General features: G+C 42.5%; 1 protein-coding gene across 1 annotated transcript; it reads left to right on the top strand.

Moving 5' to 3' along the window:
* The first annotated feature begins 5,345 nt into the window (after positions 1 to 5,345).
* On the top strand, positions 5,346 to 27,788 carry LOC122650653. The gene is made up of 3 exons (XM_043844049.1): positions 5,346 to 5,696; positions 9,389 to 10,444; positions 27,558 to 27,788. The coding sequence occupies exons 1-3, from the start codon at positions 5,346 to 5,348 to the stop codon at positions 27,786 to 27,788; spliced, it is 1,638 nt and encodes a 545-aa protein (XP_043699984.1).
* The last annotated feature ends 44,301 nt before the right edge of the window (positions 27,789 to 72,089 follow it).

Below are 72,089 nucleotides of genomic sequence, written 5' to 3' on the forward strand. Positions count from 1 at the left end.
TTGTTTCACAACCTCCTGGATTTGAAAACCCTGCTTTGTCTAATCATGTTTATAAACTTAAGAAGGCTTTATATGGACTCAAACAAGCACCTAGAGCCTGGTATGATTGATTAAGGAAATTTCTTATTGAGCATGATTATATTATTGGTAAAGTAGATATAACTTTGTTTGTAAAGCACAAAGGTTCACACTTGATCATTGTTCAAATATATGTTGATGATATCATTTTTAGTGCTACTGATGAATCTCTATGTATTGAATTTAGTAATTGCATGAAAAATGAATTCGAAATGAGTTTAATGAGAGAATTGAATTTTTTTTTAGGAGTTTAAATTAAACAAACTGAAAATGGGATTTTCATCAATCAATCTAAATACATTAAAGAATTATTAAAGAAATTTGATATAAATGCTCAGAAAGCCTCTTGCACTCCTATGAGTACCTCACTAAGTTTGTCAAAAGATGAGAATGGAACTCCTTTTGATCCCACTCGATATCAAGGTATGATTGGTAGTTTGCTCTACTTGACTGCAAGTAGACCTGACATTATGTTTAGTGTTTGTGCCTGTGCTAGATTCCAAGCTAGCCCTATGCAATCTCATGCCAGTGCAGTCAAAAGAATATTCAAATATTTGAAAAACACTATTAATGTAGGATTATGATATCCTATGAATAATAACATTGAATGACTTAGCTTTTTTGATGCTGATTTTGCTGGTGTCATCTTGATCGTAAGAGTACAAGTGGCACCTGCCACTTCCTTGGATCATGTCTTGTTTTTTGGTTCAGTAAGAAACAGAATTGCATAGCACTCTCCACTACTGAAGCTGAATACATCACAGTAGGTAGGTGCTGTGCTCAAATCCTCTGGATGCACCAAACTCTCACTGATTATGGTATTTCTTTTGAAACCTAAAAAATCATGTGTGATAACACAAGTGCTATAAATCTCAGCAAAAATCCAATTCTTCATTCCCGAGCCAAGCACATCGACATTTGTCACCATTTTCTTCGTGATACTGCTCAAAAGGGCAAAATTATACTTGAACACATCGACACTGCAAGGCAAGTCGCGGACATTTTTACAAAACCCCTATCCGAAGAGTGTTTCTGCACGCTTCAACGTGAGTTGGGCATCTGCAATCCTTTTTGAATATAATCACTCTTCCACTCTCTTATTAGACTGAAAAATCAGATTCCGTTTCAAAAATTCAAAATTACAGATTTTCTGCCCCAACCGGTAGACCGGATCGCTAAAAATCTCATTTTTAAAGAAATCTGAGAGGTCATTTCTTCATATCTCTTCATTCTATTCTCGTGCCTTTTCGTTCCAAAACCCCTGAACGAACATTCTAGGGCAAAACCTCTGTAAAATCCCTTGAATCCTTGCCCCATTTCACTTTAATCTCATCTTCTTCCTTCAAAAACCTCTTTTTCTCCATTAATGGCTCCAAAGGATGGTGCTCCAAGCGAGAAGAGAAAGACCACTGCAAACAAAGGGAAGACTAGGGCTTACAATGAGTCTCTTTTCTCATCTCTTGATGCTTTTCTGTTTTGGCCCAAGTATTTGGAAAGGAAAGTGATCCAAGAACGCCATGTGAGGACTGGAAAACTCCAAACTGGTAATATCTCAGAATACTACACTTTTCTTGGATGGGATTCTGCACTTTACCATAATAATTTCTGTTATCCTGCTTTGGTAAAGTATTTTTACTGCAACTTGAAAGTTGAAGGCCAAGATGGAGACTTGAGAATCAAATCTCTAGTCAATGGCATTCCCATCTCCTTCAATATGGAAGATTTGGAAGATATTTTGAATATTGGGGCTTATGGTGAATTCAAATATCTCAAGACCAAACGGAATTATGATGATTTCATGAATGAGGCTGAGGTTTATAAAAAAATTATGCAAAACTATGATGGCAACTCCCAAAATGTCAAGGTTGTCCAACTTTATGACATTCTTAGGGTAATGTGTCTCATCAACTCCTACAATCTTCTACCCAAAGGAGGCCATAGGGATGCAGTGAAACCCTTTGAGGCATACCTTGCCTGGTGTTTGGTTACTGGAAACCAAATTAGCCTTCCATACCTCATGATGAGGGTGATGGAAACTGCTTCCAAAAGAGTTTCCCAAATCAGTCTTCCATATGGTAGGACTCTTACTACTATATTCTACCATTTTCAAATTGATTGCTCTAATGAGATTCCTGAAGATAAACCATGTGACATTGATGCTACTATTATCAAGAAGATGAACTTGTCCATTGTTCCTCCTGTTGCTCCTATGCCTGAGACTCGCAGAAGGAAAACCAATGCATTTGCCACTGAAGAAGAAGACTATGATGAGAGTGATGATGAGGACTACATTCCTCCAGAAGGATCCTCCTCTGCTTTTGATCGCCAGATGATGCTAGACTACATGAAGACCACTACTGGACGGCTCGACTCCATGGATGGCAAGATGAACTCCATGATTCTTCAACTTTTTTGCATCACCCACCACTTCAACATCCCTGCTGCTCCTGATGCTTAGTCTATCTTCTATTTTCAGTCTTTAAAACTTTAAACTTCTAAACAACTTAACTTTGATACATTTGGGTTGTAATAGCTTAGACCATGCACTACTTCTTAATTCCTGCACTCCTACTCTTAAAACCTTTCTGTGCTGTTGACTTAACATGCTTATGGTTTTAACTTGATACATATGCTTATTATCTCTGATGCATATTTGTAGGGGGAGCTTACTTGCGTATGCTCATTATTGGCTACTAATATTTTCTGCAGGGGGACCTTTTTGCTCTTTTCATCCCTTATCGTTTTGCTGTTGACAAAAGGGGGAGAGAAAAGTGATGATTTAATTTTTAATTTCTGAGAAAAATGGATGATTTCTGATGGCTACTAATTAATTCTTGCTTACATTACATACATAATGCCTATGATAATATATTTAATGCTTATGATGATGTATTCTTGTCTTGAAATTTTCAAAACTATATATCATTGTCTTATTATTAAATCATGAGGTTTGTCATCATCAAAAAGGGGGAGATTGTTGGGTAATCACTTCCTTCCCCAATCATTGGTTTTGATGATAACAAATAAACATGTTTGAAAATGGACATCAAGCCAAGAAGTCATGAAGACAAGAAACCAAGGGTCCAAAACCAAAGAACTTGGACGATCAAGGATGCTCTAAAGACATGAAAAGCTTCTTCAAAAGAAAGAACTCAACAAGAATCATTTGAAGATTGAAGAACATCTTTGAAGATGTCAATATGAAGCTCAAGACCGAAGACTCAAACCTTTAGGCACACACCACTCTTACACAATGTACTGCATGATAACTTTAATGAAAATTGCATTGCATACATCATGCATTCTAGAGACCTTAGGAGGTTAGATTATATACCATAATGACCTTAGTATTAATAGAGTTTAATATGTGTAAGTACCCACAAGGAAAATCCTCTAAAAAATAACCTGTCTATAAACCAATTTTAGAACCGGTAGACCGGTTGATTTTTATACAGATCGACCGCCAGTCACAGAAGCTGAAGTGGGATGAACCAGTTAGGGAACCAATCACCCAACACCAACCGGTTCCACAACCGATCGACCGGTTGGTCAAATTTGATTCCAACGGCTCTCTTAAAGGGGTCGACCAACACACAAAGTGGTCAACCAATTTGACTAAAAACTAGTCATTTTTAATCCATTGTGACTCAAACTTAACCCAGATTTTTTGTATAAATAGAGCATCTTCTTAGCTCTAAATACAACACTTAAAACCCCTCAAAGTACTAGCCATTAAAGACTTGTTTGTGTGAGCTTCAAATTTAGTGAGAGTATATTCAAGCATTAATCTCAAGCTCTCTTTGTTGAAGTCTAGCCATCTCTTACAAACATCATTCAAGAGAACTTCAACACATCAAAGACCTTCTCCAAATTCATATTTCAAGCATTATTATGTTGATGGCATTACATTGAGTATTCATGTACATATCATTCTTCACTTGCAAGGAATACATGTCACATTCCTTGTCTACTTAATTCTTACCTTTTATCTTTCAATTGTTTATGCTTTTGAGTTAAGAAAACATTTTTACATTAATATAGACTGTACTTAGATTAGTGTGTAGGATCCTCTTATCCTGTGAAAAAGAGATAGGATTCTCTTATCCTATGAAAAAGATTGTACATGTGTTCTTTCCACCTACTGTACTGAAAGGAAGTTACTAGTGAAATTCTCTCAAGGTTGAGAGGAGTGGATGTAGGCTTGGTTTAGTCGAACCACTATAAATCTTGTGTCTTCCTATTTCCCCATTATTTCTGTTTACTATTTTATTTCAAACACTTAATTAGGAGACAAATCGAAAAAGGTTTAAAATTCACTAGTGATAACCTATTCACCCCCCTTTAGGTTATCTCACACTATCTATGTTAGTGGTCTACTCTCGCCCGAGTTAAGGGAGAAAATTGTAAGTTTGCTAAAGGAATTTAAGGATTGTTTTCCTTGGGATTATTCTGAGATGCCTGGTCTAGATCGAAGATTGGTTTTGCCCATTAGGGATAACTGCAGACTAATAAAATAACTACCCATGCGAATGGCACCGTATGTCATTCTGAAAATTAAGGACGAGATCGAATGGCTGCTTAAGGAGGGCTTCATTAGGACCGCCAGGTATGTGGAATGGGTGTCGAACATAGTCCCGGTTATAAAGAAAAATGAGAAACTAAGAGTATGTATCGACTTCAGAGACCTGAACAAGGCTGCTCCTAAGGATGAGTATTCGATGCTAGTGGCCGATATGCTTGTGGATGCGGCCACAAAGAATCGGATCATGTCTTTCATGGATGGTCACGCAGGGTACAATCAGATCTTTATAGTAAAAGAGGATGTTCCAAAGACAGCCTTCTGTTTCCCCGGAGCACTGAGAACGTACGAATGGTTGGTCATGCCATTCAGACTAAGAAACGTCGACGCCACTTACCAGAGAGGTATGAATACGATATTCCATGACATGATCGGCACCTTCGTGGAAGTCTACATCGATGACGTGGTGGTCAAATCAAAGCACGAGCATGAACACCTTGACCACCTGAGAAGGGTGTTCTCCAGGACGAGGACCCACGGCTTGAAGATGAACCCATTAAAATGTGCCTTTGGGGTGGCGGCTGACAACTTCCTCGGATTCTTGGTTCATCAGAAGGGGATAGAGATAGAAAAAAACAAAGCCAGGGCCATCCAGGAGGCGAGGCCGCCTTTGAATAGAAGGGAGCTACAGAAGTTTTTGGGATAGGTGAATTTTGTCTGGCAGTTCATTTCCAACTCTGCGGATTGAATGAAGGTTTTCTCCCCATTACTGAAGTTGAAAACCGGCGAAGCCTTCAGGTGGGATAGTGTTCACCAGGAAGCGTTTGATCAGATAAAGGCTTACCTAACTAGGCCTCCAGTCCTGATGCCTCCAAGAAAGGGAGTGCCTCTGAAGTTGTATGTATCTGTGGCAGAAGCCTCAATAGGAAGCTTGCTAGCGCAAGATAATGAGGCCAGAAAAGAACAGGCTGTGTTCTATCTGAGTTGGGCCCTAACGGAGGTGGAGCGAAGATACCCAGTCATTGAGAAGCTCTGCTTGGTGCTATTTTTCTCTTGCAGCAAGCTTAGGTACTACCTCTTGCCGACTACGGTGAATGTGGTCTGCCAGACCGATGTCATCAAATACATGCCGACATGCCCTATTTCCAAGGAAGGATTGGAAAGTGGACTCTCGCCTTGACTGAGTTCGCTCTCTAGTATGCTCCCCAAAAGGCGATCAAGGGGCAAGCGTTGGCAAATTTTCTCGCGGACCACCCTCTAATTGAGGCAACAGAAGGTGTGATGGAGATACCACCCTCTAATTGAGGCAACAGGACCGAGCAAGCTGCAGGGGCAGTGTCACACCCCAAACCACCCCCCAGTAGGATTGGGTAGGTGACCCAAATTGCGTAACGGTAATCCGCCAAATCCCACGGATCTAGAAGCAGTGCTTACGATCATGGAACCATATCCTCATCTTAACCATAAGTAAGATCAGAGTAATGCAGGACATCTACAATTTAAAAGTAAATGGAAGCATAGCAATACGGGAAATGATGATAATATATACATATAAAGTTTTGTTTGATACATCCCCCGGGCACACACAACCCACAACAAAGAAACAAAAGTTGATAAGCACATACAAAAATATATACAGGACGAGCATTCTCAGCCCCAAAAAGAAAAACAAAGGTAAAAGCTACACAACCAAGTCAGAACGGGGATAACTCTAGAAAACCCAAAAGGAGTCCCCAGTCAAAACATCACATGCATGCTTCAATGGTCTTCATTCACAATGACCACCGAGAACATACGCAGAATCTGTATGACCTCCGTTGGGGTCCACACCAACATCGTCATAACAATAAAAACTCTCCTCCTCGAGATAGCCCGCCATGCCACAGCGGCATCCACCTATAGGATCATCTAAGAAGAGCATTGCATAACAGAGTATGAGCCCCACTGAGCTCGTGAGCAAATAACATCAATCATACATGCATATGCAATCACAATTCACAAGTTATATGATTCTACATGATATGTAAGTCCAGATTTTTATTATTAGCCACCTATCATTACATCTAAGTCGGGTCTGTGCCACTACAATCCCCAATACATGTATCCCTGGTGCGGGCTTCTAACCCCTTCCTGCGATACACCCATTGAGTTATCAGAGAAGATTGGTTAGCCCTCGCATTCGTTCACCAAGGTCGGCCCGACCAACCCTCTGTGATTAACCTGAGGAGACAACCGTTCTTCCCTCATTTTCTTTTCTGGCTTATAGCCCATATGCACCATTCCGGTGTTCTTTTATTTATTTATTTATTTTCACTCCCTGATAATTGCCCCACAGGTATCCAATACCTTAACCCTTGTTGGCAAGGGTTCGTGGCACGGGTGATGAAACTCTAGCCCCATGTCTACATGGCATCGTATGAGTCAAGCAGTGTCAACCGCATCCCATAATACGGGCTACCACAGGCCCCATTTCCAAGCCGAGTATAGCATCTAATCTAACAATCACAATCATCATATAGAATTCACAGTGTTGATCAACAACAGATACTATGAAGTGATTTGAGTAACTTGAATTATAAGTAAATAACACAACAACCATAATTCAATTATTAATAGCCGGCATCAGATTATGATTACATTTGCACATACGATAGTATCATTCACTCACCAGTATTTGGCTCTAGGTACTCAGTCACAAATTCAGTTCCAGCAGTTGTCTGGTTGTTGTCCCCGAGCACAGGATGAAGTCCTAGATGTAAATCAAAAGTTGCCATGTTAAGTTACCAGTCTGTCATTAGAAGTCCTAGGGTTACCCTAATCATACTGGGTTGACCCGGGGTTCAATTGGTTCACTCTTGGAATCACTGAGCCTTACACCGGGCCTTAGGTCATGTTTCAGTGCATCAACCAATGCCAGTGGTTCAAAGGGCAAAATGGTCATTTCCAGGGTTGTACCTGACCTTAGCCTAGGATATGCTTACAATGCTGTCCACAGCTTGTCTGTGCTATAGGACCAAGCACAGCAGTGATTCAATCACTAGCGGGGCCCACTAGGGTTCCGAATCATTTCCAAATAAGGACAGATGTGAGGAAGGGCTTTTTGGTAATTTTTAGCCTTCCCACAGTGTCCAGGGGTATGTGGGTGAAATCCCCCAGGTCTGTCCATCATTCCAGCCAAATTCCCTTCACTGGGCGATGTCTGCATCGCCCAGTACCTGTAGAATCGATACAGGCTGAGTTTCCAAGGCTGGGCTTGCATGGTTGGGCTCACACCTAATCCTCTGCATGTTTAGGGATTTAGGTAGCCCCAGTGATAGTCTACATCATGGTCCAATTGGTTTCTCCATCAGGGTTCCAGTCAGGCTGACTGTGGCTGCCCAAGTAACCCATATGAATAGTATTCAGGGTTTTGGTAAGGTTTGGAATTCAGTTCCAGCCTTGTACAGAGCTGAAATCACCTGAAACAAGGGGGCTTGAGGCTGTACCCATCTAGGGTTAGGGCTGTACAGCCTTAGCCAGCTCCTAGGGTTCCAAAAACACTAGCCAATAGGCTATCTGGCAGTACAGGTGGGCACAACCAAATTTTGGCCATGGCAGGAGCATAAGTGCCCAATGAAATGTGATAAGAATCACAGATCTCCCATGCTCTATGCATGCATGGCAGATCTGGAGCCAGACTGGGCAAACCCTAGCTAGTCTAGGCTACCCAGGGAGCAAAACACAGTGAAAACAAGAGAGGGATAGGGACCAGCAGCATATAGGAGTATTTTATACCTGCACAAGACAGGGAGAACTCGGATCCAAGCAACAGGTCCTCCTCCCTTCTTCTTCCTTCTTCCCTCTTCTTCTCCTTCGCTTCCTCTCCTTTTTCCTCTCTTTCTCTCCTTCGCATTCAACAGAGAACAAGAGCTCTAAATGAGCTCAGGTCATGCCTATTTATAGGCCCAAGACCACTAAGGTCTGTTTGGCCTAAAGTCCCCTTTTTTAAAAATCAGTTTTTAACTTGATTCTGACTGATTCTGGGCTCACTGGTGGGGTCCACACTGAACCAAGGGTATGAGGTGGTCCCTCAGACTCCCCTCTATCAGTGGAGGGTTCCCATGTCCATGTTGGGTGGTCCCCATAATTAAAATAATAAAAAATAATCAAAATCAGTCACTGGGCGATGTGACTTGGCCTTGCTGCATCGCCCAGTGCCATCACCCAGAGAATTCTAGCAAGCTAAAATTCAATGGGGCTTGCATAGGGGTTTGACCCTTGGTCAGGGTATTGTCCCCACATGCCACCTAGGGACTTTTACATGATTTTTTAGAGGTGGGTCCCACCATTATAAGGAGGAGAGAGATTACCTGGGATCCAAACCATATAACAAGCTGTGAGCTGCATAGTTGCAGGGGTCTGCTATCCATCTTCTAACAGGTATATAGGGAAACCTGTTCAAGGTATTCTCATTGATCTCATTGAGTGGAGTGATGCTCCATAGTGATCCTGGTGTCCTGGCCAGGGGTTCCTGTCCTTGAACCAAAATTCCAACTTGTCAGGGGCAAGGTTTGACAGGCAGGGGTTGTGTTGCGATCACCAAAAGGAACAGAGACTCAAGTAGCCTTTCAGCTCGATTTCCCTTATTCTAACAACCAGGCCGAATACGAGGCCCTCATACTTGGGATTGGCCTGCTTCTCGGTCTTAAGGCCAATGCTGTGGAGATCATTGGAGACTCATAGCTGGTAATTAAGCAGCTAGCTAGTGAGTATCATTGTGAGAGAGAGCATTTGGTGGAATATCATGCGTAGGCCAGGAAGCTAATCCAGGGATTCCAGGATGTGGTCCTCCGCCACATCCCACGGTTGAAAAATCAGGCCGTAAACGGTTTGGTTCAGGCAGTGTCCGGGATCGGGCTACCAGAAGGCAGTTTGGAAAGGACCATTGTCATCAAGAGGCAGACGCGGTCTTCCATCCTTGAGGGCAGTCAACTAGTGGTCAATTACATCGAGGACACGCAGCCTGATTGGCGAACACCGATCACCCAGTATTTGAGCAGCCCTGAACCAGAGTTTAACAGAAAGATTAGGGATAGAGCCATAGGATACGAGCTAATCGGAGGAGACCTCTATAAAAAGGGAAAGGATGACCTTTTACTCAAATGCGTCAGTCTGAATGAAGCAACATTGATCATGGCCGAAGTGCATGAGGGCATATGTGGAGCGTACCAGGCCGGTCCCAAGATGAGATGGCTAATTCGGCGCCACAGGTATTACTGGCCAATGGTGGTGAAAAATTGTGTCAGATATGCTAAGGGATGTTGGGCATGTCAGACCCACGGGCCAGTGCAGTGGTTGCCAACAACAGAGTTTAACCTAGTAATCAAGCCATGGCCATTCAAGGGATGGGCCAAGGACCTCATAGGGAAGATTACTCCCTTGGCTACACGGGGACATTGTTTCATCATTGTAGCTATTAATTATTTTACCAAGTGGGTTGAAGCTGTGCCGATGAAGGGAGTCAGTCAGATGGATGTCATCCAGTTCCTCAAGAGTCATATTATCCATAGGTTTGGGCTCCCAGAAACTATCACCTGTGATAATGGGAGCATTTTCACTGTGGACGAGGTCATTGCATATGCAGCTGAGTTGGGGATAACATTCACCCATTCTACCCCGTACTACGCCCAAGACAACGGACAGGCCGAGGCTAGTAACAAGATTCTGAAAGGGTTCTTGGCTAAGGTTGTGGATGACAACCCACAAAGGTGGGCAGACATGCTCTCTGAAGTGCTTTGGGCATTTAGGACATCACATCGGACCAACACGGCTACTACACCCTTTGCTTTGACATACGGCCATGACACGGTGCTTCCAATTGAGATCTGTCACACCCCAAACCACCCCCTGGGAGGAATTGGGTAGGTGACCCAAATTGCGTAATGGCAAGCCGCCAAATCCCATGGATCTAGAAGCAGTGCTTACATTCATGGAACCACCTTCATCACTTTTCCATAAGCAAGATCAGAGTGCTGCAGATAAACTACAATTTACAATAATAAAAGGAAGCATAGTGATACGGGAAATGATGATAATATATACATAAGTAAGTTTGTACATTTCCCACCAACCCACAACCATAGAAACAAAGCTGACAGAAACAAAACTAGAACTACCATATACCTATATATATACTGGGTGAGCATACTTAACCCCAAAAAGAAAAAAAAAGAGTAAAAACTACAACAAAACCACAGTCAAAACAGGGATAAACTCCAACAAAAACAAAAAGGAGTCCCCAAGATAAAAAGCATCAGATGCGCTCTTCAACGGTCTTCATCAATGACCACCGAGAAAGTACGCAGGATTGGTATGACCTCCGTCGGGGTCCACACCAACGCCATCCTAACAACTAGGACTCTCCTCCTCGAGATGAGCCTCCATGCCACAGTGGCATCGATCTGTAAAATCATCTAAGAAAAACAATGTATAATAGAGTATGAGCCCCACCGAGCTCGTGAGAAAATCATATCATCATGCATGCACAAGCAATCACAATTCATAGTTCATATGATCCTTCATGATATGCAAGCCCAAATTATTTATTAGCCACCTAGCAATACAACTAAGTCAGGTCTGTGCTATTATAATCCCCAATACATGTATCCCTGGTGCGGGCTTCTAACCCCTTCCCGCGATACACCCATTGAGTTATCGGAGAGGACCAGTCAGCTCCTACATTAATCACCAAGGTCAGCCCGACCAGCCCTCTGTGATTAACCTGTAGGGCAATCTATTTCTTTTCTTTGGCTTACAGCCCATATTCACCATTCTAGTGTTCTTTCTCATTCATTCACCATTCTGGTGTTCTTTTTATTTCTTTTCATTTCTTTTCTCTTTTCACATATTTATATGGTCACCCTCACAGGCATCCAACACTTAAACCCCTATTGGCAAGGGTGCGTAGCACGGGTGATGAAACTCTAGCCCCATGTCTATATGGCATCGTATGAGTCGGGTGGTGTCAACCGCATCCCATTCTATAGGCTATCGTAGGCCTCATTTCCAAGCTGACTACAACATCTAATCTAACATTCACAATCATCATATAAGAATTCACAATGTTGATCAACAGACAGTCATTATGCAGTGATTTGAGTAACTTTAATCAGAAGTAAGTAACACTGCATTCATGTTTAAAATTTATAATTGCCGGCATGATATCATAATTACACATGCACATATGATAATATTATTCACTCACCTGAGTTGGGTTCTAGGACCTCGGTTGCAAACTCAGTCTCAAAAGCAGTCTGATTGTTGACCTCGAGCGTGGGATCAAATCCTAAATACAAATCAGATAATGTCTTATTAACTTTTTAGTCTATCACTGGTAGTCCTAGGGTTAACCTAAGCTTACTGGGTTGACCCGGTGTTTAGTTGGTTCTCACTTGGAATCACTGGGCCTTGCACTGTGTTGGGAGTGACCTAAAATGCCCTGCCTAGATCCCGGCTCGGGCGAGGGAGCAATGTGCGCTGGCTGGTGCGCAATAAGGAATTAAAGTTGCACCTTCCCTCATAAGGCATCTTTTGGGGGATTAGCAAGCGCTTAATCCTACAATTGGTATCAGAGCAGGTGGTCACGAGTTTGAGTCTCCCCGGTGCCATGGGTGCTCTATTATTAGGCATGCATTAGTGCCATGGGTGCTTTGTTATTGGGCGTGCATTTGGGGGGGGATTGTTGGGAGTGACCCAAAATGCCCTGCCCAGATCCTAGCTCGAGCGAGGGAGCGATGCGTACTGGCTGGTGTGCAATAAGGAATTAAAGTTGCACATTCCCTTACAAGGCATCTTTTGGGGGATTGGCAAGTGCTTAATCCTACACACTGGGCCTTAGGTCCATGTCCCGGTGCATTGGCCAGAGTCAGTGGTATAAGGGTAAAATGGTCATTTCTATAGTTGTACCTGACGCTAGGTCAGATCAGGTCCTCAGTGCTGTCCACAGCTTGCTTGTGCTATAGGACCAAACACATTAGGGTTTCCTATACCTACGGGGCGCACTAGGGTTTTAAAATATTCCTTTAATATGGACAGATGTGGGGAAGGGCATTTATGTCATTTCCCACCTTCCCACACTGTCCCACAGCCATTAGGTGAGATCCCCCAGATCTGATTGCAAAAACAACAGCATTTCCTTCACTGGGCGATGGCTCTGGGCGTTGGGTGCATCGCCTAGTACCCTCAAATCGACATTGGGCTGAGTTCCCAAGGCTGGGCTTTTTAGGCTATGCTCAATTCTGATCCTTTGCATGTTTGGGGGTCAAGTAGCCCCTGGAATGGTCTACCTCTTGATCCAAATGGATCATCCATCAGGTCCACCATTTGGCTGCCAATGGCTGCCCATACTACCCAGTGAGTAGTGTGACAGGGTTTTTCTCAAGCTTGGAATTCGATTTCAGCCACATGCAGGGCTGGAATCAGATGTGATTTGATGTTCCATGGCTGCAATCATCTAGGGTTAGGTCTGTGTGGCCATGGTTTACATCTAGGGTTCCAAACTGCCACCCAGAAGTGAATCTAGGCAGTGCAGCTGTGCACAGTCTGATCTCAACCTCAAGAATAGCATAACAGCCCACTAAAATTCAATAAAAAGTACAGATCTTCCAAGCCCAAGGCTTGCATGGCAGATCAAGAGCTGTTCTGGCAAACCCTAGCTGTTCAGGGCTGCTCAGGGAGCAAAAACATCACAAACATAAATCCAAAAGAGGAGCAGCAGATCTGAGCAGGGTTTCTATACCTGCACAGGGCTGGGAGAGCTCGGTTCTAGGCTGGGTGCAGGGCTGCAGCAGCTCCTCCTCCATCCTCCTTCTTCTCTCGTCTTCTCCTTTGTCTTCTTTCTCTCCTTTCTCTCCTCTTTCTCTCCTATGGTTTCTATTAGAGCTAAGGGCTCTAAATGAGCCCAAGGCCTTCCTATTTATAGGCCCAGCCTTCACTAAGGCTTGTTTGGCTGTGAAGGCCCCTTTTGAAAATCAATTTTTAAACTGATCCCGAGTGATTCTGGGCACAATGGTGGGGTCCATAGTGAACTAAGGGTATGAGGTGGTCCCACAGACTCCCGTCTATCTATGGAGGGTGCCCATATCCATGTTGGGTGGTCCCCATAATTAAAAACCAATAAAATATGTTATTTCACTCACTGGGCGATGTCACTGGGCCTTGTCTGCGTTGCCCAGTGCTATCGCCCAGAGAATTCCAGCAAGCTGAAATTCAATGGGGCTTACACAGGGGTTTAACCCTTGGTCAGGGTATTGTCCCGACATGCCTTATAGGAGATTTTACACACTTTTTTAGAGGTGGGTCCCATTGTTTAGGGAGGAGAGGGATTACCTGGGGTCCAGGCCATACATCATGGCATGAGCTGTACATTTGCAGGGGTCTACTGTCCATCTTCTGACAGGTATATAGGATGATCCACATAGGGTTTCCTCATCAATCCAAACCATTGGAGTGATATTCCATAGTGTTCCTGGTTGCCTGGTCAGGGATTCCTGTCCTTCAATCAAAATTCCAGTCAGCCAGGGGCAGGGTTTATCATTTCTCCCCACCTTACAAAAATTTTTTCCTTGAAATATGCTTACCTTGCATTTCAAAGAGTTGAGGATATTTCTCTTTCATTTCTTCTTCACGTTCCCATGAAGCTTCCTCTACTAGGTTGTTTCTCCATCGAACCTTTACAAAAGTGATGGTGCGGTTACGGAGGTTATGCTCCTTTCTGTCCAATATCTCCGTGGGTTGTTCTTCATAGGTCATATCCACATCCAACTGTTCGGGTTCAGTTGATAGTACATGTGTCAGATTGTTAATGTACTTTCTCAGCATTGACACATGAAAAACATCATGGACGCCTGACAAAGATGGTGGTAGTGCCAGTCAGTATGCTACGAGTCCCACTTTATTGAGTATTTCATAAGGACCAATGAATCTTGGGCTCAACTTGCCTTTCTTGTTAAATCATAGCAATCCTTTAGTTGGAGACACCCGAAGGAATACTTTTCCTCCGATTTCAAATTCAATATCCTTCCTTCGATTGTCTGCATAACTTTTCTGTCTCAACTAGGCTGCCTTGATCTTCTCTCTTATGACATCAACCTTATCACAAGTCGCTTGTATCATCTCAGGTCCGAGATATTTTTGCTCGCCAACTTCATCCCAATATAACAGAGTTCTACATTTTTGTCCATACAATGCTTCGAATGGTGCCATGCCAATGGTGGAGTGATAGCTATTATTGTACGTAAATTCCACCAAAGGTATGTGAGCATCCCAACTGTCATTCATTTCCAAAACACAGGCTCGGAGCATGTCCTCCAGAGTCTGAATAGTTCTTTCTGATTGTCCATCCGTCTGTAGATGGCAAGCTGTGCTAAGATTTAGTTGATATCCCAATGCCCTCTGTAAACTTCTCCAAAACCTTGAGGTGAATCGAGGATCTCTATCAGACACAATATTGACAGGCACACCGTGTAAGCGGACTATGTTGTCAATGTATATTTGGGAAAGCTTCTCCATTGAGTAACTTATCTTGATTAGTATGAAGTGTGCCACCTTCGTTAATCCGTCTACAATCACCCATATCGCATTCATGCCCTTCTTGGTGTTGGGAAGATTTGTCATGAAATCCATAGTGATTCTTTCCCACTTCCATTCAGGTATGGGAAGTGGCTGCAACAATCCATACAGTCGATGTCTCTTTGCTTTTATCTGTTGATAGGTAAGGCACTTGGACACGTATATTACTATGGTCTCCTTCATTCCCATCCACCAGTAATACTTCTTCAAATCCTTGTACATCTTTGTACTCTTGGGGTGGATTGTGTAGGGTGAGTTGTGCGCCTCTTTAAGGATTCGGTCTTGGATGTCAAAATCATCAAGCACGCATAGTCTATCTCGAAACTTCAATGCACCCTCATGGGCCAAGGAAAAATCTGGGTCCTTATGGACACCTTGTTGTACTTCCCAAATTATCTTGGCCAGCTCGGGGTCCAATGGTTGCTTCGCAATTATTTCCTCTTGTATTGACGGCTGTAGGTCCATAGCTACTAATTGCATAGCCGTTCCTTCGATTACGAGTTCCAAATCAAATTTTCAAGCTTCTTCTATTAACTGCTCACTTACAATTAAGGATACGAGGGTTGCAGTCTGAGATTTTTTGCGTAATGCATCCACAACAACGTTGGCCTTGCCAGGGTGGTACTGGATTTCACAATCATATTCCTTCACCAATTCCAACCACCGTCTCTGTCTCATATTCAGCTCCTTTTGGGTGAAGAAATACTTCAAACTTTTATGGTTGCTGAAGATTTCACTCTTTTCACCATATAGGTAATGCCGCCATATCTTTAATGCAAAAACTACAGCTGCCAATTCTAAGTCGTGAGTGGGGTAGTTCTTCTCGTGCGCTTTTAACTATCTGGAAGCATAGGCGACTACTTTACCTTTCTGCATCAGGACACCACCCAATCCTGTTCTGGATGCGTCGATGTATACCACCATTCCTCCAGTGCCGTCTGGAATGGTTAGAACTGGAGCTGTTACCAAACGATTCTTCAATTCTTGAAAACTTTTCTCACATGCTTCATTCCATTCAAATTTGGTCCCATTCTTTGTAAGTTTTGTCATTGGTGCCAAAATCCATGAGAAATTTTCAATAAACCTTCGATAATAACTGGCCAAACCTAAGAAACTTCAAATCTCAGTGGCACTCTTCGGAGTTTTCCATTCAAGAACTGCTTTCACCTTGCCTGGGTCTACTTTAATGCCATCCTTGGTAACGATGTGTCCTAAGAATCTGATCTGGTGAAGCCAAAATTCACATTTGCTGAATTTGGCAAAAAGCTGGTGTTCTCGCAACCGCTGCAACATGAAAGTAAGGTGTCGTGCGTGTTCTTCCTCATCCTTAGAGTACACTAGGATGTCGTCAATAAATACTATGACGAACTTATCTAGCACGCCATGGAATACTCTATTCATCATGTCCATGAATGCTGCCGGGGCGTTGGTTAACCCGAACGACAAAACCAGGAATTTGTAATGCCCGTATCGAGTTCGGAACGCCATCTTATGAATATCACCGCTCTTGATGTTCAATTGATGGTATCCCGGCCTAAGATCAATTTTGGAGAAAACTCGTGCTCCTTGTAACTGATCAAATAGGTCATCGATACGTGGCAGCGGATATCGATTCTTGATAGTCAGCTTATTCAACTCGCAGTAGTCGATACACAGCCACATACTTCCATCTTTCTTCTTAACAAACAACACGGGTGCTCCCCAAGGTGACACACTGGGTTGTATAAATCCTATCTTCAGTAGGTCTTGAAGTTGGACCTGCAACTCCTTCAGTTCAATTGGCGCCATCCAATATGGGACCTTGGATACCGGTGCTGCACCAGGAATTAGATCTCGCGAATTCTATGTCGTGGTCAGGCGGTAGCTGCGTCAGATCTTCTAAAAAGACATCAAGAAATTCTCTGACGACTTCTAGTTCCTCCAATAGTTTTATTGTTTGAGTTTAAAAATTATACCGCAAGTGTACGGGTCAATCGTAGCTACGGGTCGAACACGAGGAGATATACGCCACTCTGTTTAACTAACCTAAAAGTAATGCAAAGTGAACCAAATTAAAGTGTTAAATTAAACTAATGAAACTAATGAAAATTAATGCATCCAAACTGATAAGCATCTAACAAAATTAAGGAATTAAGTTGGCATCCTAACACATGAGTATCTAACCTATCAAACTAATGTAAATTGAAAAGAATAATAAAAACGTAGCCACACTTCATAATCACATAAAAAGAAATAAGGGAATAAAAGTGCATCCACATACCACAACCATATAAAAAAAATAAAAGAAATAGAGGGAGAAGAAGATAGAGAGAGATAGAGGAGAGGGAGAATGAGATTGAGAGTTTAGATAGTAAAACCAGGATGTGCTTGCATGAATGTAACTGAAAAGCTTGAATACTTCATAAACTTACCTTGGCCTCCTCTTCTAAATCTTCAAGTCTTATCATCAACTTAAGAACTTAGACTAGAAGGCTTAAAACCTAAACTAGAATTAAGAAATTACAACCCAATTGATGACTTAAATTGAAATTAAAGCATAAAATAAACCTATTACAACCATTAAATGAAAATCAAAAAGCAAACTAGAACTTAAAAAAGCCAAAAATCACAATTTAGAAGGAGAAGAAGAAAAGAAATTTTACTAAGTGAATGAACTAAAAATTACACTAAAAACTGAATTAAAATTGAACTAGAAACTAACTAAAAACTGAACTAAAAAAACTAACTTCTTACAACCCAAAGGGCAAGGGGTATTTATAGGGGGAAGAGAGGAAAAGAGAGAAGAGGGAAGTGTAGGAGAAATATTTCCTAAGAAAAGAGAATATTCTCTTCTCTTTCCTCTTTTACAATGCCTTGAATCCTAGGAAAAAAAAGAAAAAAATAGAAAGAAGAAGAAGAGAAGATTGTTTACACAGACCTATTTCTAGAAAAGTAAACTTCCAATTCTAACAAGTGCTTCCTTTTCTTTGTAGATATCTTCTCCAAGGAATAAAATCAAAGCATCTTTGACTTTTCAACTTTTCATAGGTGAGAGAATATCTTTCAAAATAAATCCATCCTAAGTAGAATTCCAGAAGTGCCCTTGAGAAGTTGGAGGAGAGAAAGAGTAAGGGTGATGACTAGGATTCCTTCAAGAATAAATAAAATACCCATTCTGTCCTTCGGAAAACGTGGAGCATGGGTGCTTATATAGGCCTCACCATTGTATTCCTTGCAAAAAATCACCCAAAATAGACCCAAATTTCGTCTAATTTGGAGTTCGAGAGCCCAAGATATCTCAAGTTGAAGTTGGACTGTCCAGAACCCTCCAAATGGAATCTTTCAGGTACAGGAAATATAACTTCTGGTTATTGTGTTAAGACCCCTAGAATCCAAACTTTCGCTTCACTTTGTCTCCAGCCGACTATTAATAATTACAAATAAACCCCTATAGACCATTTTCGTGCTTCGTTACGGAAACGGCCGTAACTTCTTCGTTTCAACTCGAAATCATGTGCCATTTGAACAGTTGCGAAGCTGACTCGATGGGCTATGCATCCAAGCCATTAACACCTCTAAACAGCTTAAAAACGTTTTCTTAGCATCATCTCCTCCATTTTCACAAGAATTCACCTAACACCTGAAAAGCACAAGAAAGCACCGAGTAACTCTGTCCAATGTGGTAAAATGTATGCTTTATACCCTAAAATTTCACACATAAATGTGCTCATCAGATTCCCCACACTTGAACGTTACTTGTCCTCAAGTAATACAAAATAAAAACTAATCTAGAATGCAAAAAATCCTAACTCACTTTCGTAGGAATCACGGTTGCACTAAGCATGTGCAACAAGGCTTTAAACCCCTAGTGGACGAGTTGTGTCTCGTGGGTGTTTGCAGTGAATATACACCCAAAATTCAATTGTAAATTAATGCTGCAAATTTTAATCATGGCATAACTTAGACAATGCATATAATCCCAAAAAGTGTTCAACTGAAGATCAAGGAGCCAAAGGTTCCCCCACACTTGAATTTTATCACCCCACATCAATTTAAGTAACAAGCATGCATCAAGTTCAAGGGATCTCCTCATATTTTCTGAACACTACTCACCTTCAAGTAAACCTCCCATAGCATCGATGGAACCAAAGACTTAGGCATCGAGTATTGTTGACCATACTTTTTTTTTTTTTTCAGGCATTAAGGCAAAAGTTTTTTCTTTCTCAACGACAAACTCTATTTCTACTCCACTATTGTTCTCTGAATGACATGGTGGAGCATACACTAGACACCCAAATACTTGGTAGCTTCGCTTTTTGCATATATCCATAAGACATTGAGACATTGATGCAAGAGGTTTTTTTTTTTGAGTTTCCTTCCAAGGAATTTCGATCAAGTCACCCTGCTTCATGAGGCACAGTGCCCTGTCTAGTCCCAAGGAATTCCACTTTCTTTTCTGTTCCTTAATTTTTTTTTTTTTTTTTTTCATTCACTTCCACTTTCATGTCTTGGCTTGCCACAAACAAATTGGTTTCAACTACTAGCCAAAAGATCAAAGGGTCCATAAAACACATAGAGTAATCTAGCCATCAAATGAAATAGCACTCATATTTTCAAACTCAATCTCCATCACTGGATACAAACCAACTACCGTCCTTGAAAAGGGATTTTTTATTATTTCGCATGCTAGGACACCTAATTCCCTCTCTCTCTCATTTTGCAATCAAAGAGACATATGCACAAAACCAAACTATTGCTACAATCAAAATTCACCAATTAAGTCCAACATCCTCCCCACACTTAATTCATGCAGTGTCCTTAATGCATGCATAAAAGAAAAAAATAAGGATAAGGGAGGAGATGAAGGGGCTTACCAAATATAATCAACAAAGAGGATCATGAAGAGTCATGAGCTCTACAAAAAGTGCTAGGAGCAGCAATAGAAATCTCAATCCATGGCCAGTAAATAGAGAAATAGCTTCAGAATCAGAAAACACTCGACCATGAATTTTAGTAAAGCGAGAAATAATATGGAAGTTAAGCACAACTGAGAAATATCCAATAGAAAAATCTGTCCTCATAAGACAGTGAAAAATGAAGTCAATAAAACTCAAGCCATAAATCCTTCCCTTCTCTCCCATTTGCAATGTAGAACACCTATCATTATTTGAAATACCAACAAAAAATGGATCACAATAAGCATAAAAAGGATTATGAATAACCTTATCTAAATAATCATAAAAAATTGGAGGTTTACTCAAATCAATCCTAGCAATACAACTGTCCGCTCTTTGCATAACTTGGTTTGCCAAATAAGGATCATGGAAATATGCTTGAAATGCATTATGGCTAACATTGTCCTCCTCAATAAAATCGTCAAACCTAGGAGGTTTGGACAAATCAACATGTGAGACAATGGAATCCTCAAAATGACAATTATCTAAGTTTTTCAAAGAGAGAGGGGGAGATCAAATTTCTTGGGTTTCTATGTTATCATGAAATTCTGATTCGAAATCAATAGAAACACTAGGCTCACTAAAATCAGAACGTTTAGGCAAAAGTTGGACTTCCCCAGGTAGCTCATCAAATCTCGCTTCACTAATATCCTGAGGAGACTCAATCTCAACAAATAAATCATCATGAAAAGTAGCTTGTTGGGAATGACTCTCATTAACCTCAAACTGGGGTGGTGGACTTTCAATATCATTAAATTGGGGATGGGGTGGTTCATTCTGAACAAGAATCTGGTAACATAGACTAGGTTCAGGTTGACTAGGTAATGTACCCATTTCCTCTTCCTGTAACATGGTGACCAGTTGAGAGAGTTGCTTCTCCATGGTATTTTAGCTTATTGTGAGAAGGTCTATGTATTTCTCAGGTTCATTCAGTCTGGCCTCCTCACCCATGTTTTGAAACTCAAGGGATTGGTGATATGATTTAAGGAGAGGTGGCCCATTGAGATTTAATGGAGGGTTGGGCATTGGAGGACCAAACTGACCATAAAATTGGAAATTGGGTGGTCCAGCTTGGTTATTCCATTGATCCCACGAGAAATAGGGATGATCACTCCACCCGTGATTGTAAGTGCCAAAAGAATTGTATTGAAATTGAGGACTCACATTCTCATCACCATTGCTATCCCCATAAAGATTAGGGCATCCTTCCATAACATGGATAGTCTGGGGATGTGACCAATTTAAATTTCCCGAAAGCCCATAGTTGGGTTGGGGAGCAAAATTGTACTGGGGTGATGCAAAATTGTTCTCTATCTCACTACTTTTGGCTTCCCTAACCTGTTTAAACATTTCCTCCAAAATCATGGTTACCTTAGCATAGGTCCATTTTCCCCCAAAGTCTTATATGGAAGTGTATCTCCCATTATTCTAAATTAACCACCTATCCTAAATTGAGGTCTCCCATAAAAAAAAATTTAAAGAAAAATAAAAGACTAAAAAAAAAAATATTAAAAACAAGAGGGAGCCCAAGGTAGATAGTGCATCTATCCCTAAAAAATTGAAACAATGGTTCTAAAGCTGTAACATTGCCATATAGGTTGACAGCACGGGAACCCGTATAGTCTTCATGAGCCACCTACAGACAACTCCAAATGGATTCTGATGTAGGGTGGAGGACTACTATATGTTTATGTTTCCAACGCTCTCACTATGTCGCTTTCCTATTATCAAGAGTGGTCACCTCCAAAGATAAGTCACATGCCAATCCAAACCACCCAACGAATCAAGGGGCACCAAGATTGGCTGGGTTTGGGCATATGAAGGACTTTAGATTGAGCGCACACTATTTGAAACAGAAGAGAAACAAGAAGAGGTTTTCAAAAATTGAGTTTTTATTTTTTATTTTTTATTTTTAGAAAAGAGGATTAGAAGAGAATAAACTAAAACACTTCGAACTACTTAAAAATCAGAAAAATAGAGTGGACAATAATCTCCCCGGCAACGGCGCCAAAAACTTGTTTGAGTTTAAAAATTATACCGCAAGCGTACGGGTCAATCGTAGCTACAGGTCAAATACGAGGAGATATACGCCACTCTATTTAACTAACTTAAAAGTAATGCAAAGTGAACCAAATTAAAGTGTTAAATTAAACTAATGAAACTAATAAAAATTAATGCATCCTAACTCATAAGCATCTAACAAAATTAAGGGATTAAGTTGGCGTCCTAACACATGAGCATCTAACCTATCAAACTAATGTAAATTGAAAGGAATAACAAAAACACAGCCACACTTCATAATCACATAAAAAGAAATAAGGGAATAAAAGTGCATCCACATACCACAACCATATAAAAAAAATAAAAGAAATAGAGGGAGAAGAAGATAGAGAGAGATAGAGGAGAGAGAGAATGAGATTGAGAGTTTAGATAGTAAAACCTGGATGTGCTTGCATGAATGTAGCTGAAAAGCTTGAATACTTCATAAACTTACCTTGACCTCCTCTTCTAAATCTTCAAGTCTTGTCATCAACTTAAGAACTTAGACTAGAAGGCTTAAAACCTAAACTAGAATTAAGAAATTACAACCCAATTGAAGACTTAAATTGAAATTAAAACATAAACTAAACCTATTATAACCATTAAATGAAAATCAAAAAGCAAACTAGAACTTAGAAAAGCCAAAAATCACAACTTAGAAGGAGAAGAAGAAAATAAATTTTACTAAGTGAATGAACTAAAAATTATACTAAAAACTGAATTAAAATTGAATTAGAAACTAACTAAAAATTGAACTAAAAAAACTAACTTTTTACAACCAAAAGGGCAAGGGGTATTTATAGGGGGACGAGAGGAGAAGAAAGAAGAGGGAAGTGTAGGAGAAATATTTCCTAAGAAAAGAGAATATTCTCTTCTCCTTCCTCTTTTACAATGCCTTGAATCTTAAGAAAAAAAAAAAAATAGAAAGAAGAAGAAGAGAAGATTGTTTACATAGACCTTCTATTTCTAGAAAAGTAAATTTCCAATTATAACAAGTGCTTCCTTTTCTTTGTAGATATCTTCTCCAAGCAATAAAATCAAAGCATCTTTGACTTTTCAACTTTTCATAGGTGAGAGAATATCTTTCAAAATAAATCTATCTCAAGTGGAATTTCAGAAGTGCCCTTGAGAAGTTGGAGGAGAGAGAGAGTAAGGGTGATGACTAGGATTCCTTCAAGAATAAATAAAATACCCATTCTGTCCTTTAGAAAACGTGGAGTATGGGGTGCTTATATAAGCCTCACCATTGTGTTCCTTGCGAAAAATCACCCAAAATAGACCCAAATTTCGTCCAATTTGGAGTTCGGGAGCCCAAGATATCTCAAGTTGAAGTTGGACTGTCCAGAGCCCTCCAAATGGAATCTTTCGGGTACAGGAAATATAACTTCTGGTTATTGCGTTAAGGCCCCTGGAATCCCAACTTTCGCTTCACTTTGTCCCCGGCCGACTGTTTATAATTACAAATAAACCCTTGCAGACCATTTTCGTGCTTCGTTACGGAAACAGCCGTAACTTCTTCGTTTCAACTCGGAATCATCTGCCGTTTGAACCATTGCGAAGCTGACTCGATGGGCTACGTATCCAAGCCATTAACACCTCTAAACAGCTTAAAAACATTTGCTTAGCATCATCTCCTCCATTTTCACAAGAATTCACCTAAAACCTGAAAAGCACAAGAAAGCACCGAGTAACTCTGTCCAATGTGGTAAAATGTATGCTTTATGCCCTAAGATTTCACACATAAATGTGCTCATCATTTATCTTTGCCTCCATGTCTATTACTGTGGCCAAAAAGCCTTGGCATCCATCATGAAGCAACTTGCGCGCCTGGAAGGCTGACAAGTTTACTCTCCGGGGTTTCTTTGTGGGTTCACTTGGATAGGTGAAAGTTAACCCATCTTTCAAATTGAACATTATCTTCTTTTCCGCACACAAGACGTTTGCACCATAGGCCGATAACCAGTCCATGCCTAATATTACGCCAAAATCATTTATATCCATCTTTATCAATCGTGCGGTTAGTTTCTTCCCATAAATTTCAACCTGACAAGGGTCGTAGACCTTCTTCAAGCTCACAACACTTCCTGTCGGCGTGCTGACTACTAGCTCATGCCCGATGTCTCTCGGTTGGTCCTTCATTTTACTTACGAAGGTCAAAGAGACGAAAGAGTGGGTCACGCCCAAGTCAAATAATACTCGTGCTGGTATGGTCGAGACATTCAGGGTACCTAAGGTTTGTAGGTAATTTAGGTTACATGTAGTAAGCTAATTAGTCCCTAATAGTCAGTAGTGTTCAACAAACTTACCTGTCAATACATCGGGGTTTGCCTCAGCTTCTTCATTCGACATCGTAAACACCTTTCCTCGCGCCCAATTGTCCAGTGGATGGAAAGACCTAGCGTAGGGCTGATTCAGTGAGTTGTTGTTGTACCCTCGCGTTTTACAATCTCTGGCTATATGCCCTTCCTTGTTGCACTGGTAACACTTAAAGGGTGCAGCAGCAGGTGTTGAGGCTTGGCTCACTTGACTTGTTGCTGGTTGGGCTGGCAAAGCTACTATTATCGCTTGACTCATCGCTGGTTGAGCAGGTTGATTGAATGTGGGGCGGAAAGGGTTCTGACCCACGTTCGGCCTATGATACGGAGTTGAGACGGAATTTGAATTGGTTCCGCTGTAAACTTTATTTGGCCAGACATAGGTCTGGAAATTGTTTGGCCTTTTGCCCACAGATGACGTCATAGCTTTTTCTTTCTCTTTCTCCTTAAATCTATCTTCCATGGTTTTCGCCTTGTCGACCATCTGAGCATAATCCCTAATGTCCATGATTGACAACACCGACCCAATCTCAGTCTTGAGTCCTTTCTCAAATTTCTTCGCCTTACTAACTTCCCCTTTCAGGTGCTCTGGAGCAAAATGGAACAAGTCCTCAAATCGCTGTTGATAATCCAGTACTGACTTGGTCCCTTGCACCAGTACGATGAATTCTGCTTCTTTTCTATCCCTGAAACTCTCTGGGAAGTAGTTCTTGAAGAAAGCTTCTTTAAATTGCTCCCACATGGGATTTGGATAAGTGGCTTCCTGATTAGGTTTAGTAGCTTTCCACCAAGCTTCGGCTTCATTCTGCAACTGATAACCCGCACATTTCAACTTTTGTGCGTTCGTGCACTCCAGTACTTCAAATGCCTTCTCAAGTGCACTAATCCACCATTCTGGCTGCATCGCTTCAGAAGTTATTTTGGAAAATGCAAGCGGTTGGAGTTTCTTGAATCTTTCCATAACCTTGGCGGTAGAGTTCTCCGCTAAATGTTGAGGCACAGGTGGTGGAAATAGTATAGGCCGGTTGGGTGGTGGTGGTGGTGCAGCGCGTTCGTGCATCATGGTTGCAAACTGTGTGGACATCTGACCAAGCAATTCTTGTTGTCGTTGCATGGTCCGCATCATAGTGGTCATGAATGCAGTCACGTCACCAACTGCCATATTTGGCTGAGGTGCAGCAGTAGTGGCTTGAGCAGCCGTTGGTGCCTCTGATGAAGCAGCCGATGCTTTAGAATTTTGAGCTTCAATTTCGTTAGGCAGCTCAACCTTTGGTACAACTCGAGGTTGCTTTCCTTTGCTAGAGAACCTCTTCTGGTGTTAACCATTGTTGCTTATTTGTAAAGAGGAGCGTATTTAATATTCCAATATCATCTGTATGGATCAATGGTTATTTCCTAGCTAGAGCAGGTACATATCTAGTCCACAGTTCCAATGAGTTTCATGAGTCACACCAGTAAGGTGGATTGATAGATACATTGTTTTTGTTTATTAAGTGATGTGTCTTATTGAGTGTATTATGTTTCACTTTCTTAAGCATTTTATGTATCGATATGCTATGCATGGCACTATATGAGAGATTTCAAATTTTTTTAAATAAAGGACTTTTAATTATTTACCTGGTTTAACAGGCAAGCATCTCCAGCTTCTTCCCTGTCACAAACTCCATCGCAAGCAGAAATTCTATGTCGGCTCTTACCTCTTCAGCTAAAGTCATAAAATAGTCTCACTCTTCTGGTCCACTAATGGTAGCAATGGCTAAATAAAAATCCAATCGATTCTCAGCTCGGGGCAATATTAGTCATATCCGTCTCAGTCTCTCTCATAGGTGTCGAATATATATCATGATGTTGGGGTCTCCAGCCTTGGCCGAGGTAGTAGGTCCTGTCATAAAAATGATTTTAGGCATCAGGTTATACTTAATTAGAAGAATTAAGTACATATCTTTTAGAATTTAAATAACTAAGATTCAATAAAACTAATCTTGGGTTGGCTCGAGGTACCTTAACGTCTAGATGTTTTGATTGGCTAGACAATCTATCAGATCTTGTTCTCAGGCATCCTAAACCTTGATTAGGGTAAGATCTATGCCCTCCATACTTATTAAACATGTATTACATCATACCTATGTAACTAAGTTCTGTTTTGCATAGCAGCACTCCAGTTGGTTCATACATCACAATATTCAAGCATGTAGTAATTAGGTAGTACTCACCATAACCTATAATTATGTATACACGTATATTCATATTTATATATATATATATTAAATACTTATTAAAATTATATCAACAAAATTTTCCTAGTCCCTATGTGTTTTACACAAACCACATGTAGAAATTTCACCCCTTTGACCTTAAGAAAGCTAGGTTGGTTTAACTCTTAAGTCAAATGAATATTAATTTTTTTTTTCTTTAAACATTAATAAAAATCTGTATTTTAATGTTGTCTAAGGTCACTTTAGGTATTTCCCCAAGTTTCTATAAGTTAAAACCCAAAAACCAGCAAGATACCCTCACTGGACGATGTCTTTGGGTGTTGCCACATCACCCAGTGCCATCGCCCAGAGAATCGAGGGCGCAGTATATGAGTCCGAGAGGGGCCCATTTACATTCTAACTTCTTCTAAACTCTCCCAATCACCTAGGAAAAGTCTTTGGAGGGTAGTGGGACTCATTCCACACCAAATCCTCGTGCTTCCTTGTGTTCTTCATGAATCAACACGTGCCTAGGTAAGACTTTTTACTTATTTTCCCTATTTTGGCTCTTCCTTTGCTTTCCTAGTATTTTGACTAGGGTTTTACCAAATCTCTTGCCCTAACTATATTCTTTTCTTCTCTTTTTTGTAGAAAATGTCTACAAGTCACCGTACGGCCTAGAAATATGTGGCTCAGAAGCAACTTCGAGTTGAATCTAAGGATTCCTCATTTTCCTCTGTACCTCCATCATCTCCTACAGACGATTCTTCTTCGGAGGAACCCAACTTTGACCGGTTTTTCTTTTCTAGGTACAAACATGCTAAGGAGTGGAAAAAATTTTGAATCTTTAAAGATTGTGAATGGTCAGGTGGTCCGGGTACAGGACTTTCACCAGTATAGTCTTTATGCTAGGTTCAATGCCCTAGGTTGGGCTTCTATGTTGACACCCACCGAGCATTGTTATCCCTACTTGGTTTGGTACTTCTACTGTAACGTAGTGCCTTCTAGTGCACAGGAGTTCGGAGTAGAGAATAGGGTGAAGGATGTGGATATCCGTCTGACCACTGCTTCACTAGCAGAGATCTTGAGTTTTACCTGACTCAGGAGAGAGGTGTTATTATCAGCCACGGATGGATATATCAGAGATGTTTTCTTTGGAGACCAGGAGGAGGGTCTTCAAATCATTGACAGGATCACAGGTCACGCCTAGGTCTGAGACTTCTTACAGGCCTAGTGCTCATGTTATTAGTAGATGTGTGACCTACAACATCTACCCCAAGGGCGGTAACAGGGGTAGTATATCTATATTAAGAGCCTACATCACACATTATCTTTTGGAAGCTTGTACGGGGGGTCCAATCATAAACCTCCCATATCTTTTACTTCAGGTGATGCTTTACCATGCTAGGAACCCAGCTGATGGGAACCTTCCTTATGGGAAGTTTCTCACTTTAGTCTTCTAGTACTTTGGGGTTCCATTGGAGGGTGAGTACGTTGAGAAGGATAGATCCAGGCCTATTGACAAGACTTCTATTCTGACAATGAAGGTGTCTGGATAGGATCCACCAGAGGGTGAGGCATAGATGGGGATGTAGCAGGATGTGGAGGAGCAGGGAGTGGAGCATGGTGATGATGTGCACGATGAGGAGGTGCAGGGGTTGGAGTAGAGAGACATTAAGGGAGACACCCAGGGCATGCATGCGGAGGAGTAGGGCATGGGTCAGGGCGACTTCGAGGGCTTTGGCACGCAGTACATTGACTTACCTACCTATGAGGCAATGGGTTCCACTAGTTCTCTAGTTCCAAGGCCATCAGAGTGGACACAAATGATGACACACTTTCAGAGTCTCGGTACCCAACTTTCTGATATGGCAACTAAGATGGATTGGGGCTTTACTTCATTGGAGAGTAGAGTGGGTTCTGTAGAGTAGCGTCTAGAATTTTGGGATAGGTTCTACAGAGTTGACTCCTGCCAGACACCACCTAGCGACTTGCCTCCGACTGAGTAGCTCCTGATCAGCTTCAGATGCTTATGCTACGTGTTTTAGACTATTTCTCTTTTTGTTCAGCTTATGTATTTTTTTTTTGTTTGGGATATTTCTAGTTTAGCGTTCGTTTCTTTTCAGCTTATGTGATTATTGACGTAATACTTTCAATCAGACTTATGTAGTGTGTTTGAGTTTAAAATAATAACCGCAAGCGTACGGGTCAATCGTAGCTACGGGTCGAACACGAGGAGGTCAACCTTGAATAAATTTTCACTTTTAATTAACGCGAAGTGTACAACTTACCAAATATGGAAACAGTCTATATATAGAAACTATCAATTATGGAAACTAGCAAATATAGAAGCAACTAAATTACCAAAGATAACAAATTAAAAATAGAAACTAGGGCAACCACTAAGGTAATGGATGAATTAAAAATAAGAAAGTCACTTGGGAATGAGTTCCACCATGAGAATTAGGGCAGATCAATGACTAGCATATTAGGGCAAAGCATGCATACGGCCTAAGTCTATAAGATATGCGGCACGGCTCATATACGGCTAACATATCCTATGAAAACAGTGCTCATACAACATACAATGTAAACAAAAAAAAAAATACATGAACATAATGGTGTCACAATGGATACGGCTAACGAACATGTATATAGTTCCCCTTGGAATGACATACAAGCTGTGGGCGGTCATCCATCGTAAGTCCAATATTGATCATGTCCATTAATCACATAGACAATGCTAGCCATCAATTCTTCCTTCTCTCATGGTTTCACCCACTCCCAAAAGGAGAGGTTTAGCTAGCCATGAAAGCAATGAAGAGGGAAGAAAGGATTGATGGAGAAAAAGACATAGAAATTATTAAAACTAAAATTTATAAGAAGAAGAACTTAGCTGATTCGAATAACTCCAATGAAGATGATTCCGTCACTTGAATCCCATCACTTGAAGCCGCATCCAATATTGAAGAACAAATTACCAAAGTGTATAATGAAGATTACACATATGATCGAAGGGATGGGGAAATAAAATTTATCCTAACAATGATTCTAAAAAAAATAAAATTACATATGATAACCTAATTACATAAGATCTAAAAACTAAAAATAAAAAGAAGAGGATGAAAGATCGGGTATAACGAAGAGGAACGGCACTACTGCTGCTATTATCATTCTAGAATAGAAAATTAAAACTGAAAAAGAAAAAACGAAGGACTGAAGGGAGAGAGCCGCTGGAGTGCGGTCAAGATGGGTTTTATATGGGGGAGAGAGCTCGTGAAAGGGAGATGGGAAGGAGATAGGAGAGATGAGGGAATTTAAGAGGAAGTGGGAGAGAGAAGATATAGAAATCGAATTTACCAAAATAAAAGAAATACAATCCGAGAGAATCCGAGAGAGTTAGGAGAAAGATTAGAGAGAAAAGATATTTTTCTCATTTTTTTTTTTATTATATTTATTTATCCTAAATTCCAACTTCATTAAGAATCGTTTTTGGGCTATATCTTTTTATCCTAGGTCCAGATGGAACTAACCCGAGAATTAAAGTTACACCATTTTAAATTCCAGACAATATGAGCCCAATATCCGATATCTTTTGAAAGATTCTTGATTCTCCAAAATTACCGTTATGTCCCTATGCTTGATTTTTCTCTCTTCTTCTTCTTCTAAACTCGAATCGGCTCTAATCAAATGACTTCCGATGTTGCGCATTAGAAAGCTAACCCGACTGAAGTCTTCAACCTCGTAATCTGGCGTTTGGCGGTCCAATTAGACATGTATTCTCCACTTTGACCAAAATGCCCCTAAACCTGAAAAATGATAAAAAGTACCCGAGTAGCGCTGTTCAATGTGGTAAAATGAATGCTTTATATCCTAAGATTTCACACATAAATGTGCTCATCAGATTCCCTCACACTTAGACTTTGCTCGTCCTCGAGTAAAGCAAAAAGACAAACTAACCTAGAATACAAAAAGAACCTAACTCACTTTCGTAGGAATCACGGTTGCACTTAGCATGTGCAACAAGCCTTTAAACCCCTAGGTTACCCCTAGTGGACGAGTTGTGTCTCGTGAGTGTTTGCAGTGAATATACACACAAAATTTAATTTGTAAATCCATACTATGGCCAAGATAAAGAATGCAGCCCCAAGATAATTTACTTTGAGATTTTCTAGATGTTCCCCCACACTTGAACTTTATTATCCCACTCTGAGTTGGAGAACTGTCATACATCTAACTTAGAGAGGTTTGGGGTAGGGTGAGTCACACTATTTTTCCTTGAGATTAGATCGAGTAGGTCATCTAGGCTACAAAAGATTTCAGCTCGGAACCTTGGTAGAACCTTTAAATACATGCACAATTTCAATTTCATTTTGATTTTACTTGCCATATTTTTCCAAGTATTGAACTCAAATGTCCCTCCACTACAATTGGCTTGAATGACATGCAAGGCTTGCACCAGACACCCAAGTTACTAAGTAGTGTTGGAATAGATTCTCAGTGCATATATCATTTGATTGCCATATTGTGGCTTTAGACATTGATGCAGTATGAGTTCAAACTTCTTTTTTTTTTTTTTCAGCACACATTACTCCAATCCGTGCAATGTCTTGACTTCTTAAGCTTTCTAGGTGGCTCTTGTAGCGAGCTTTAGGCCAATTACTCTCAAACCAGACAGCTTTAAGGAATTAGGTGTAAAACACCCCTCGGGCTTACTTACTCAAACCAAATAGGCTACAAGCCAAGACTGGATCAAAGAGTAAATAAATTTTGTTTTTCTTGGCAATCAGCTATATCATGCAAGTATATCATGGTTCAACCTTAACACCTAGCCAAAACTCGTGTAAACAGGATGACTAACAAAATCAACTCTCTCAGTAGACAGTGTACTTTCAAAGAATTTAAAATCCCTTTGATCGGTATATTTCAATTCCCTCCTCAGTGCGAAATTTTTTATTACTTCAAAGTGTAGGGTATTTTGGATGCTCTCAAAGTCTTTCAGAAAAGTAAACTAAAGAGGCTACACACTCGCTCTCAAACCAAAGTAAAGACTACAATTCAATGAAATCCCCCCCCATACTTAAATGATGCAGTGTCCTCAATGCATGAAAAAAAAAAAATAAAAATAAGGACAAAGAAGAGGGGGCGTACCGGATATGATCATGGTGGCTCAAAATAAGGAGGTGCATGGAAATCCATGACCTCGTAAGAATGTGGTGAAGAAAGTGGCATGAGAGAGGAATTAAAAGATGTGCTAGAGATTGTAGAGTGTGTACCCTTACCTGGATCAAATATTACAGAGCCTCCATTGTGTTGTTGGGACAACACCTCTTGTTCCTTTTCAGGCGGTTCCACTGGTGGTGACTTGGGAAGAGAAGTAGACAGATTACCATCTGGCTCAACAGGTGGTGGCTTGGTCCACAATTTAGAAGGCTCTCCCCCATACTTGGATTGAGGCAAATCCTTTAGACATTGATTAATACCTGTGTTAAGAGCAGTTGTAACCAAATCATGTGATTCAAAAATTAGATGCACGTCTTCATCTAAGCATGGTTGCTTTCCCAATCGAAAGACATTAAAATCACGAGATGCATTCCCAAAAGACAGCCTCATCAGACCATTCCTACAATTGATCAGAGCATTGCTAGTAGCTAAGAAAGGTCTACCAAGGATAATTGGGATTTGACCTTTGATATTGGTCACAGGTTGGGTATCTAGGACTATGAAATCCACGGGAAAAAGAAATTCCCCAACCTTTAATAACACATCCTCAATTACTCCCTTGGGAGTCTTGACTGATCTATCTGCCAATTGTAATGTGACAGATGTAGGCCTAAGGTCTCCTAACCCTAATTGTTGGTACATTGAATATGGCAATAAATTGACACTAGCTCCTAGATCAAGAAGGGCATGGTCAATTCTAGTGTTACCAATCATACATGAGATAGTTGGACAACCAGGATCCTTATACTTAGCCACTATCTGTTGTGACAGAACGGAGCTCACATTGGCAGTCAGGAAGACTTTCTTAGGTACATTGATTTTCCTTTTCTGAGTACACAAGTCCTTGAGGACCTTTGCATAGGTAGGTACCTGGGAAATAGCATCTAAAAGAGGGATGTTAACTTGCACACTTTTGAAGACATTTAAAACTTTTTCAGTTATTGCATCATTCTTGTTACTTTTAAGCCTATTGGAAAATGGAGCCTTAGAGACATAATTCTTCTCAGGTGGCTCTTCATGTTTCTCTTCACTAATCATTATAGGTTCATCAGACGAACCTTGGACAGGGGGCTGGTCATTCACAACTATGGGAGGGTCATGTGGGGCACTTACAATGGGTGATGGATGGAGAACATTCACAGCATCAATAGGAGGCTCAGAAGTTAAAGGAGTTGGTTGAATTGGAGCCTCTTGTTGGTTCTCACGTCCACTCCTCAGAGCATATATGGCATTACATTGACTAGAGGGTGCTGAGTGGTGTGGACTCTGATGGATAGAGTTCAACTGAGTGTGAGGTGGATAGGGCATAGAGGTCCCAGGGTTCGGATCTGGTTGACTCGCCACCTTACCCTTTTCCCTTTCATGGAGAGTATTGGCCAGTTGAGAGATTTGCCTCTCCATGTTATGTTGGCTGGTTAGGAATGTGCTCATGAGGAGCTCCATACTCTTCTCAAGGGAATTTAACCTGGTAGACTCATCACTATTTTTCAAAAATTTAGGTGGTTGCTGATTTATCATTGGGGTTAGATTATTGGGAGGGGAGACAAATCTAGGGTTAATCTGCTGGGGAGCAAACGGACCTTGGATTGGAGGCTGGAATGTAGATGAACCAACTTGATTGGGGCCTTGGTTCCATGAGAAGTTAGGGTGATTTCTCCACCCAGGATCATAGGTTCCACTATAAGGATTGTTCATTACATGCACACTCTCATAGATTCCATGCCCACTAGACCGATTAGGGCACTCATCCATCACATGTGATGAGGATTGGTATCCGATACACAAAGGGGCGGTCGATAAACCTGATTTATCGGGAAGGTCCCTTGGTCATTATGGCTTCTAGTCTTGTAATAAGACTGTCCAACTGAGCCTCTTTGGCTACAGTTCCCTCTACCAAAAATCCCTCACCGGAGTTTTCATTTTCTTGAGTGGATTCCCACTCTCTGGTCTTGTCCGCTAAGTCAACCAAAAACTCCCAAGCTTGATTTTCATCGGTGAATGATGTGAATCCAGTTGGGCACATGGATTCCACCAACTGCTTGGTTTGATAATCTATACCCTCATAGATGATTTGGCACAGATGCCAAGTATCTAGGCCATGGTGAGGACACTCTTGAAGAAGGTTGTTGAATCTCTCCATGAATTTGGAGAAGGATTCATTTGGCTTGTGTCTCGAACGCTGAGAATGTCATTCCTAATCCTATTGGTCTTATGCAAGGGAAAGAACTTCTTTAGGAAGACAACGTAAATTGATCCACGTAGTTATTGAGTCTCTAGGCAAACCATAGAGCCACTTTTTAGCTTGATCCTTAAGTGCAAAGGGGATGAATCTCAACTTAACCGCATCATCAGTCAATTGTTGCATCTTAATGAGCACACATACCTCCTCAAACTCCCTAAGAAACAAATATGCATCTTCGTTAGCTACCCCATGAAAGTGGGGCAACATACTAATGAAATTAGATTTAAGCTCATAATTGTTTCCCTGGGCGGCGGGTAAGCGAATGCATGAGGGTTGTGCAGCCCGTGCGGGATAAAAGCGATCCCTAAGGGTCATAGGTTGCCTCTCTCCTTCCTCAACCATGGTTGGAATCTCAATTCGTTCTATCCGGTTCTTAGAATTCCTCACCCAAACAAGCATACAAAAGCCATAATCCGAAATTAAAGCACTCCTCAAAGGCCTTTTTTCTTTTTTTTTTGGATTTTTTTTTTTTTTAATTTAAATTTTTTTTTTTTTTTTTTGAAAACACTACGAATCAATTAAAATAGGAAACAAAACAAGCGTCACCTCCCCGGCAACGGCGCCAAAAACTTGTTTGAGTTTAAAATAATAACCGCAAGCGTACGGGTCAATCGTAGCTACGGGTCGAACACGAGGGGGTCAACCTTGAATAAATTTCCACTTTTAATTAACGCGAAGTGTACAACTTACCAAATATGGAAACAGTCTATATATAGAAACTACCAATTATGGAAACTAGCAAATATAGAAGCAACTAAATTACCAAAGATAACAAATTAAAAATAGAAACTAGGGCAACCACTAAGGTAATGGATGAATTAAAAATAAGAAAGTCACTTGGGAATGAGTTCCACCATGAGAATTAGGGCAGATCAATGACTAGCATATTAGGGCAAAGCATGCATACGGCCTAAGTCTATAAGATATGCGGCACGGCTCATATACGGCTAACATATCCTATGAAAACAGTGCTCATACAACATACAATGTAAACAAAAAAAAAAAATACATGAACATAATGGTGTCACAATGGATACGGCTAACGAACATGTATATAGTTCCCCTTGGAATGACATACAAGCTGTGGGCGGTCATCCATCGTAAGTCCAATATTGATCATGTCCATTAATCACATAGACAATGCTAGCCATCAATTCTTCCTTCTCTCATGGTTTCACCCACTCCCAAAAGGAGAGGTTTAGCTAGCCATGAAAGCAATGAAGAGGGAAGAAAGGATTGATGGAGAAAAAGACATAGAAATTATTAAAACTAAAATTTATAAGAAGAAGAACTTAGCTGATTCGAATAACTCCAATGAAGATGATTCCGTCACTTGAATCCCATCACTTGAAGCCGCATCCAATATTGAAGAACAAATTACCAAAGTGTATAATGAAGATTACACATATGATCGAAGGGATGGGGAAATAAAATTTATCCTAACAATGATTCTAAAAAAAATAAAATTACATATGATAACCTAATTACATAAGATCTAAAAACTAAAAATAAAAAGAAGAGGATGAAAGATCGGGTATAACGAAGAGGAACGGCACTCTGCTGCTATTATCATTCTAGAATAGAAAATTAAAACTGAAAAAGAAAAAACGAAGGACTGAAGGAGGAGAGCCGCTGGAGTGCAGTCAAGATGGGTTTTATATGGGCGAGAGAGCTCGTGAAAGGGAGATGGGAGGGAGATAGGAGAGATGAGGGAATTTAAGAGGAAGTGGGAGAGAGAAGATATAGAAATCGAATTTACCAAAATAAAAGAAATACAATCCGAGAGAATCCGAGAGAGTTAGGAGAAAGATTAGAGAGAAAAGATATTTTTCTCATTTTTTTTTTATTATATTTATTTATCCTAAATTCCAACTTCATTAAGAATCGTTTTTGGGCTATATCTTTTTATCCTAGGTCCAGATGGAACTAACCCGAGAATTAAAGTTACACCATTTTAAATTCCAGACAATATGAGCCCAATATCCGATATCTTTTGAAAGATTCTTGATTCTCCAAAATTATCGTTATGTCCCTATGCTTGATTTTTCTCTCTTCTTCTTCTTCTAAACTCGAATCGGCTCTAATCAAATGACTTCCGATGTTGCGCATTAGAAAGCTAACCCGACTGAAGTCTTCAACCTCGTAATCTGGCGTTTGGCGGTCCAATTAGACATGTATTCTCCACTTTGACCAAAATGCCCCTAAACCTGAAAAATGATAAAAAGTACCCGAGTAGCGCTGTTCAATGTGGTAAAATGAATGCTTTATATCCTAAGATTTCACACATAAATGTGCTCATCATAGTGGCTCGGCCACATTTATCTTTTATTTAAAGGAAATTATGCATCTTTTATTTAATTGTAACTACCTCCCTTGTAGCTTTTGGTTGTTATTTATTTTATTATTTATAGCTTATTAGCCCTAATCTGCACTCCATGAATGTAAGAAAAGCCTCACGCTCTGATACCAAACTCTGTCACACCCCAAACCACCCCCTGAGAGGAATTGGGTAGGTGACCCGAATTACGTAACGGCAATCCGCCAAATCCCACGGATTTAGAAGTAGTGCTTACATTCATGGAACCACGTTCATCACTTTTCCATAAGCAAGATCAGAGTGCTATAGGTAAACTACAATTTACAATAATAAAAGGAAGCATAGTGATACGAGAAATGATGATAATATATGCATAAGTAAGTTTGTACATTTCCCACCAACCCACAACCATAGAAATAAAGCTGACAGCAACAAAGCTAGAACTACCATATACCTATATATATACAGGGTGAGCATACTCAACCCCAAAAAGAAAAAAAAAAAGTAAAAACTACAACAAAACCACAGTCAGAACGGGGATAAACTCCAGCAAAAACAAAAAGGAGTCCCCAAGATAAAAAGTATCAGATGCGCTCCTCAACGGTCTTCATTAATGACTACCGAGAAAGTACGTAGGATCTGTATGACCTCCGTCGGGGTCCACACCAACATCATCCTAACAACCAGGACTCTCCTCTTCGAGATAAGCCTCCATGCCACAGCGGCATCGATTTGGAAAATCATCTAAGAAAAACAATGTATAATAGAGTATGATCCCCATCGAGCTCGTGAGCAAATCATATCATCATGCACGCACATGCAATCACAATTCACAGGTCATATGATCCTACATGATATGCAAGTCCAAATTATTTATTAGCCACCTAGCAATACAACTAAGTCAGATCTGTTCTACCACAATCCCCAATACATATATCCCTGGTGTGGGTTTCTAACCCCTTCCCGCGATACACCCATTGAGTTGTCAGAGAGGACCCATCAGCTCCCGCATCAATCACCAATGTCAGCATGACCAGCCCTCTATGATTAACCTATAGGGCAATCCATTTCTTTTCTTTTCTTCGGCTTACAGCCCATATTCACCATTCCGGTGTTCTTTCTCATTCGTTCACCATTCTGGTGTTCTTTTCATTTCTTTTCTCTTTTCACATATTCATATGGTCACCCTCACAGGCATCCAACACCTAAACCCCTGTTGGCAAGGGTGCGTAGCACGGGTGATGAAACTCTAGCCCCATGTCTATATGGCATCGTATGAGTCGGGTGGTGTCAACCGCATCCCATTCTACGGGCTACCACATGCCTCATTTCCAAGCCGACTACGGCATCTAATCTAACATTCACAATCATCATATAAGAATTCACAATGTTGATCAATAGACAGTCATTATGCAGTGACTTGAGTAACTTTAATTAGAAGTAAGTAACACAGCATTCATGTTTAAAATTCTTAATTGTCGGCATGATATCATAATTACACATGCACATATGATAATATAATTCACTCACCTGAGTTGGGTTCTAGGACCTCGGTTGCAAACTCAGTCTCAAAAGCAGTCTGGTTGTTGACCTCGAGCGTGAGATCAAATCCTAAATACAAATCAGACAATGTCTTATTAAGTTTTTAGTCTATCACTGGTAGTCCTAGGGTTAACCTAAGCTTAGTGGGTTGACCCGGTGTTCAGTTGGTTCTCACTTGGAATCACTGGGCCTTGCACTGTGCCTTAGGTCCATGTCCCGGTGCATTGGCCAGAGTCAGTGGCATAAGGGTAAAATGGTCATTTCTATAGCTGTACTTGACCCTAGGTTAAATTAGGTCCTCAGTGCTGTCCACAGCTTGCCTGTGTTGTAGGACCAAACACAACAGGGTTTCCTATACCTGCGGGGCCCACTAGGGTTTCAAAATATTCCTTTAATATGGACAGATGTGGGGAAGGGCATTTATGTCATTTCCCACCTTCCCACATGTCCCACAACCATTGGGTGAGATCCCCTAGATCTGATTGCAAAAATAGTAGCATTTCCTTCACTGGGTGATGGCTCTGGGCGTTGGGTGCATCGCCCAGTGCCCTCAAATTGACATTGGGCTGAGTTCCCAAGGTTGGGCTTTTTAGGCTATGCTCAATTCTGATCCTTTGCATGTTTGGGGGGTCAAGTAGCCCCTGGAGTGGTCTACCTCTTGATTCAAATGGATCATCCATCAGGTCCACCATTTGGCTGCCAATGGCTTCCCAGACAACCCAGTGAATAGTATCATAGGGTTTTTCTCAAGCTTGGAATTCGATTTCAGCCACATGCAGGGCTGGAATCAGATGTGATTTGATGTTCCATGGCTGCAATCATCTAAGGTTAGGTCTGTGTGGCCATGGTTTACATCCAGGGTTCCAAACAGCCACCCAGAAGTGAATCTGGGCAGTGCAGCTGTGTACAGTCTGATCTCGACCTCAAGAATAGCATAACAGCCCACTAAAATTCAATAAAAAGTACAGATCTTCCATGCCCAAGGCTTGCATGGCAGATCAGGAGCTGTTTTGGGCAAGCCCTAGCTGTTCAGGGCTGCCCAGGGAGCAAAAACATCACAAACATAAATACAAAAGAGGAGCAACAGATCTGAGCAGGGTTTCTGTACCTGCACAGGGCTGGGAGAGCTCGGTTCCAGGCTGGGTGCAGGGCTGCAGCAGCTCGTCCTCCTTCCTCCTTCTTCTCTCTTCTTCTCCTTCCTCTTCTTTCTCTCCTTTCTCTCCTCTTTCTGTCCTATGATTTCTATTAGAGCTAAGGGCTCTAAATGAGCCCAAGGCTTTCCTACTTATAGGCCCAGCCTTCATTGAGGCTTGTTTGGATGTGAAGGCCCCTTTTGAAAATCAGTTTTTAAACTGATCCCGAGTGATTCTAGGCATAGTGGTGGGGTCCACAGTGAACTAAGGGTATGAGGTGGTCCCTCAGACTCCCCTCTATATATGGAGGGTTCCCATGTCCATGTTGGGTGGTCCCCATAATTAAAAACCAATAAAATATGTTGTTTCACTCACTGGGCGATGTTACTGGGCCTTGTCTGCATCGCCCAGTGCCATCGCCCAGAGAATTCCAACAAGCTAAAATTCAATGGGGCTTGCACAGGGGTTTGATCCTTGGTCAGGGTATTGTCCCCACATGCCATATAGGAGATTTTACACACTTTTTCAAATGTGGGTCCCACTATTTGGGGAGGAGAGAGATTACCTGGGGTCCAGGCCATACATCATGCCATGAGCTGTACATTTGTAGGGGTCCACTGTCCATCTTCTGACAGGTATATAGGATGATCCACACTGGGTTTCATCATCAATCCAAACCACTAGAGTGATATTCCATAGTGTTCCTGGGTGCCTGGTTAGGGATTCCTGTCCTTCAATCAAAATTCCAGGTAGCCAGGGGCAGGGTTTGACAAGATCAGTGTGAAGTCAGCACGGGTGGCATACCAGTAGGGACTTATGCTAATGGCCTACAGCGAGGCAATGCTGGCCGAGCTTGATGACTTGGATGGGGAATGAATAGCCGCGCTGGATAGGATGCAAGTTCAGAAGAAGAAGGTAATGACGATCTACAACAAAAGGATTAACCTGAAACACTTCCAGGAAGGGTACATCGTCCTAAAGGCGGTGCTCCCAGTTGGGGCAAGGGACCCTAGGTTGGGCATATGGTCCCCGACGTGGGAAGGACCGTATACGGTCTGCCAGGTACTTCGAGGCGGGGCCTATAGGCTGCGAGGCCTTGAGGGAAACGTCCAGATAAGGCCTATCAATGGCAAGTTTCTTAAGACTTTCCATCCCATAATCTGGGATCTGGGAGGAACAGTGGGACGTCGAAGGAAGGATGGAGCACCCCGAGAATAAGGCCGATAATTGAAAGAAGGAAAATGCAAGCTTTATTCACAAAGAAGAAGAAACACGGCCGCAAAAGAGCAAAAAATAAACAAGACAAAGTTCCAGTGTTCTTCTCAGGCCATTATAAAAGGGGAAAGGGAAGGCACGCAGGCCTACTTAAAAATGTCTTGGGGGGTGGACCCCTGGATTTCACTCCACCTTTTCTCCATCACTGACAAACTTTCATTGGCTACGGCCAGGCTGGCTTGACGGCCTGGCCTAAGTGCTTTTTGTTGCTTGACTTGGGCCTTGACAAAGGCCGCCTCTGTGGACACGGCTTGGGAACCGAGCAGTTTTGCCTTAACCTCCTGATCCAAAATGGCCCTATCAGATCGAAGAGTCGCGAGTTGGGCCTCCAAGCCTTAGATCTCCTAATCCATGTGGGCTAGTTTGTCCTGCCCTTCCTTCGCTTCATCCAGAACTGCCTTAAGTTCATCTCGCATCTTCCATACCCTTTCGTCCAGGGCGTTACCTTCTTTGAGAGCGGCTTCCAGAGTTTGGACATTCTTAAGAGCGAGGGGGGCCGAGGTGGTTACGTCGAACATGAATGCTACAGCACCGTCCAACCATTCGTTGACCGGGATGGGAAGGTTTGGCAGAGACAGTAGTGTCCGAAGTGCCTCGGCGATGGCCGTCAGGTTCCCAGCACCCACGGCCTTACGGAAAGGGGACTGCAAGAAGGAGTGTAGGAGCGCTTTTGCTTCGATCACTTGGGGTGGAAAGGATGCGGACCCAGAGGTTGAGGGGTCGTTGGCATTTTTCTCATCATCGAAGGAACTTAGATCGGCTAGGAGTGCTTCCAAGCTGACAACCTGAAGAGAACAACATATCAGCGTTGGCAGTACGAGGAAGACAGTGCTTGGTCTAGGGCATACAAATCGTAGGAATCACCACAAGGGCGACGTGGCCCGGTAAGGAGGGAAGGTCTTACTCATGGACAAGGGTCCTGGACCCGTGAGGCTAGGCCGCATCATGGCCACCGAGTACATCGGCGCCAGGTTCTTCTTCTTTGATCTCGCTTGCAGGAGAGCCATTCACGGGGGAAGAGGATTCGGACACTGAGGAACTGGTGAGTACGACTTGGGTGGACTTGGCAGAGACGGTTTATTTCAGATGCGTGCTAGATCGAGTGCGGTCTTTCAGGAGCATCGAACTAGAGGTGGCCGAAGGGGATGCTGTAGAGGCGTGAGGCCTGGTGATTGCAGTGTGGTCTTTCTGAAGTACACCTGGGAGGGAGGCCTGGCATAGGGCAGCCTTTGATGGAATGATGCTTTTAAGCTTCTTGCTTACCGGGTGAGGCTCTTTCTCGGACTCTTCGTCATCTTCCGGTGATGACCCATGGTCACTTCGAGCTGATTGGACTAAGGAGGTAGGCCGGCCTAAAGATTTGGCTGTGATCATAAGAACGTCAATCAGCAAAATGGCTAGGGCAGCAAAACAAGGGAAGCAAGATGCAATGCTTACCCACGGGCTGCTTGGAAGTTACTGCTTTCTTTCGATTGGAGGCAACGGCCTTTTGCCCAGTAATACCTGAGGATGAAGATAGGAGTTGGTTGCCTTTCTGACGAGGCTGAGGTTGGAGGAGTGAAGAAAAATATGCACCCCACCAGGCTGTGAATTCTTCAGACGCTGTGGGCTCTTTGACAAAGAACTAGAGCTCGAATTGGGAGAGGACTAGGGCATTCATGGTCGAAGCAAAGAGTATGTCAGCCACATCTAAATACACCATCTAGTCCAGCTCACAATCTGTGACCGAGTAGTAGTTAGGGTAGGGAATTGCTTGGCAAAAGCCGAACTAATGTGCGCAATAGTGGGGGTTATACATCTCAAATCCATAGGTGTTGTTCCCTGATGGCTTTAGAGTGACCCCAATATGAAGGTCTCGGCAAACCAGAAATTTGCCCCATATGGCCTGAGCGGACGTGGGATGGTCAAGGGCTAGTGAGAGCCATGTAGGAATGACCTCTTGTGTGTGAAAGGGGAGGAAGAAGTCACCGTTTGGATCGGGCTCGAAGGTGGAGAAGAAATTATGGTACTCCTGCAGGGTTTTCAGATCATGATGGGCAGAAGAGGCAAATAAGTAACCGGCCACCGTCCGAATTGGAAGCGGTAAGGGCACGGCGTACAAATCAGTGAAGTAGTCACGAAGCCACATCTGGAGGAGCCAGAATGGGCCACCGCTGTAGACAAAATTGGACTCGGTTATGTTATTACAGCCCCTGTAGAGGGCATCCAGGATGAAGGAGGCTAGGTCAATCAAACGACCTTGAACTAAGGCATTGGCCAGGCGTAGGTAGGTCTTGGAGATCTTGTTCGAGCGGACGCAGGCCAGATAACGGCAGATCCAAAATAAAAAGAAGGTTGTAAGCTCCAGGGGTGAAACTGAGCCACGGGTTTGACAGTAGGTCTGCAAATAGAAGCTGTAGTTTGCGAGCTTTGTGAGTTCAAGGCCGTGGTCTATTTCAATCCCTTGGTCGTTTGTCAGGCCAAGGGTGGAGCCATTGAATTCTTCCCCTTCAGTTTTTAGGCCAGTTAGGGCTCCAACGTCCAGAAGGGTAGGGGTTGCCATTCCAAAATGGAAGTGAAAAGTGTTCGAAGACCTTGACCAGAATTGAAAAATAGCTTGGAGCAGGGGACGGTCGAGGGGAACGGAGGTGGTTGAGAGCTGAACGACGTGCAAAATACCAAGATTGGTCAGCAGGTTAGAGCGATCGCAGACCACCCGATCGACCTAGGTTTTTTAGTCTGGAAGATAATAGGGCCAGAATCGCCCGAAGGCTTTGTTCTTGAGCTGCAAAGGGGTTTGCAATTGGAAGAGTAGCTCCTCCAGCTTGTACTCGGGAAAGTTGGAAAGACCGGTAGGGTGAGAGATGAAGGCAGGGCCTAACTTAAAGATGGGAGGCTCAGGACAGGGGATCTGTACCTCGGTTTGACTGGAAGCAGGCAAAAGTGAGCGCTTCCGTGCCAGTGTCGTTTCCACCTCTTACACCACCGTAGGTTCTGCAAGCTTTCTGGCTATGGCTGCGGGAAGCAGGAGCTTAGCGAACTGAGGAAGGCATGACAATGGAGCAGTGAGAGGCTGGAGGACGATGAAGTGCTTTAAACAAGTTCCTTGTTAAGGAGTGAGGGTTTTAATGGAGGCTGGAACTTGAGCCCTCGTTTATGGGCCAGTGGGAAGTTTGAAATTCAAACCTTCCAACGACCTGAGAAGATGAAGAGGCAGGAGGGTTTAGCACAAAAAATCAGCCAGGAGCAGCTGCCGTTTTGGCCTTCCCAACCAACACAACCCCCTTATGAGCTTAGGCCACGTGGCACCGCTCAAGGAGGTTATGAGGGGCATTGTTTGCTAATAGAACCCGTCAATTCAGATCAAGCCATGCCAGGGTTGGACAGCCAAAATTGTGGGCCAAGAACGAAGGAAGAAATGGGAACGTGGCTACGCCCAATCAGTTAAGGGTTGGGCCACGTGTCAGAGATGCATGAAGCACTGAACAGAGAACCGCATCCCCCAAGGAATGTAAAGGAGTATAGTCGAGGTGGACCCCACCACTGCCTTGGCAGTTGGAGGCAGGATAGGCCTGATGGGGTGCGTAGCAGTACCTGATTGGGGTTAAGAGGCATGGATTGAAAAAGGTGGCTCTAGTAAGAAGCAACCGTACGTGCTGATAGCAGGGAGTGCATATATAAGGAGGGGAACTGATCTGGGAATGGACACATAAACATACCTAACAAGACCAGCATTTCTTTTTATCTTCTTTACATTAGTGCTTTTGTCTTTTACTTCGTTCTTTGCTATTTTTGTCGTTATTTGGGCTGAAGGAATGTACGGTCACATGCTTGGAGTGACGAGGGTGTATGCACAAGGCTCACATCCATATCTGGTATGAGTGATTAGTATATTCATTGTTTCAGTTTCATTATTGTTTGTGTCCCAAATCTCTCTTCTCCTCATAGACCGATAGCATTTCGGGCTGTGACTCGCGGTTTTTGGCTTAACCCAAAAGACCTTAGAGCTACTCAGGCAGGAGGGAGACTGACTTGCCTGGTTAGGAGTCAGATTAGGCTATTTTTGGCCTTGTTTGAACCTGCGCAAAGGTTCTGGCACGCCCGCACTGTTCTCACCACGTGCGCATCCCCGTGTGTGTGTTTGGGATTTTTGTCACCAACAGTAGTGTCAACACTGCTCAACCTAATCTTTCAAGTTATTTTGTCTAGAATGTTTCAGGTGTACCTATTTTTGATACCAGCTTCCCTGCGACCTAGTCTTGGAGTATCAATAGTGAGGGCAATTGCCTTAAAACCAGCCCTTTCAGCTCTTCTCACAAGTTGTGTAACTACGTTCATGTCTTTGTATACCTAAATAATAAGCCGAATGAAGCACTTTATCAAGATATCATTTTTGAATAAGGTCCAAGCTATTACTACTGTAGGATCAATTAAATCCATGGAAGCTATTTCATGGGTGCTTATTTCTTAGGAGAGAGAGAGAGAGAGAGAGAGAGAGAGAGAGAGAGAGAGAGAGAGAGAGAGAGAGAGTCTAAACTCCACACATTGGTTAAGAGCTGAGATTGGTAGCTATATCAGAATAGATCATTTAAATCCCAACAAGTTCAATCAATTTCATGCAGGGAGAAATGCTTATTGGTAGCTATATCACAACAGAAAACCTAACATAGGCATCATACCAAAATATTTCACCAAAACCCTACCATCTCTCCATGGGGTGGTTGGTCTCCGAACCTCACTTCTTTTTCCCTTTCCATGTCTATTTCCTTTTGGTCCCTTTTAAAAAAGAAAAAAAAGAGGAAGATAGGTATGTCTTGTTCCATTCATGAAATTTGTTTTGGGTGTTTGATGGATTTTGTCAGCCTAGCCATTTACATCTCTGTTTCTGTCTTTTGTACCCTTCCCTCTAGTTTTTTTTTTCTTTCTTGTTACGGCATCCCCTGCTCCTTGTGGGCTACTATCTACCTGTAAGGATTTGGAAGTGTACTTCATCCTTTTCTCTTTATTTTTTTAATAAATTCATAGTATTTAATGAAATCTCAATCAGATGCATCATTAAACATTTTCCCTGTAAATCTATGGTCTCCCCTCCTCGGAGAATTTTGAAACCTTTCCAATATTTGCAGTCATATAGATACAAGACCTTAGGCTGAAGCTGGTTCCATAAGTAGAGAGAAAGCCTCTCTTCAAATAGAATTTAAGCCTCTATATGTCCTTGGATTATCCCTGGTAGAAAATCTCCAATAGATTAGTTGAAATTGAACAAAGGAAATATGTTAACCCAAGTGTACCCTTATGCATGTTAAGAAATAAAAAAAAAAAAAAATCAAACAGATGTTTTGCAGCCCAAAGAGACAGTCCCAAACAAGTTCAATCAAGTTCATGCAGGGAGAAATGCTTATTGGTAGCTATATCACAACAGAAAATCCAACATAGGCAGAATAAATAGGTAATCTTTTGAATAGCAGCAATTCTACATACATCACACAAAATCCATAAAATCAGAAACCTAAAACAGAGATAGATATAGAGAGATAGATCCCTAAAATTCCTAACATCCATACCTAAAAATCAATTTTAGATAATAGTAGCTAACAATAAAATCCCTAAAATCCGTAACTAAAAATCAAATTTGCTCAAGAAATCCCTAAACTCCATACCTTTTCAGCTGAATTCTTCCAATTATAGGGATGGTGATCCAATTCCTGGGACAAAATGGAAGAAAAAAATAAAGATCTTGTCAGACCTTCACACAACAGGGACGACCGAGAGAGAGAGAGAGAGAGAGAGAGAGAGAGAGAGAGAGAGAGAGAGAGAGAGAGAGAGAGAGAGAGAGAGAGAGTGAGAGAGTGAGAGAGTGAGCGAGAGTTGCAGAGACTGTGAGACAGAGAGAGAGGGAGACAGTGAGACATAGAGAGAGAGACAAACAGAGAGAATGGGATAGCGAGATAGAGAGCGAGAGAGGAAGCGAGAGAGAGAGGGAGAGAGGGTGAGAGAGAGATGAGAGAGTTGTTTGTTGTTCTTACCTTGAAGGCCGGAGTTGTAGGTAGAGGTCTCCTCCTCTGCTCCTTCTCTTTCCCTTCTCTTCCCCTTGTCTTCCCCATTTGATCGCAAGGGTGCTTCCTCAAACCCAAGAAATCATGAGTTTTTGCTTGATTTTTACTCTAGTCTTCATTTTCGTTCTTTAAAGACCGTGTCTATGAAGGTTTGTAAAGAATGTTCTTTTAATGAATATTCCCTCTGGTTCGTTCTAAAAGACCAAAAAACGAACCGGTAACCCAAACATATTTTCATGTTTTTTTGTTCCCAAAGAACGGAAGAACGATAAAGAATGATGTTCGGACCATTACCAAACGTAGCCTAACCGTCTTTTGGTATGCTCAGGCCCTAACTGGTGTTGAACCTTTCGAGGTTGGGGAGACCACTAGTACTGCTGCTGCCAGTGCTGGCGCCTCAGCTCGTGAAGCTGCCTCGTGCAAGTTTGCTCCTAGGGTGGTACCTTCCCTTGTTGGCGATATTGGGGCCAGATCATCATTGGCGCCCTTCTGTTAAGGTGCCAGATGCCTTCTTCCCATTGTCTGGCTGGTCATTCATTTGCCAAGGTAGGGAGGTGCGTATTCCTCATCCTTCTACATCAGTTGCCGGGTTTCCATACGACTTTGACTTTGTAAGTGCCTTGATTCTGCTTTGAATTTACTTTCTTGTATAACAAGCTAACCATCGGTATTGGTGTAGGTCCTTGGCCATATGTACGATGACCAATTGGGGATGGTCGCCGATTTGAAGGAGTTGGCTGCCTCATAGAGCAAGAGGATCCTCCAGCTGGTTAGTTATATGTGATGTAGGAGGGTGACATTCTGGGGTACGAGGCGACTACCAATCAGCTCAAGAAGGAAAGGGATGAGGCCTTAGCTACTGCCTAGCCTGCCCCAGCTGTAGAGGTTCTGGTGCCACGATCTCTGGCGATCCAGATCGATGATCTCGTCGATGGCCAGGATGTGAGGGTGGAAGATGAGCGAGAAAAGAGTGAGAGAGAGGGTGATAACGAGGACGATGAGGATGATGACGAGGAGGGGTCCGAAGAGGATGAGGGTGATGTTGATGGTGTTGATGGAGGACAGTAGTTATGTCATTTTTTTTTGTTATTTGAAAGTGTGAGGATGATAAACAGTTTTGGGCCTCTAAGCCCTGTAAATGAATTTGAATGATTTTGGTTAATGATTTTTTAATCCAAATTTAGGATTTTTAATCAATTATGTGGATTGAAAGGTCAAAATGAGATGTATGGATATGAATGTGGCTAGGGCTGCAACAGGGTTGGGTTGGGCCGAGCTTTATAAAACCCTAGTACAACCCTAAGTCCCCTTAGCTGGGCCAAGGCCCAACCCAACCCTAACTCAGTGCCTAAAAATTACAAGCCAGACCCGCCCTCAGGGTCAGGCCTGGTTGACCTTGATTGGCCCTGATCATGGGGAGGGGGAAGGAAATGCATGGGCTAGAATGGGCTAAGGAGAAAACTATCAATTTTACTTAAAATAACACTATAATAAAATGTATTATATCACTTATTATCTTCATTATAATAAATTATATAACAAAATGTGGGTGAAGTTAAAAGTTTATAATATATATATATATATATTATATCAACAGATATTTTATAGTATAACTTAAAATACGGTCGGGCCGGGCTGAGCCAGGCTTAGCCCAAGGCCTCAACAGTAACCCGACTCGACCCTGACTTAGGGTCAGAAATTTCCAGTCCTGACCCGCCTCAGGGCCAAATATCTCAGCCCAGGCCCTGTTCGGGCTTAGGGTGAGTTCTGGCCGATAGGCCAAATTTGCACCCCTAAATGAGGCATGGGATGGTCCATTATGACCCTAGGGTTTAGGATGATGTGTGGGGACGACAGGGACCCACTGATGTACTATGGACTTCCCTATAGTGTGTAGGATCAACCAAGCTGTGAAGAACACAATATCGACATCGAGGGTAAAATTGTGTGTCGAGTGCCATTAATTGGCTGTCGAACCACCTTAGACAATAAAAGGGCATTGCTCGACAGTAAACCATTTGAGTTCAACATTGAGGTGAAATCTTCGATAGTGTGTCGATGTCGAGGGAGCCATGGTTTGCTGTCGAATCGGGGTGTTTCACTGTTGACCTCGTACTTCCAATTTTGATTTGTTTCCTTTTCGGAATGCCCAATTACGAGATTTTTTTATTCCCCTTCCCTTCTTGGGCCTTTGCTTATCCTTAGGGCTATATTTAGGGGCTTGAGGAGTGTAGAAACTCCCTACTCTCTCCCTCCTTGCTTTTCGGGTGTTCTCCTTTGGGTTTCTTGCTCCCTTCTTCTCTATTTTGTTCTTTGGTTTTCTTCTTCCATTAATGGACAATGCTTTAAGTTCATGGATGGATTCCATGTTGAAGGATGACCGTGAAGCCTTGGGGAGAGTGCATCTCCAGCCTTTGATGGGTATAAAGAACATGACACTTTCATGGGACTTGGTTCGAGGTGCTTCTCGCTATTGAATCCCAAAGATGTGTTCTACTTTGGAGCAGCTGAGGTATGTTCGATTTATGAGGAGTTTCATGCATGCTTTCTTTCTCCTCGTCATGGTGCTATGAGACCTGCCTTCTTGAGGATGACTATTCCAAAGATATCATGTCCTTCTTTGGCTTGGAAAAGGGACGTCTTCCCCACTTTATGCATGGTCTGTTGGATTTATGTGTCCATCAAACCCGGTTCGGTCCGGTTCAATCCGATTTTACATTGTATTGAACCTTTATACATTTTGGTTTAATATTATCACATGCAATATAAACTTTTTGAGCATTATGTGTCCGTAAGTTTTACTTAAAATGGTAGTCACGACTAGGGTTTAGGATGGGCACCCGTATCATAGGGTCATCGCATTGGGTATGTCTAGACATGTGATGTCACGGTACGAATGCGAGTACTCACATGATCGATGTGTGTATTGGCGAAGAATCTACTTTGTCGATTCCCTCATGTGTTATTGCCAGATATAGGAAGGGATAGACATGTGTCACCGACACTCTTTATGTGAGGGAACATTGTCGCTGCAAAGTGTCATACCCCAAACCACCCCCTGGGAGGATTAGGTAGGTGACCCAAATTGCGTAACGGCAATCCGCCAAATCCCACGGATCTAGAAGCAGCTATTACATTCATGGTTCCACATTCATCACATTACTACAGGTAAGACATATATATTGTGTTTTGAAACATTCCCACCTAGATACAACCCACAAAGAAAAACTAAGCAGACAAAAGCTAAAAGAAAGAAAGATATACATACATATATGTACAGGGTGAGATAACTCAACCCCAAAGAGAAAAGGAAGAAAACTATAGCAAAACCACAAACAGAATAGGGATAAACTCCTAACAAAGACAAAAAGGAGTCCCTAAGACAAAAAGCATCAGGTGCACTCTTCAACGGTCTTCATCAATAACCACCGAGAACGCACGCATCATCGGCATGACCTCCATCGGGGTCCACACCAATATAATTATAACAACCAGGGCTCTCCTCCTCGTAATGAGCCTCCATGCCACAGTGGCATCGATCGGCAAAATCATCTAAGAAAAACAAATACAACAGAGTGTGAGCCCCATTGAGCTCGTGAGCAAAACATATCATCATCCATGCACATGCAACCACATTCCACATGATCCTACATGATATGCAAGTGCAGATTATTATTAGCCACCTAGCAATACAACTAAGTCAGGTCTGTGCTACTACAATCCCTAATATATGTATCCCTGGTGCGGGCTTGGTTACCCCTTCCCGTAATACTCCCACCCATTGAGTTGTCGGAGAGGACCAGTCAGCTCCTGTATTCGTTCACCAAGGTCAGCTCGACCAGCCCTCTGTGATTAACCTGTAGGGTAATCCATCACAATTCTCATTTCCTTTCTTTTCTGGCTTATAGCCCGGCATATAGCTCATATTCACCATTCCGGTGCAAACACATTTCTTTTCTTTTAATTTCTTTTCTTTTCTCATAAACACATATGGTCACCCTCACAGGCATCCAACACCTTAACCCCTGTTGGCAAGGGTGCGTAGCACGGGTGATGAAACTCTAACCCCATGTCTATATGGCATCGTATGAGTTGGGTGGTATCAACCGCATCCCATTCTACGGGCTACCACAGGCCTCATTTCTAAGTCGACTACGGCATCTAGTCTAACATTCACAATCATCAGATAATATTCACAGTGTTGATCAACAGACAATCATTGTACAGTAACTTGAATAATTGAACATAATTGAATAACACAATATTTAAGATTTAAGAATTTATTTGCTGGCATACAGTTACACATGCATATATGATAATACTTCACTCACCTGGGTCTGGTTCTAGGAACTCGGTTGCAATTTCAGTTCCAACAACAGTTTGATTGTAGACCTCGAGCACGGGATCAAACCCAAGATGTAAATTAGAAATTGTCATATTAAGTTTCCAATCTGTCTTTGGTAGTCCTAGGGTTAACCTAAGCTTACTGGGTTGACCCGGTGTTCAGTTGGTTCTCACTTGGAACTCTCTGGGCCTTGCACTGGGCCTTAGGCCTATGTCCCAGTGCATCATCCAGAGATGGTGGTCTAGGGGTAAAATGGTCATTCTCAGTAATTGTACCTGACCCTAGGTCATAATAGGCTTACTGTGCTGCCCTCAGCTTGACAGTACTGTAGAACAAAGTACAGGCAGGGTTTCCATCACCTATGGGGCCCACTTGGGTTCCCAAGCCATACCTTCATAAGGACAGATGTGGGGAGGGCATTTAGGTCATTTCCCACCTTCCCACACAGTACCATGGCCAATGGATGAGGTTCCCTAAGCCAGATCAAAAATTCTACCAACTTCCATTCACTGGGCGATGTCTCTGGGCGTTGGGTGCATCGCCTAGAGTCTTCAAATCGACAATGGGCTGAGATCCCAAGGTTGCAGCTCATGGGCAGCGATCAAATCATCACCCCATGCATGTTAGGGCATAAGGTGACCCCTGGGGTGATCCTCAATACTGTCCATGTGGATTTTCCACTGGGCCCACCACTTAGCTGTCAGAGGTTGCCCAGACAGCCCAGTGAATAGTATCACAGGGTTTTCTCTAAGCATGAATCTCAATTTCAGTCACATGCAAGGCTATGAACCGATGTAACATGGTGATTCAAGGCTGTAATTACCTAGGGCTAGGTTCCATGCAGCCAGGGCTTGCATCCAGGGTTCCAAACAGCCAAGCAACTGAGCATCTGGCAGTGCAGCTGTGCACAACCAGATTTCGGCTTCAAGAACAGCATATCAAACTTGTGAAATTCAATAATAATCTCAGATCTCCCATGCTCTATGCTTGCATGGTAGATCTGGAGCAGTTCTAAGCAGTTCCCAGCTAATCTGGGCTGCCAGAGAGCAGAGAAATCAATAAACAACATAGATCTTAAAGAGGACAGCCGGTGTTTCATGAGTTTTTATACCTGCACAGGTGTGAGAAGCTCGATCCCAAGCTTGGATGCAAGGCTGCCACCCAATCCTTCCTTCTTCTCCTTCCTTCTTCTCTTTTTCCTCTCTTTTCTTTCTTCTCTTCTCTCCCACGAAATGAATTGTAGCCAAGGGTTCCAAATGACCCCAAGGCACTCCTATATATAGCCCAGCCTTGACTAAGGCATATTTGGCTAGTTAAGGTCTATTTTTAAAATGCATTCTTTACTGCATTCACAGCTACTCTGGGCTCTCTGGTGGGGTCCACAGTGAACCAAGGGTATAAGGTTGTCCCTCAGACTCCCCTCTATCTATGGAGGGTGCCCATGTCCATTATGGGTGGTCCCCATAATTTAAATCCATTAAAATATGCTGTTTTTCTCACTGTCCAAAGTCTCTGGGCCTTGTCTTCATCGCCCAGTGCCATTGCCCAGAGATTGTAGCAAGGTTGAATCTTAGTGGGGCCTGCACAGGGGTTTGACCCTTGGTCAGGGCATTGTCCCCACATGCCATTTAGAGGTTTTTACACATCTTTCCAGAGGTGGGTCCCATAGTTATGGAGAGGAGAGAGATTACCTGGAGTCCAGGCCATACATCATGCTATGAGCTATACAGCTGCAAGGGTTAGTGATTCACCTACTGACAGGCATGTAGGATGATCCACACAGGGTTTCTTCATCAATCCAAATCACTAGAGTAATACTCCACAGTGTTCTTGGTTGCCTGGTCAGGGGCTCCTATCCTTTAATCAAAATTTCAGTTAGTCACCGAGTAAAACATTTCTCCCCACCTTACAAAAATTTCATCCTTAAAATTTGCTTACCTTGCAATTTAAAGAGTTGAGGGTACTTCTCCTTCATTTCTTCTTCACGTTCCCATGAAGCTTCTTCTACTGGGTTGTTTCCCCATCGAACCTTTACAAAGGCGACAGTGCGGTTATGGAGGTTATGCTCCTTTCTGTCCAATATCTCCATAGGTTGCTCTTCGTAGGTCATATCCACATCCAACTGTTCAGGTTCAGTTGATAATACATGTGTCGGGTTGTTAATCTACTTCCTCAGCATTGACACATGGAAAACATCGTGGACGCCTGACAAAGATGGTGGTAGTGCTAGTCGGTATGCTACGGGTCCCACTTTGTTGAGTATTTCATAAGGACCGATGAATCTTGGGCTCAATTTGCCTTTCTTGTCAAAAATTAGCAAACCCTTAGTTGGAGATACTCGAAGAAACACTTTTTCTCTGGCTTCAAATTCAATGTCCTTCCTTCGATTATCTGCATAACTTTTCTATCTTAACTGGGCTGTCTGGATCTTCTCTCTTATGACATCCACCTTATCACATGTCACTTGTATCATTTCAGGCCTGAGATACTTTCGTTCGCCAACTTTATCCCAATATAACAGAGTTCTACATTTCCATCCATACAGAGCTTCGAACGGTGCCATGCCTATGGTGGAGTGATAACTATTATTGTAGGAAAATTCCACCAGAGGAATGTGAGCATCCCAACTACTGTTCATTTCCAAAACACAGGCTCGGAGCATATCCTCTAGAGTGTGAATAGTCCTTTCTGAGTGCCCGTCTATCTGCGGATGGAAAGTTATACTAAGATTTAGTTGAGATCCCAATGCCTTCTGTAATCTCCTCCAAAACCTTGAGGTAAATTGAGGATCTTTGTCCGATACAATACTGACAGGCACATCATATAAGCAGACTATATTCTCTATATATAATTGGGCAAGCTTCTCCATAGAGTAATTTATCTTGATTGGTATGAAGTGAGTTGCCTTTATCAGTCGGTCTATGATCACCAAAATCGCATTCATGCCTTTCCTGGTGTTGGGCAGATTTGTCATGAAATCCATAGTAATTCTTTTCCACTTCCATTCAGGTATAGGTAGTGGCTGCAATAAACCATATGGTCGGTGTCTCTCTGCTTTTATCTATTGACAGGTGAGGCACTTGGACACATATTGCTATGGTTTCTTTCATTCCCATCCACCAGTAATACTTCTTCAAATCCTTGTACATCTTTGTACTTTTGGGGTGGATTGTATAGGGTGAGTTGTACGCCTCTTTAAGGATTCGGTCTTGCACATTATAATCATCCGGCACGCATAATCTGTCTCGAAACTTCAGTGCACCATCATGGGCCAAAGAAAAATCTAGGTCCTTATGGACACCTTGTTGTACTTCCCATATGATCTTGGCCAATTTGGGGTCTAATGGTTGCTTCATAATTATCTCTTCTCGTATCGATGGCTGTAGATCCATTGCTACTAATTTCATAGCCGTTCCTCCGATCATGAGTTCTAGATCAAACTTTCAAGCTTCTTCTACCAATTGCTCTCTTACGACTAAGGAAGCGAGAGATGCAGTCTGAGACTTTCTACTTAACACATCAGCTACAACATTGGCCTTACCAGGGTGGTACTGGATTTCACAGTCATAATCTTTAACCAGTTCTAACTGCCATCTCTGTCTCATGTTCAACTCTTTCTGGGTGAAGAAATACTTTAGACTTTTATGATCGCTGAAGATTCACTCTTTTCACCATATAGGTAATGCCGCCATATCTTCAATGCAAAAACTACCGCTGCCAACTCTAAGTCATGAGTGGGGTAGTTCTTCTCGTGCTCTTTTAATTGTCTAGAGGCTTAGGCGACTACTTTACCCTTCTACATCAGGAAGCCACCCAATCCTGTTTTGGATGCATCGGTGTATACCACCATTCCTCCGGTGCCATCCGGAATGGTCAAGACTGGAGCTGTCACCAATCGGTTTCTCAATTCCTGAAAAATCTTCTCGCACACTTCATTCTATTCAAATTTGGCTCCCTTCTTTGTAAGTTTTGTCATGGGTGCCAAAATCCGTGAGAAATTTTCAATGAAACGTTGATAATAACTGGCCAACCCTAAGAAACTTCGGATCTCAGTGGCACTCTTCGGAGTCTCCCACTTAAGAACTGCTTTCACCTTTCCTGGATCTACTTTGATGCCATCTTCGATGACAATGTGTCCCAGGAATCCAATTTGGTGTAGCCAAAATTCATACTTACTGAACTTGGTATAAAGTTGGTGCTCTCGCAATCGCTACAACACGAAGGTAAGGTGTCGAGCATGCTCTTCCTCATTCTTGGAGTACACCAGGATGTTGTCAATAAATACAATGATGAATTTATCCAACACGTTATAGAATACTCTATTCATCATATCCATGAATGCTACCGGGGTGTTGGTTAATCCGAACGACAAAACCAAGAATTCGTAATGTCCGTATCAAGTTCAAAATGCCATTTTGTGAATATCACCGCTCTTTATCTTCAATTGATGGTATCCCGACCTAAGATTGATTTTGGTGAAAAATCTTGTTCCTTGTAACTGATCAAATAGGTCATCGATGCGTGGTAACGGATATCGATTCTTGATAGTCAGCTTATTCAACTCGCGGTAGTCGATACACAACCGCATACTAGCATCCTTATTCTTAACAAATAGCATGGGTGCTCCCTAGGGTGATACGCTGGGTCGTATAAATCCCTTCTTCAGTAAGTCTTGAAGTTGGACCTGCAACTCCTTCAGTTCGATTGGCTCCATCCGATATGGTGCCTTGGATACTGATGCTGCACCAAGAATCAGATCAATCACGAACTCTATATCACGGTCAGGCGGTAGCTATGTTAGATCTTCTGGAAAAACATCAGGAAATTCTCTGATGACCTCAAGTTCCTCCAAGGGTTTTTATCTTTGCCTCCGTGTCTATCAGAGTGGCCAAAAAGCCTTGGCATCCTTCGTCTAACAATCTTCGCGCCTGGAGGGCTGAGAGAGTTATCTTCCTGGGTTTCCTTCTTGGTTCACATTGATAAGTGAGGATTGACCCATCATTCATCTTAAATACAATCTTCTTCTCCGCACACAAGACATTTGCACCGTAGGCGGATAACCAATCCATGCCTAGTATCACGTCAAAATCCTTTGTATCCATCTTTATCAACCGTGCGGTTAGGTTCTTCCCACAAATCTCAATCTAGCAAGGGTCGTAAACCTCTTTCAAACTCACGACATTACCCGTCGATGTGCTGACTACTAGTTCGTGCCCGATGTCTCTCGGTTGATCTTTCATCCTACTCACAAAAGTGGTAGAGACGAAAGAGTGGGTTGCGCCCGAGTTGAATAATACTCGTGCAGGTATGGTTAAGACATTCAGGGTACCTAGGGTTTGTAGGTAGTTTAGGTTACATAAGGTAAACCAATTATTCCCTATAACTTAGTAGTGTTCAGCAGACTTACCTATCAATACATCGGGGTACACCTCAGCTTCTTCATTCGTCATCGCAAACACCTTTCCTCGCGTCCGATTGTCCCGTGGCTGAAAAGGTCTAGCATAGGGCTGATTCGGCGAGTTGTTACTATACCCACACGATCTGCAATCTCTAGCCATGTGCCCTTCCTTATTGCACACATAGCACTTATAGGGTGGAACAGCAGGTGTTGAGGCTTGGCTCACTTGACTTGTTGCTGGTCGGGCTGGTAAAGCTGTTGTTGTCGCTTGACTCGTAGCCGGTTGAGCAGGTCGATTGAATGTGGGGCGGAAAGGGTTCTAACCCACGTTCGGCCTACGATACGGATTTGAGACAGAATTTGAATTGGTTCCATGGTAAGCTTTATTTGGCTAGGCATAGGTCTGGAAATTGTTTCGCCTCTTGCCTATAGACGATGTCATAGCTTTCTCTTTCTCTTTCTCTTTCTCTTTAAATCTATCTTCAATGGTCTTCGCCTTGTCGATCATCTGAGCATAATCCTAGATGTCCATGATTGACAATATTGATCCGATCTCAATCTTGAGTCCTTTCTCAAATTTCTTTGTTTTACTAACTTCCCCTTTCAGGTGCTCTGGAGCAAAATAAAATAAGTCTTCAAATCGTTGTTGGTAATCCAATACCGACTTGGTTCCTTGCGCCAGTTCAATGAATTCAGCTTCTTTCCTATCCTTGAAACTCTCTGGGAAGTAGTTCTTGAAGAAAACTTCTTTAAATTGCTCCCACGTGGGGTTCGGGTGAGTAGCTTCCAAGTTAGGCTTAGTAGCTTTCCACCAAGCTTCGGCTTTATTTTGCAACTAATAACCCGCACATATCAGATTCCGTGCGTTCGTGCACTCAAGTACTTCAAATGCCTTCTCTATAGCGCTGATCCACCATTCTGGCTACATTGCCTCGGAAGTTATTTTGGAAAATGCAGGTGGTTGGAGTTTCTTGAATCTCTCCATAACCTTGGCGGTAGAGTTCTCCACTAAGTGTTGAGGCATAGGTGGTGGAAATAGTATGGGCCGGTTGGGTGGTGGTGGTGGTACTGTGCATTGATGCATCATGGTTGCAAACTATGTAGACATCTGATAAGGTAATTCTTGTTGTTGTTGCATGGTCCGCATCATAGTGGTCATGAATGCAGTTATGTCGCCGGCTGCCATATTTGGCTGAGGTGCTGCAGTAGTGGCTCGTGTAGCCACTGGTGCCTTTGATAAAGCAACCGATGCCTCAGAATTTTGAGCCTCAGTCCCATTAGGCAGTTCAACCTCTGGTATAACACAAGGTTGTTTCCCTTTGCGACCACCACGAGAACTTTTTCTGATGTTGACCATTGTGGCTTCTCTGAAAAGAGGAGCATGTTCAATATTCCAATATCGCTCTACAGGGTCAACAATTATTACCTAGCTAGTATAGGTACAAACCTAGTCCGTGGTTCCAGTGAACTTCAGGAGTCGCACCAGTAAGGTGGATAGTTAGATATGTCATCTTTGCTCATTATGAGGTGTTTTCTTTCATTTTATCTTTGATTTTTCTTCTTAAATATTTTATGTAATGGTATGCTATGCATGACACTATATGAGAGATTTCAAAATTTTTAAATAGAAGGCTTTTAATTATTTACTTGGTCTAACAGGCAAGCAATTCTAGCTTCTTCCTGGTTACAAACTCCATCGCAAGTAGGTACTCTATGTTGGCTCTTACTTCTTGAGCTAAGGACATAAAATAGTCTCGCTCTCCTGGTCCACTAATGGCAACAAGGGCTAAATAAAAGTCCAACTGGTTCTCGGCTCGGGGTAGCACTAGTCGTATCCGTCTTAGTCTCTCTCATAGTTGTCTAATATAGATCATGGTGTTGGGGTCTCCAGCCTTGGTTGAGGTAATGGGTCATGTCATAGAAAATGGTTCTAAACATCAGGTTATACTTAATTAGAAGAATTAAGTACATATCTATTGCAATTGAAATAACTAAGAATTAGTAAAAATATACTTGGGTTAGCTCGAGGTACCTTAGCGTCTAAGTGTTTTGATTGACTAGACAGCCTATAAGTTCCTATTCTTAGCTGACTTAGATTTTGGATGGGGTAATATCTACGCTCCCTACACGTAGTAAATACGTATTACTACATACCTACCTATCTATGTCCGATTTTGCATAACAACACTCCACTCAGTTCGTACATCACAATATCAAGCACATAATAATTAAATATTACACTCACCAATTCTCATAAGTATATATATATGTACATATTTTAGGTACTTATGTTAAACATATAAACAAAGAGTTTCAATTTCCTATGTGTTCTTACTAAAGTTCCCCACATAGAAGTTGTATTCCTTTGATTTCATGAAAAGTGTGTGTGTTTAATTAATTATTTATATATATATATTTTTTTATATAGCATTAGTAAAAATCTCTATTTTTATGTTCAACAAAGCTGTTATAGGTGAAGCCCAAGTTCCCATGTGTCAAAAGATCAAAATCAGCAAAATTGCATTCACTGGGCAATGTCTCTGGGCGTTGCCTGCATCACCCAGAGAATCGGGGCGCAAGTATATGAGTCCGAGAGGGGCTCATATCAGTCCTAACTTCTTCTAAACTCCTCTAAACACTTGGAGAGAGTCCTTGGAGGGTAGTGTGATAGTCCCACACCAAATCCTCACACTTCTTCGAGTTCTTAGCGAATCCACGCACGCCTAGGTAAGATTTCTTGATTACATCCTTCTATTAGGTTTTCTTTTGTTCCATCTTGTTTTGGCTAGGGTTTTGCTAAAATTTTTTTCCCTAACTACCGCTCAGAAGAGACTACGAGTTGAGAGTGATCATTCCTCATCATCATCTTCTACGGTGCCTCCCTCTTCACCTAGGGACGATTCTTCTTCGAAGGAGCTCGTGTTTAACCGGTTCCTCTTCTCTAGGTACGAGCATTTTAAGGAGTAGAACAACTTTAAATCCTTAAAAATTGTAAATGGTCGGGTTGTGCGGGTGGATGACTTTCACCAATATAGTCTCTTTGCTAGGTTCAATGCCCTAGGTTGGGCTTCTATGTTGACACCTACCGAGCCTTGTTATCCTAACTTGGTTTGGTACTTTTACTGCAACTTGGTGCCATCTGGGGCACAAGAGTTTGGTCTGTTGAGTAGAGTAAAGGGAGTGGATATTAGGTTGACCACTGCCTCACTAGCAAGGATATTGGGGCTGCCTGATACTGGAGAGAGGTGTTACTACAAGCCTTGAGTTGACATCTCTGAGATGTTTTCTTTGGAGACCAGGAGGTTAGTTTTCAAAGCACTGACAGGGTCACAGGACACACCTAAGTCGGAGGCTTCCTATCAGCCTAGTGCTAGAGTGATCAGTAGGTGTGTTACCTACAACATCTATCCCAAGGGCGGGAACAGAGGTAGCATATCTATGATGAGAGCCTACATCACCTATTGCCTTCTTGGAGTGGGCAGAGGAGGTCCGGTCATAAACCTCCTGTACCTATTACTCCAGGTTATGTTGTATCATGCACAGAACCCATCTAATGGGAACCTTCCATATGGGAGGTTCCTTACCTTAGTTTTTCGGCATTTTGAGGTTCCTTTGGTGGGAGAGTACATGGAGAAGGACAGATCCAGGCCTACTGATAAGACCTCGATACTAAAGATGAAAGTGCTTAGGGAGGATCCACTAGAGGATGAGGAGCAGATAGAGATGCAGCAGAGGGATGAGGAGCTGGGGGAAGTGCAAGGTGGTGATGATTATGATGAGGAGTTGAGAGATGTTGAGAGAGACATCCAGAGCGAGCTTGGAGAGAGACAGGGTATTGATGAGCAGGGTGTGGGTCAGGGCGACTTCGAGGGTGTTGGCACATAGTTCACAGACTTACTGCCTATGAGGCGATGGGTGCCACCAGTTCTCAAGTTCTAGGGCCTTCTGAGTGGGCGCAGATGATGTCACATTTCCAGGCCTCAGTACCCAGCTTTTTGACATGGCGTCTAGGATGGATCGGGGCTTCACATCACTGGAGAGTAGGGTAGGATCTGTTGAGCAGCGCTTGGACTTTTGGGACAGATTCTATTGCGTAGATTCATGCCAGACATAGCCTCCTTCGAGCAACTTGTCACCACCGAAGTAGTTCTTCTGACCAGCTCTGGTGTCTATGCTACGTGGTTCCAGCTTATCTTTTTTTTTTTATGCCTATGTACTTTTTTCTTTTTTTTTTCTTTTGTATTGGGTTTATATGTAGTTTTTTTTTTATCAGCTTATATAATTATCTGAGAGTAGTACTATTAGTCAAAACTTATGTAGTGGCTCAGCCACAGTTGTCTTATATTTAATAGAAATTATGCATCTTTTATTTAATTGCATCTACCTCCCCTGTGGCTTTTAATTATTACTTCTTTTAGTGTTGGTAGCTTATTAACCCTAATCTGCACCCCATGAATGTAAGAAGTGTCACACCCCAAATCACCCCTAGGAGGATTGGGTAGGTGACCCGAATTGCGTAACAGCAATCTGCCAAATCCCACGGATCTAGAAGCAGTGCTTACATTCATGAAACCACATCCACATCTTAACTATAAGTAAGATCAGAGTAATGCAGGACATCTACAATTCAAAAGTAAAAGGAAGCATAGCGATACGGGAAATGGTGATAATATATACATATAAAGTCTTGTTTGATACATCTCCCGGGCACACACAACCCACAACAAAGAAACAAAAGCTAATAAGTACATACAAAAATATATACAAGGCGAGCATTCTCAGCCCCAAAAGAAAAAGAAAAGAAAACTACAATAACCAAGTCAAACGGGGATAACTCTAGAAAACCCAAAAGGAGTCCCCAGTCAAAACATCACATGCATGCTTCAATGGTCTTCATCAACAACCACTGAAAATGTAAGCAGAATCGGTATGACCTCTGTTGGGGTCCACACCAACATCGTCAAAACAACCAAAACTCTCCTCCTCGAGATGGCCCGCCATGCCACAGTGGCATCCACCTATAAGATCATCTAGGAAGAAAACAACATATAACAGAGTGTGAGCCCCTTCGAGCTCGTGAGCAAATGACATCAATCATGCATGCACATGCAATCACATTCCACAGTTCACATGATCTACATGATATGCAAGTCCAAATTTTATTACTATCCACCTATCATTACAACTAAGTCTGGTCTTACCACTACAATCCCCAATACATGTATCCCTGGTGCGGGCTTCTAACCCCTTCCCGCGATACACCCATTGAGCTATCGGAGAAGACTGGTCAGCCCCCGCATTCGTTCACCAAGGTCGGCCCGACCAGCCCTCTGTGATTATCCAGGGGGATAACCATTTCTTCCCTCATGCACCATTCCGGTGTTCTTTTATTTATGCAACATTCCGGTGTTCTTTTATTCTTTTTTTTTTTCACTCCCTGATAATTGTCCCCGCAAGCATCCAACACCTCAACCCCTGCTGGCAAGGGTTCGTGGCACGGGTGATGAAACTCTAACCCCATGTCTATATGGAATTGTATAAGTCCAGCGATGTCAACCTTACCCCATAATACGGGCTACCACAGGCCCCATTTCCAAGCCAAGTACGGCATCTAGTCTAGCAATCACAACCATCATATAGAATTCACAGTGTTGATCAACAACAGTCATTATGCAGTGATTTGAGTAATTTGAATTATAAATAAATAACACAACATTCATGATTCATTTATTAATAGCCGGCAACAGATCATAATTACATTTGCACATACGATAATATTATTCAGTCACTAGTATTTGGCTCTAGGTACTCAGTCACAAATTCAGTTCTAGCAGTTGTCTGATTGTTGTCCCTGAGCAAGGGATCAGGTCCTAGACATAAATCAAACATTGTCTTATTCAGTTATCAACTCTACACTGGTGGTCCTAGGGTTACCCTAATTTATTCGGTTGACCCGGAGTTCAATTGGTTCACTCTTGGAATCATCGAGCCTTACATCGGGCCTTAGGTCATGTTTCGGTGCATGGGCCAGTGCTAGGGCACAGGGGCAAATTGGTCATTTACAATACCAGTACCTGCCACTAGGTCAGAACATGGTCCCACAACAATCTATGACATAATTACACTGCTGTCCACTTTAGGTCAGTGATGTAGAGTCAAACACAGCAGTGCACAGTCACATGCGGGGCCCACTTAGGGTTTCCAAATATTTTTCATTTATGGACAGATGTGGGGGAAGGGCATTTTTGTCATTTCCCACATCCCACAGTGTCCAGGGATCAAGGCTATTAGGAAATTACAGATCTGCCCCTTCATTTCTAAAAGATTCCATCACTGGGCCTTGCACTGGGCCTTGCTACATAGCCCAGTGCCTGTAGAATCAACCTTGGGTTGAGTTTCCAAGGTGGGGCCTGCAGAGTTGGGCCCACACTTGATCCTCTGCATGTTTGGGGATCTGGGTAGCCCTTGCAATGGTCTACATTATAGTCAAATCGATTTCATCATCAGGGTTCCAGTCAAGCTGACTGTGGCTGCCCAAATAACCCTGGTGAATAGTATTCTGGGTTTCGGCAAACCTGAAATCTTGGATTCAGCCACATGCAAGGCTGGATATGCTTGTTCAATAGGGTTTTAGGGCTGCAACCATCTAGGGTTTGGTCTCTACAGCCCTGGCTTGTAGTCTGGGCTTCAATCCATTAGCCAGAAGGGAATCTGGGCAGTGCAACCATGCACAGCCAGATTTTGGCTAAGGTAGCAGCATATTAGAATTTTCTTTTTCAATAAAAATCTCAGATTCACCATGCACTAGGTCTGCATGGCTGATCTGGACCAAGACTGGGCAAACCCTAGCTTGTCTGGGCTGCCTAGGGTTACAAAACACAGCATGCAAGGGAAGGAGATAGAGAACAGTAGGTATGCAGGGGATTTTATACCTAAAAATGGCTAAGGGAGGTTCGGTTGCAGGCTGGAATGGCTGCAGCTGGTCTCCTTCCTTCCCCCTTCCTTCCTTCTTCCTTCCCTTCCTCTCTTTTCTCTCTCTTCTTTCATTTCTTCTCTCTTTCGGATTCAGTTTCTGTCAAGGGTTCTAAATGAGCCCATGGCCTCCTATTTATACCCTAAGGCCAACGAAGGCCTGTTTGCCTTCTGTCCCTCTTTTAAAAACTGATTTTTGGAACTGATTCTGTTCAGTTCTGGGCTCTCTGGTGGGGTCCGCAGTGAACCAGGGATATGAGGTGGTCCCTCAGAGTCCCCTCTATCACTGGAGAGTGTCCATGGTCATGTTGGGTGGTTCCCACATTTTTAATAATTAAAAATGTGCAAAAACAGCCACTGGTCGATGTCTCTGGGCGTTGCCACATCGCCCAGTGCCATGGCCCAGTGAATTCTAGCAACAGAATTCAAAGGGGAATAGCACAGGGGTTTGACCCTGGGTTAGGGTATTGTCCCCACATGCCCACCATGGATTTTTACATGATTTTTTTCAGAGGTGGGTCCCACCATTTTAGGGAGTAGAGAGATTACCTGGGATCCAAGTCATACATCAGTTTGTGAGCTGTGCAAGTGCAGGGGTCTGCTATCCATCTTCTAACAGGTATATAGGGAAACCTGTTCAAAGCATTCGCATTGATCTCATTGAGTGGAGTGATGCTCCACAGTGATCCTGGTGGCCTAGCCAGGGGTTCCTGCACTTCAGTCAGATTCCAGTCAGTCAGGGGGCAGGGTTTGACATTTCTCCCCACCTTACAAAAATTTCATCCTCAAGATTTGCTTACCTAGTAATCCAAAGAGTTGAGGATACTTCTCCTTCATTTCGTCCTCACGTTCCCACGAAGCTTCTTCCATTGGGTTATTTCCCTAACGAACCTTCACCAAAGCGACGGTGCAGTTTCAGAGGTTATGCTCCTTGCTGTCCAATATCTCCATGGGGTGCTCTTCATAGGTAATATCCATGTCCAACTGATCAGGTTCAGCTGATAATACATGCGTCGGATTATTTAAGTACTCTCATAACATTGACACATGAAAAACATCATGGACGTTTGATAAGGATGGTTGTAGAGCCAGCCTGTATGCTACGGGTCCCACTCTATTTAGAATTTCATATGGACCAATAAATCTTGGGCTCAACTTGCCTTTCTTGTTGAAGCGCAACAGTCCTTTGGTTGGAGACACTTGAAGAAATACTTTCTCTCTGACCTCAAATTCAATATCCTTCCTTCGATTATCCACATAACTCTTCTGTCTCGATTGAGCTGCCTTGATCTTCTCTCTTATGACATCCACCTTGTCACAGGTCGCTTGAATCATTTCGGGTCCGAGATATTTCCGCTCACCAACTTCATCCCAATAGAGCGGAGTTCGACACTTCCTGCCATAGAGTGCTTCAAACGGTGCCATGCCAATGGTGGAGTGATAACTGTTATTGTATACAAATTCCACCAGTGGTACATGAGCATCCCAACTATCATTCATTTCCAAAACACAGGCTCGGAGCATGTCCTCCAAAGTCCGAATGGTTCTTTTTGATTGTCCATCCGTCTGCGGATGGAAAGCTGTACTAAGATTTAATTGAGATCCCAATGCCTTTTGTAAACTTCTCCAAAACCTTGAAGTAAATCGAGGATCTCTGTTAGACACAATACTGATAGGCACGCCATGTAAGTGGACTATGTTCTCAATGTAGATCTGGGCAAACTTCTCCATCGGATAACTTATTTTAATCGATATGAAGTGAGCTACCTTTGTCAATCCATTTACGATCACCCAAATTGCATTCATGCCCTTCCTGGTGTTGGGCAGATTTGTTACAAAATCCATAGTGATTCTTTCCCACTTCCACTCAGGTATGGGAAGTGGTTGCAAAAGTCCATACGGTCGGTGTCTTTCCACCTTTATTTGTTGACAGGTAAGGCACTTGGACACGTAGATTGCTATGGTCTGCTTCATTCCAATCCACTAATAATATTTCTTCAAGTTCTTGTACATCTTTTATTTCCCGGGTGGATAGTATAGGGTGAGCTGTACGCCTCTTTAAGAATTCAGTCTTGGACATCAAAATCCTCAAGCATGCACAATCTATCACGAAACTTCAATGCTCCATCTTGGGCCAATGAAAAATCAGGGTCCTTATGGACACCTTGTTGAATTTCCCAAATTATTTTGGCCAGCTCGGGATCCAATGGTTGCTTTGCATTATTTCTTCTCGTATCAATGGCTACAGATCCATTGCTGCTAATTGCATGTCGGTTCTTCGATCACGAGCTCCAGATCAAATTTCTGTGCTTCCTCTATTAACTGCTCACTTACGACTAAGGATGCGAGGGACACAGTCTGAGATTTTCTGCTTAGTGCATCCGCCACAACATTGGCCTTACCGGGGTGATACTGGATTTCACAATCATAATCCATTACCAATTCTAGCCACCGCCTCTGTCTCATGTTTAGTTCCTTTTGGGTGAAGAAATACTTCAGGCTTTTGTGATCACTGAAGATTTCACTCTTTTCATCGTATAAGTAGTGTCGCCAAATTTTCAACACGAAGACTACCGCTGCTAACTCCAAATCATGAGTGGGGTAATTCTTCTTGTGTTCTTTTAACTGCCTGGAGGCATAAGTGACTACTTTACCTCTCTGCATCAGGACACCACCTAAGCCTGTTCTAGATGCGTTCGTATATACCACCATTCCTCCAGTTCCGTCTGGAATGGTCAAAATCGGAGCTGTTACCAATCAATTCTTCAATTCTTGAAAACTCTTCTCGCATGTCTCATTCCATTCAAACTTAGTACCCTTCGTCGTGAGTTTTGTCATGGGCACCGAGATACGTGAGAAATTCTCAATGAATTGGCGGTAATAACTAGCCAATCCCAAGAAACTTTGGATCTCTGTGGCATTCTTCAGAGTTTCCCATTCGAATACCGCTTTTACCTTGTCGGGGTCTACCTTGATGCCGTCCTTGGTGACGATATGCCCCCGGAACCCAATTTAGTGAAGCCAAAATTCACATTTACTAAACTTCGCAAAGAGCTGGTGTTCCCATAGCTGCTGCAACACGAATGTAAGATGTTGCGCGTGCTCCTCCTCATTTTTAGAGTACACCAAGATGTCATCAATAAACACTATGACGAACTTATCTAGCACATCATGGGATACTCTATTCATCATATCCATGAATGCTGCTGGGGTATTGGTTAGTCCGAATGACAACACTAAAAACTCATAATGTCCGTATCAAGTTCGGAATGCCATTTTATGGATGTCAGCGCTCTTGATCTTCAGTTGATGGCATCCCGACCTAAGATCAATCTTGGAGAAAACTCTTGCACTCTGTAGCTGATCAAAAAGGTCATCGATACGCGGCAATGGGTTTCGATTCTTGATTGTTAGCTTATTCAACTTGCGGTAGTCGATACACATCCGTATGCTTCCATCTTTCTTCTTTATGAATAGCACAGGTGCTCCCCAGGGTGACACACTAGGTCGTATAAATCCCTTCTTCAATAGATCCTGAAGTTGTGTCTGCAACTCTTTCAATTTGACTGGTGCCATCCTGTATAGTGCCTTAGATACCGGTGCTGCACCAGGAATCAGGTTAATCGCGAACTCTATATCGCGGTCCGGCGGTAATTGTGTCAGATCTTCTGGAAATACATCAGGAAATTCTCTGACAACGCGAAGTTCCTCCAAGGGTTTTATCTTCGCTTCTGTGTCTATCACAGTGGCCAAAAAGCCTTGGCATCCTTCTTCTAATAACCTCCGCGTCTAGAGTGCAGATAATGTTATCCTTTTGGATTTCCTCCTTGATTCACTTTGATAGGTGAAGTCCGACCCATCTTCTAGTTTAAACTTTTATCTTTTTCTCCGCACACATGACGTTTGCACCATAGGCGGACAGCCAATCCATGCCTAATATCACGTCAAAATCATTTATATCCATTTTTATCATTCGTGCGGTTAGATTCTTCCCACAGATTTTGATCTGATAGGGGTTATAAACCTCTTTCAAAGTCATGACACTTCCTATCGGCGTACTGACTATTAACTTGTGCCTGATGTCCCTTGGTTGATCTTCCATTTTACTCGCAAAGGTTGAGGAGACGAAAGAGTGGATTGCGCCCGAGTCAAATAATACTCATGCGGGTATGGTTGAGACATTCAGGGTACCTAGGGTTTGTAGGTAATTTAGGTTTCATGAATTAAACCAGTTATTCTCTATAATTTACAGTGTTCGACCACTTACCTGTCATTACGTCGTGGTTTGCCTCAGCTTCTTCGTTGGTCTGAGCGTACACCTTTCCTTGCATCCGATTGTCATGTGGTTGAAATGGTCTAGCGTAGGGCTGATTAAATGAATTGTTGCCATATCCACGCGATTTACAATCCCTAGCCATATGCCCTTCCTTGTTGCACAGGTAGCATTTGAAAGGTGGAGCTCCAGGTGTCAAGGCTTTGCTCGCTTGACTTGCTGCTGGCTGGGCTGGCGAAGCTGCTGTCGTCGATTGACTTGTGGTAGGTTGAGTGGATCAAGTAAATGTAGGGCGAAAAGAATTCTGACCTGCGCTCGGCCTATGATATAGAGTTGGAGTAGGGCTTGAATTTGTTCCTCGATAAACTTTGTTTGGCCAACCATAGGTTTGGAAATTGTTTGGTCTCTTGTTCAAACTAGGCAACGTCATAGTCTTTTCTGGAATCTATCCTCCATTGTCTTCGCCTTATCAACCATTTGAGCATAATCCCAAATATCCATGATTGACAAAACTGTTCCAATCTCAGTTTTGAGTCCCTTCTCAAATTTCTTGGCCTTACTAACTTCCCCTTTCAAGTGCTCTGGGGCAAAGTGGAACAGATCTTCGAACCGCTGTTGGTAATCTAGTACCGACTTGTTCCCTTACACCAATGTGATGAATTCTGCTTCCTTTCTATCCTTGAAACTTTTGGGAAAATAGTTCTTGAAGAAAACTTCTTTAAACTACTCCCATGTGGGGTTTGGGTGAGCAGCCTCCAAATTAGGCCTAGTTGCCTTCCACCAAGCTTCGGCTTCGTTCTGCAACTGCTAACCCGCATAAATAATCTTTTGTGCATCCGTGCACTCAAGTACTTCAAAAGCCTTTTCTAGGGCACTAATCCACCATTCCAGCTGCATTGCCTCAGAGCTTATTTTGGAAAATGCAGGCGGTTGGAGTTTCTTGAACCTTTCCATAACCTTGGTGGTAGAATTTTCCACTAAGTGCTGAGGTATAGGTGGTGGAAATAGCACTGGTCGATTGGGTGGTGGTGGTGGTGTAGCGTGTTCATGTATCATAGTTGCAAACTGTGTAGACATCTGACCAAGCAACTCCTGTTGTTGTTGCATGGTTTACATCATCGTGGTCATGAACGTAGTCACATCGCCGGCTGCCACACTTGGCTGAGGTGCTGCTGCAGTAGCTTGTGCAGCTGCTGGTGCTCCTGATGAAGCAGCCGATGCCTCAGAGTTTTGAGCCTCAGTTCCGTTGGGCAGTTCAACCTCCGGTACAATTCTAGGTTGTTTACCCTTACGACCTCCATGAGAACTTCTAGTGTTGACCATTGTTGCTTCTCTGAAAAGGGGAGAGAGTTCAATATTTCAATTCATCTATACGGATCAACAGCTGCTCCCTAGCTAGCAGATACTAACCCAGTCCATAGTTCCAACGAGTATCATGAGTCATACCAGTAAGGTGGATTATTAGATTCATTATCTTGGTTGGTTAAGTGTTGTGTCTTATTGAATATTTTATGTTTCTCTTTCTTATGTGTTTTATGAGTCAAAATGTTATGCATGGCACTAAAAACAAAATTTCAAATTTTTTTTTTAAATAAAAACTTTTAATTAATTACCTGATCTAGCAGGCAAACATCTCCAGCTTCTTCCTGGTCTCAAACTCTAGTGCCAGTAGAAATTCTATGTCAGCTATTACCTCTTCAGCTAGACTCAGAAAATGCTCTCGGTCCTCGGGTCCACTAATGGCTGCTATAGCCAAGTAAAAGTCCAGTCGACTCTCAGCCCGGGGTAACACTAACCGTACCCGTCTCAGTCTCTCTCGTAAATGTCTAATATGAAGCATGATGTTGGGGTCTCCAGCCTCAGTCAACTCACTAGTCCTGTCACATAACATGGTTTTAAGCATTAGGACATACTTAACTGAAAGAATTAAGTACACGACTATTGAAAACTTAAATAACCATAACACCAATATAACAAATCCTTGGGTTGGCTCAAGGTACCTTAGCATCTACGTCTTCGTTTGGCTAAGAGCCCTATTAGGTCCTATTCTCAGTTATCCTAGGCCTAGGTTTGGATGAGGTCTACGCTTTCCATATGTACTATGCACGTAACACAACATACCTATGTAGCTATGTTCAGTTTGCATCACAACAACTCAATCGGTTCATACATTACAGTAGACAAGCATAATGTATACTTATAATGCATACCATATATTATATTTATATATATATATATATATTGTATATAATTTTGCACATTAATATATAACATACGCTTGTCTAAAACCTAGCCATATAGGTTCTTTTCCCTTAGTCCCTAGGTGTTGCATTTGTAAAATTTTCGCTCTCTTGAACTCATGAAATCTAAGTTCTTAAGTTGTCGATTTCTTATTATGTAATATATTTTAATATTTTTGTTATTTAATAATAATAATAAATAAATTTTTTTTTTTGTAAAAGTCCTTACTTTAAGGTCTTATGAGGTTATTATGCCCAAAAATAGGGTTTCCATGTGAAAATACTGATTTTCCTGTAATATTCCATCATTGGGCAATGTCTCTGGGCGTTGCCACATCACCCAATGCCATTACCTAGAGAATAGGGCTCAGGCTTTTTAAGTCCGAGAGGGCCCCATTTGTTCCCTATTCTATTCCAAACTTCTCCAAACCTTAGGGAAAAGTTCTTGAAGAGTAAAGGGACCACTTTCGCACTATTTCTCATCGATTCCTCGGGCTATTTACGATCACATACGCTCTCTGGTAAGCTTTCTAGGTCAAACTTGTCTTTTACATATCTCTATTCACTTCCCTCTTGTTTTAGTTTTGTTTTTCACCAAATTGCTAGTCCTAATCATGGGGTTCCTTTCTCTTTTGTAGAGAATGTCCACTAGCAGGCGTACTACACGCAAATCAGTAGCCCAAAAGAGGCTACGAGCTGAGTCTGAGGATTCTTCCTACTCAGAGATTCCTCCTCCATCTCCTAGGGAGGATTCATCTTCAGAGGAACCTGATTTCGACCACCATCTTTTCTCCAGGTACGAATACGCTAAGGAGTGGAAGAATTTCATTTCCGTAAAGATAGTAAATGGCCGGGTGGTGCAAGTAGAGGACTTCCACCAATATGGCCTCTTTGCCAAGTTTAATGCCCTAGGCTGGGCATCGATGTTATCTCATACCGAGCCTTGTTATCCCAACTTGGTTTGGTACTTCTACTGTAACCTGGGGCCTTCTAGTGCCCAGGAGTTCGGGGTGGAGAGTAGGGTGAAGGGAGTGGATATCAGGCTGACCACTACCCTGTTGGCGGAGATCCTGGGTTTACCTGACATAGGTGATAGGGTTTATGACCAACCCTGCATGGACATATCTAAGATGTTCTCCCTCGAGACTAGGAGGACAGTTTTCACTGCATTGACCGGTTCAGAGGATACTCCCAAGTCGGAGACTGCCTACAAGCCCAGTGCTAGGGTGATCAGTAGGTGTGTGACCTTTAACATCTACCCCAAGGGAGGAAACAAGGGCAGCATATCTATGATGCGGGCGTATATCACTTACTGCCTGTTGGGTGCTAGTCAGGGGGGTCCAGTCATCAACCTCCCATATTTATTACTCCAGGTGATGCTTTACCATGCGCGGAATCCAGCTGATGGTAACCTTCTTTATGGGAAGTTCCTTACATTGGTCTTTCGATACTTTGGGGTTCCATTAGAGGGGGAGTACATTGACAGGGTCCAATTCAGGCCTATAGACAAAACTTCTATCTTGAAGATGAAAGTGCCTGGTGAAGATCCAGTAGTGGATGAGGAGCAGGTGATGGCTGAGGAAATGCAGTAGGACTATGAGGGTCAGATTGTGGAGGGGCAGGGCGACATTGGAGTAGACACTCAGGGCATGTACACAGAGGAGCAGGAGTTAGGTCCAGCTGATCTCAAGGGTTTTGACACACAGTTTACAGACTTACCTACTTACGAGATGACCGGTGCCACCAGTTCACAGGTTCCAGGGCCTCTAGATTGGACTCAGGTGATGGCACATCTTTAGAGCCTCGGCACACAGATGTCAGACCTGGGATCCAGGGTGGACCAGGGCTTCACTTCCTTGGGCAGTAGGGTGGGTGCTATCGAGCAGAGATTGGATTTTTGGGACCGCTACTTCCGAGTTGATTTACGCCCGCCTCAGCCTCCTACAGATGATTTACCTCCTACAGAGTAGCTCTCAGCATCATCCAGACACTTTGGCTACATGGTTTTGACTACTGTTATTTTCTTATGCTTATGTACTTTTTCTTTCTTTGACTTCAGTTTATGTACTTGTTGAATTGCAGTTATGCAATCAAACTTTTGTAACTTTTGTTAAATTAATGAAAATCTTGTGTCTTTGTTTACTTACATTTACCTCCCCTGTGGCTTTTAAGTGTTGCATATTTTATTGCTTATATCTTATTAACCCTAGTCTGCATGTCAAGAATCTAAGAAGAGCCTCACGCTCTGATACCAAGTTCTGTCACACCCTAAACCACCCCCTAGGAGGATTGGGTAGGTGACCCAAATTGCGTAACGGTAATCCATCAAATCCCACGGATCTAGAAGCAGTGCTTACATTCATGAAACCACATCCACATCTTAACCATAAATAAGATCAGAGTAA

This window comes from Telopea speciosissima, chromosome 2, assembly GCF_018873765.1.
Source record: "Telopea speciosissima isolate NSW1024214 ecotype Mountain lineage chromosome 2, Tspe_v1, whole genome shotgun sequence".
In the NCBI taxonomy this organism is placed as follows: domain Eukaryota; kingdom Viridiplantae; phylum Streptophyta; class Magnoliopsida; order Proteales; family Proteaceae; genus Telopea; species Telopea speciosissima.

What these genes read in the sequence shown, in the direction of transcription:
- LOC122650653 (XM_043844049.1), top strand. Translation starts at nt 5,346, where the DNA reads ATGAAGGTTTTCTCCCCATTACTGAAGTTGAAAACCGGCGAAGCCTTC. An exon ending in TGCCGACTACGGTGAATGTG is followed by an intron (nt 5,697 to 9,388) that starts GTCTGCCAGACC and finishes TATCATGCGTAG; the next exon opens with GCCAGGAAGCTAATCCAGGG. An exon ending in TGACATACGGCCATGACACG is followed by an intron (nt 10,445 to 27,557) that starts GTGCTTCCAATT and finishes GTGAATGGTCAG; the next exon opens with GTGGTCCGGGTACAGGACTT.